The sequence below is a fragment of the Oreochromis niloticus genome, linkage group LG14 (assembly GCF_001858045.2).
Source record: "Oreochromis niloticus isolate F11D_XX linkage group LG14, O_niloticus_UMD_NMBU, whole genome shotgun sequence".
In the NCBI taxonomy this organism is placed as follows: domain Eukaryota; kingdom Metazoa; phylum Chordata; class Actinopteri; order Cichliformes; family Cichlidae; genus Oreochromis; species Oreochromis niloticus.
The window spans coordinates 3,583,662-3,655,750 of record NC_031979.2 but is presented as its reverse complement, the minus strand read 5'-3'; the positions used below and the strand labels follow the sequence as shown (position 1 = coordinate 3,655,750).

At 39.4% G+C, this 72,089-nt stretch overlaps 1 long non-coding RNA gene across 5 annotated transcripts; it reads left to right on the top strand.

Annotated features, from left to right (window-relative positions):
• The first annotated feature begins 38,321 nt into the window (after positions 1-38,321).
• Positions 38,322-56,504, top strand: LOC109205033 (uncharacterized). 5 transcript variants are annotated; one of them, XR_003213753.1, is made up of 5 exons: positions 38,322-38,633; positions 40,513-40,662; positions 40,901-40,951; positions 41,119-41,239; positions 56,063-56,504. It is a non-coding gene; the product is annotated as an uncharacterized LOC109205033 (long non-coding RNA). The 5 variants fall into 5 exon arrangements; XR_002064500.2 differs by having other exon boundaries at positions 40,513-40,704; XR_003213752.1 differs by having other exon boundaries at positions 40,901-41,239.
• Positions 56,505-72,089: the final 15,585 nt, after the last annotated feature.

Sequence of the window (72,089 nt, the reverse complement as noted above, 5' to 3'; positions counted from 1 at the left end):
GCACAAAAAGTATGAACAAAATAATTTCCAGCTTCCACAGCAAGCTGAAACCACCACTTAATTACGTGTGTGTGTGTGTGTGTGTGTGTGTGTGCGTGCGTGTATGTGTTGACTGAATGATATTCAGCCCATTTTCATTCCTGGGGTGTCAAATACTATCTTGTCAAAGTCACTAGTGTCTGAGAAACACACCAAGATGTTAAGATGTGACCAGGACCCGATCATTTAGCTGCATGTCTAAAGTCCCAACACAGAAAATTCAGGTATACCTTACTGGCTGAAAACTTTTTGATGCTGCCTGCTCCTGTGGACTTTGTTGCTCTTTAAAACTCTCTCATTGTCTAATATTTCTGGTGCATCAAGGCATCAACGCAAAGTTTCACCTTGTACAGGTTACATTGTATTATACCTTGAAAGATGTACTGTTTTGTTTATTGCATTTATGGTGCAGAAAAACAAATCACCATGAATTCTGGGTTTAGAATTAAACAGTGATTTGAAACTTAGCGCTAACTGCATGATCCACCAGATTTATTTTTGTTTTTCACTTGATCTTGTGGCCTTGCAACAGCTGAGTTTCTCTTATTGTTTCTTCTTAGAATAATTCTTGATTACTCCTCCAAGTTTGAGTTTGCTTGGATACGTTGTTGTGATGAGGCCCTGAAGCTCTGGTAAAGTTTCCTTACGGATAACAGGAAGCTGTCCAATCCCTCATACTGCCCCTGTGTTTTTCTGGTGCATTTGCAAGGTTGTCCATGCGGGTTCTCCTTTTTGGATTTTAATGCCGTGTAACAGCAAAGCGCACACACATATGACTGCTCTCAGAGCTGCAGTAGGAGGCGTTTGGGATCAATTGTGGATAACTGGGTCTCCACGTGACATAATCTCACATTAGAACAGCCAGCTGTGTAGCAAGCATGCTCACTCCCTGTTTATAGATGGAAGGACTGTGTTTTGGGCTTGCACGTCTCGTACATGTATTGATACCTGTTCACTCGACTGGCTTTAATCTGAAAATAATGAAAAACAGTTGGTAATACTTTCTCCTCGTGTTTTTATCACTCACTGTGCGTCAGAGAGAGCTGACCTACACTGCAATCTAATGTATCTCTCCTGATGATGAACATGGGGGTTATGTGTGTGTGACATCACCAACTCTATCTTTGTCATTATTTTTTCCTGATCACACGAACATCATGCAGTCAATCGTAACTTGCTAACACCAATTTTGTAATCAATGCCCAGAGAAAATGGGATTCCTCTAGCCACTGGCAATTAATACATTTGTGTCCTTTTTTAACACTAGAGAGCTGAGTTTGAAATTACCAATGACTGGCTCCCAGTCATTTGCATATTTATTGCAGCTGAGGACGAGGTGGTGGTGGCAGCGGCAATGGTGGTGATGGTGGAGGGGGGTGGGGAACTGGGGCAAATGATTGATGTGGAGCTCGCCTCCTGCATTACAAACAGCCCATTATTGCGCAGCTAGAAGAAGAGAGAGAGCAAGAAAGAGAGAGAAGAGAAGAAGAAAGAGACAGTGAGCGTGACAGAAAGAGAGAGAGGGAGGATGAAGAGCGGTCTAGCATACAGTTGATTAAAGTTGAAGACACTGGGATCAGTCTGCACTGGAGGTTTTTGTCCACCTGCCACACCTCTTTCTCTTTCCCTCCCTTTCCTTTTCTGTTTTTTCCCTGCACCTCACGTCCTCTCACTACGTATTTTGCAGTGAAGATAGCTGGGATGGGAGCATTAAAAGGCTGTTTTAATGGATGTTGACAAGGAGTGGACAAACAAAAGCCAAAGCCTGAGGATTTGCTTGAAAAGATTCAATCAGACATGTTTTCACTACGATTAATTGGTGGACTCAGAGGGGGAGGGATGGCAGGGATGTGGGGATGAAGGGATTGGCGAGGGAGGTGTGAATGAGTGTGATTGTTCTGAATGCCACCCCCCCCACCCTTTCTCCTTTTCCTCTCACACCCCCATGCTTCCCTCTGTCATTTTGAGCGATAGTTTGGAAATGTCCTTTGAATTATGCTAAAGAGCAAACTCGTCCTGCCCTCCCACTACCTCCTCCTCCTCCCCGTGAATTATGAGTATTATTTCAGGGAGGTGGGATGTGGTGAGCCAGAGAACAGGACTATACCACTTTGATTGAATCGGACCTGCCTCTACTTGTGTCAGATACACACTCACGTGTACGCTGATAAAATTGCTGGTATGTGCATGTTTGGGCGATTAGCATCAACAACCATGCCATGACATGGCTCACGAGGTCAAAGACGTCTTGAAGATATAACCATGAAGCCCGTGATGCTTTTGAAATTTTTGGCTTTCTTGTTTCATCATAGGCCATAATGGAATCCCAGTGTTTAGAATTTGAAGTTCCCAGTAAGAATTTTTGTCTAAAATGATATCAATTCATTACAACTTGGATATTATTTTAAGAATTCAGTATTAAGAATATGCAATTTCTGTATTTTATCTTCTGGTTTCATTTTATTACCTCACTATTACAAAATTGTAACTGTTTTCTTTCAGTTCATTTAAAATTCAGTTCATTTCAGTGTTATTTATACAGCACCTCAAGAGCCAGTTGCCTCAAGGCACTGTTGTAAGATAAAGACCCTACAGTAATACAGAGAAAACCCCAACAATCAAACAAACCCCATGAGGAAGTACTTGGCGACAGCGGGATGGAAAAACTTCCTTTTAACAGGGGGAAACCTCAGGCAGAACCAGGCTCAGAGACGGGGTGATGAGAGGGAGACAGGTCAAAAGACACACTGTGTCTATAAATATACAAAGTCACATAGTATTGGCTAGCACCACATATAAAACATGTAAAACATCACCACAAGTGGAAATGAAAGCAGTGACGTCAGCAACTCTCAGAAGAAGGCAAAATCATGCCTAAGACTGCAAGTCTGCTTCCTGGTCATAGCTATAGATAGTCACATTTTGGGGTGTTTAATAGGTTAATAAATTTTGCTTCCACTGTGGTCACGAGTGTTTATAGCATTACATTTCTCAGAATAGAGTTCCCAATAACCAGTGTTTTTGTCACGGCTGGGGCAGCAGTCGTGTGATGTTTGGAGAAGGAGGATCCAAGTTAGCCAAGAACCAAGATAGCGCCCCAGGAGACCAAAACAAAATGTCCATCACCTGCACACTGGGGCTTGTGAAACAGAGTCCCAAAACATAGTTCAGGGGGCCGGTCCGGGGCCCGATAGCCCAGAAGTCCAGGATGAAACAGTTCAGGGGTTCGGAGGCGCGGAAGGCAGCGGCGGCGTCACAAATCTGAAAATCGGACACGCAGAAGGCAGCAGCGGCGACACCGTTCAGGAGGCCGTTCAGGAGGCCGTCCACTACGGCGATGTTGTCCAGCCAGCGGCCTGGAAACTGGCTGGCGATGTTGAGGCGCCGGAGGTGGCCCGAACGGCAACATTGCGGCTGCAGAACCATACGAGGCAGGTTGCAGACAACAGCGATGAGATTTATTGATGATGGGTGACAGTAACACAAAGCGGTGGTGAGAATTACAAAATAAATTACAAAATAAACTGAACTGGGAAAGCTAGTAAGCTGACCTGAAAACATAACATCAAAGGGAGACGAGGCGAGAAGCAGAGAGACACGGAGAAGCACTAAATAACACAAACGAACCAACAACGAGCAGAGGAAGACACACGCTATAAATACAGACAAAGAAATCAGGAAATGACACACAGCTGAACCTAATGGGCATGATGAGACACAGACCTTCAAAGTAAAACAGGAAATTCACAAACTGTTTTACAACACAAACAGACACGAACAGAGCACAGGGGGGGAGAACACAGGTTGGAATAATAAAACACTAAACACAAGAACCAAAACCCTAAGAATTAACAAAGACACGTCAAGAAATCAAACATTATTGATAAAAAAATAGAAAACACTGGGTCACCAACCCAGGACCATGACAGTTTTTCTCTCAGTAGGTGTGTCGGCTCCCAGGGAAAATCAATTTTAAATGTGCAGAGGTTGTTGGTGTATCTGGGTTACTGTTTGGGGCTATGTTTCCTCCTCAAAGACATAAGGCTGGCATTATTTCCCAATTGCTCTGGACAATTTGCTGGGGAAGAGCTAATGGTGGGTAAGCTAACTTCACGTGCACCAACTACAGGGGTCTGGCTAGCTACAGGATTTTCAAAGCTGTGTAGGCAAATAGGATATATTTATCATTATTACTAAAGTATATGAAGTATTATTGTTATTAAAGAAGGCCAAGGAATAGCTAAATATTTGACACACTAAGTATAAAAGTGCACGATCGACAGATGAAGAAGCCATGCTGCCAAGCAATTCAGCTAAGAGCTAAGCTAATAGCAACGCAAGCTAGCGAGTTTCTAAAGATACAATAAGTGAAAAATTTGAATAAAATTTGCAGGTGATTCAACAGAAAGTGTACTTGATTCAGATAAGGCACATAAAGCTTACACTATGAAATATGTCATTATATAAAGTTTTGTGATTAAACAACATTCACAGTACCTGCAGTACTGTAGTAATCCAATAGCAAGTCATCACTGAAGGAGTTTCTGTTTTAGAATTCATTTTTTAGAATGTGAACTAAAATTCTTTCTAAGAAGTAAAAATTTAGAATGAAAATTTATACATGATAAGATAATTTTATAGTTGATAATACAAAAGTTGTGTATGCTACAAATAGGATTATTATATTAAACAAATGCAAAATAAAAATGAGCTATTATTTGTTTGTTTTTCAATGTATCTAAAACAAATATATATATATTTTTATCTGGCGGTATCCACCTGAACGTCAGTATGTGACAAGTTAGAAGTGACAGTGTTTTGACCACAGATATCGTCCCTGTTAGGATGAATTCTGAGTAAATGGAATGAACTGCAATCTAAAACCTTAGCTGACAGTGATGACCATGGTGATGCTCCATGAAATATCAAATTCAAACTTTAAATCCAAAGCTGACAAAATTCAGATAATGCCCAGTAGAAACATTTTTGTATTTTTTATTAATATTTTAGCATGCATGGGTAACCTAATCACATACTAAGTTTCACTTTCTGTATATACACCTGTAGTGCACTGATTCAGTATATTATGCAAATCCAGAGGTAACGAAGACTGCAGCAACATTAGCTTTGTGATGTTAAGCTTGGGGAGGTACGGCTCCCAGGCAGCATCTGTGACTGCTCATCCCTCCTTCCAGTCTGTATCTCCGCCTCTCCAAACTTCAGATGATCCTCAGAAGTATGGTGAGAAAGTCGGCTTTGCTTGGGTGGGTGGGGATAAGAAGTGGGACAGTGAGAGTGCGTATACAGCAAATTGGGAGCGCCATCAAATTATACTGGCATTAAGGGGGTTTCACAGGGTGTAATCCACACACCAAAGCCTGCCCGCCACTCCCTCTGTACAACACTAAACTTTTGTCAATGTAAACGCAGCATTTCATGCTCTGCCATTAATCTGTCGGATTACAGGATGCAAGCCATTTGAGTAGGGTTTGGGTGGGGGTATAGGAAATAGGGTGAAGGGTGGATAAGCAATGAATTCTCCTGATGTTAGCTTAATACTTGGTGTCAGGTGGCAGAAATAGGTGGTAGAAGGAGGTACCTGGTTATAGTCATGCATCTCTGTCACTGTCCTCTTTCTACAAACCCACAACTATTTAGACTTCAATGAAAAAAGTCTGAAATGTTGCCCTATCTCTTTCTCTGTTCCCTGTGATGGAATGGAGGGGGAAGGGTGATGTGCAGTTTATTTCAAGAGGATACCCCACCTGGGGACAGCAATGGAGAACAAGCCTGTCACACTGAGGGAGATTTGCCCTCTCTCATCTGGACATGGAGGAGCTCACAGTGGGAGCTGAGGAGAATCCAGGCATGGTTTCCAATAGTTGGAGTGTTCTAGGAATAAGTTGACACACACAGTGGTGTATCTTTCATTCTGGGCATAAAATGAAATGTTAGGGAGGCAGGTAAGAGGCCTATGTGTTTGTAAGAATAAAGAGATGCTTTGCTTGTTATTTTGGCCATGTTCTAATTAAGTTTAATTATCTGAAAATATTATATAAAACTGTTTGGACTAATTACTGCTGTGGAACTGACCGTGCCAAAAGTGGGGGTGTCACTATACTGGGGCATAACACCTTTGCATAAAATGTCATATTTTACCCCAACACTAACTGGGGTTCAAAAAGTAAAAGACACTAACAAAACATATATTAACGAAAGTAATAAAGCTTTGTTTTAGCTTTTATAGTTTTTTGTTCTGTAATGAGCTGTGGTCATTGTCACAATGCTGTAGAATTACTCAACCCTGGAAAAAGAACACTTCAAAGAAATAAGAGATGTGTGCAATTTTTTTCATAATTGTAACCGTAACTTCTTGTTACAGTTACTTGTAGTAACTTGTAGTTCACAAAAACAAAATAAAATGTTTCCACCTGATGAGTTGTTGAACTACAAAAAATGAAAGTTAGAAATAAAAATAACTGTAGAGAAGAAAATGTTAAGAGAAATAACAACATGCGACATGCTTCTCATCATATACAGTTTTATATAAAAATATTTCCCCTTTCCTAATTTCTTATTTTCTGCACATTTGCCACAAAGTATGTTGCTGAAATACCTGACTGTGTAATTGAAATAAAATTTTTAAAAGGTGCTCAGGGGATCACAAAACAGTCTCACTTCCAAATCAACAGCAGTAAACAGAAAAACATAGTTTAGCAACTGTAAATGCATTAACCGAACGATTAGCCTCTAATCAAAGCATCATGTGCAGCCTCAGGTTTAGCAGTCAAGTCACCACTGCCTCTTGTTAGGCTCGAGCTGAGAGCCCTCTCATTCTTCAGATTCTTTAGTTACCAATCAGGTCAAGTGGAGTGACCAGCCTATGACAGGTGCATAATCAGGTAAGTGGTAATTGCCATGTTTAATTTTATGAAACCCTTTTGGTCATCGTATGTAGAGATGAAAAATAATGCGTGCATGTGTGTGTGTGTGTGTGCAGAAGGGCACTCATGCTCATACACCACCACATGCTCTGCTCTACCTTCTGGAATAAATTGAATGTCTGTCCTCACACTATACATCAAGACAAATAATGATTTACCTACTGCCTTCTTCCCTCTTCCAGCCGAGTGCTGGCTCTGTGGATATGCATTGCGCTGGCTCCCCCTCTAAACATTCTGATGTCTCTATCAGCCTTTTCACTTGTCTCTGTTGTTCACTATCTGTGTTTCTGTTGGAGGCTCAGCCATCACGCTCTCCGTTGTCCTGCCAACTTGTACTGTAGAGCCTTGTGTTCAAGGAGAGGCAGTAAAGATATGTAGTCTTCTGCCAGCTCTTGTTTCTATTGCAGACATCTTAGACATTGTTTATATACTTGCAGATAAGCAATTATCAGTTCGAACAGTTCTGACTGCCTTATTAAATGGACAAGGAAACTAAAATGTCATAATAAGATAAAAGACACTGTCATCACCATCTGGACCAAAGCTTGTCTTATGACATGTGGTAAATGTTCAAAAGTGAGTATTTTAGCCAAGACCATTATCTGACACACGACTGAAGAGATACATCTGGCCCTTCAACGGATCCAGCTTCCAGCTTCATCAGAAAACATAAAAGCAGGGACAAAATGCTGAGGTATGCAAAAAAAATGACAACATTAGAAAGAAGGAACATGAGAAGCTTGGGAAATACCAAAGGCTTAGAGAGGAGCTAGAGAAAATGTGGAGAGTGAGGGCAACAGTGGTCCTCCGTGGTAATCAGAGCACTTGCAGCAGTGACCCACAAACTGGGCGATTGGCAGATTCCATGAATGACATCATCTGTCCAGAAGAGCAAAGTCCTAGAAACAATGAAGATACTGTACAGCACAGGTGTCGAACTCCAGGCCTCGAGGGCCGGTGTCCTGCAGGTTTTAGATGTGTCCTTGAGCAAACACAGCTGATAGAAATTACTAAATTACCTCCTCAACATTCCTTGAAGTTCTCCAGAGGCCTGGTAATGAGCTAATCATTTGATTCAGGTGTGTTGGCCCAGGGTGTTATCTAAAACCTGCAGGACACCGGCCCTCGAGGCCTGGAGTTCCACACCCCTGCTGTACAGGATCCTCAAGCTCCCATAGAGGATCCGAGCTTGTAGGATAAAGAGTGCAGGGTGAGTGGGAGAGAGTGAGAGAGAGAGACATTTAACTTGGTAGAGACATTGTTAGACTCAAAAACAGAAATTTTGGCAATTACAGTCTTTATATTTGCCAGCTCAGTCTAAACAATGGCCAGCTAAGAGACACGAAACTCTTTCGTAATTATGGCTCAGCAACAGAAAACACATGCTCAGTATTGTCAGGCTTAGGAATGTAAAACTCAGTCCTTTTGTTAGTCTGCTCAAAAACAGAAAACACAGTCTTAAGGTTAAAATTTGCTGGCTCAAAGAAAAAGAACAGGAGAGTAGGTCAATGTGACGCATGATAGAAGCTGGCCCAGGAAGCCCACCCTTGGCAGATGCATAGTGGACAACAGTGTCCAGCTGAGGTGTGGAGCAACAATGGCAGAAGCCCAGCTTTCTTCTTGAGGGGGAGATTTCAGAGCTATTGGCTTCAAGTATACCAGCCAAGGAAGAGACTGGATCCAAAGATAATTCCCCTGGCAGCATTACCTCCAGTGGGCAGGACAGTGGTTGCATCAAGGCTAGAGGTGGTGGCCGTGTCAAGGATGGCAGGCTGTGCCCCAGAGCCCAGTCCAAAGGGCAGATGACAGCCCCTTAGAGGTGATCTCCAGCTGGTGACCCCATAACAATAAGACAGAGGAAATAATGGTTAAAGCCTTCAACACAGTTTATAGTGGCTAGTTAGACACATTTGAGAGAAATGGTGCCAAATCTAAGCAACATATAGTGAGACAAAAAAGGTGAGTGAAGAAGAAAAATTCAGTGGATCATAGGACGCCTAGCAATCTAGGCCTATTGTAGCATAACAAAGGGACAATTCAGGGAGCCCTGATCCAGCTCTGACTATGAGCTTTATCAAAAAGTAAAGTTTTAAAGCAGAGAGAGTGTCTGTCTCTCAAATCCAAACTGGGAGCTTGTTCCATTCCTCTCCTCTGTGGCTTTGAAAGCCAAACACGCTGCGTCCCATTCTACTTTTAAATACTTTAGGAACCAGAAGTAAGCAGCAGTGTGAGAGCGAAGTGCTGCTTTACTGCAGTGATATTGGAGTGAACTCTTTAAAACAAATATTTAAGCATATTGACATATCAGTAGGTTTTGCATATAAGACAGTTCTTTGTATTTATTGAGCATATTCAAAAGTTTCTTCACTTTTAATTATGTTTTAGCCATCATTAAAAGCTTCCATTAAACAAACTTTTTTCAAAATTATCTATGCTTCATGCGTTATAACAGGTTAGCTTAGTCTGTGTGGTCAGCAAGTAACAGATTTAGTGCCTTAAGACAAGCCATTATTAAGATGTGACCACAATTTAGGATGCATTACTAACTTGTGACCTTGATTTCCCTCATTACCTATTACAAATGAATTGTCACAGTATAATACCTTTGGAGAAGCAGTGTTGAAGCTGCATGTCTGAAAAAAAACATAAAAAAGAACAAATCTAGGAAGGGGGATGAGTGTATAGCTCCTATAAAAACATACCTGGTAAAAACAAAACAATCTTAAAAATCAGACCACTATTCATCAACTAATCCTTTCAGTTGTACACACAAACAAACCCATTTAAATGTATTTCCCCACACTGTGACAAGCAACCTCCACAAAATTCCCAGAGCATTGCTGCTCCTTAGGAACACCGGGGTTTCTGTCAAATTCTGCCGTGACTCAATTCCAGAGCTTCGTCACACCTCCAAACTGATCTTAACACAGAGAGGAAAGTATAGCTACAGGGTCGAGACTGCTGGTTGGAATTGCACGGAAGAAGTCTTGACTACTTAAATCCGCTTTGATCTGAGTTTCCTGGAGAGGGGATTGTCTGCTTGGTCCTGTGGTAACACTTTTGTACCACCACTGCTTTTTGCATCATCTCATCCTGTGTGAAGAAGTCATCCTTTGCCTTTCTCTCCCCCCTTTCCCTGTCTCATGCAGACAACTGCACACAAATGCATGCAAACACACATCCACAAATCCACAGACACATTTCCTGTCTTTCTCTCACCCTTACTCTTTTTTCTCTCTCCATTTTTTCTTTGACTTCCACAGACACTAATTCCCTTTCTTCAAGGGCAAGCATCTCACGGCACATCATCTGAATAAGACTTTGAGTCGCCGTGCCCTCCCAGGGCTTAAGTCCGCAGAGCCCTTCTTCCCGATCCCCTTTTTAATGTTCTAACACCAGCCTAGTGCCATCAATAAATATTAACATCCAGAGGGATGAGATATGCTGTGGTTAGGCCGTCTGTTCACTGCATGGGTCTCAGGGTGGCTGTCTCTCAGCTGACACTGAGGAAGAATTGTTGAGCCAGTGACCCAGACAAAAAAAAAAAAAAAAATTACAGGGACTGTGCAGCTCTCGTAGATGCTATTCAGGAAATGTCTCAACCGATCATGCCATTAAATCACCTGTCAAAACTGTTGTTTCAGCAAAGTGGGGTGGGGGATTTTTCATTTTTAATAGGTCTTCTAAGACAAAGACATTCTTTGGTCCTCATATCTGACATCCAAGTTGATTAGCTTTGCACAATGTTACTCACAGTTATAGTAGACTTAAATCAAAATAGCAAATTATATTCTAATTCAACTGATTTTAAAGTAGGTTTTGCAAACCAGGGTCTCCACAGATGGTGGATGGAGACACGGTATCAAAGTCTTGAACTGATGTGAAATGTTCCTGTCCTTTTTTTAAAAAATTTTCTCTTAACAAAAATGTTAATTAGCTGTCAGATGTCTATTAGATAGATGTTCTTCCTTTTAAATGGTTATGCTCTTAGTCTGGCATTGATAGGGACAGCAAGGTCTGTGGTGGGAGACAGCAGGGCCAAATTCTTTAATATTTTGGCTTTACTACAGAGAAGTTGTCAAAATGTGTACATATACCATTATTCTAAATCCCCAAGTTTCACATTCTCAATTCCTCTCCTCATTTTATTCCCCAGCCCTTGTTTCCCACCAGAGATGCAAGCAGAGTTGAAGAATCTTATTCAAATAAGATTCTTCAGATGCTTCATTTTCAAGCGAAATGAAATATGATGTTTGATGCAACTGCATTACAGTTTTCTTATCACCCAATTACAGCTGCAATTTCTGACCTCAGGTGCAACAATGATAATATACCAGCTGTCCAGCTGCACCTCTTTTGTACATCAAAGGTAAAGACACCTACGTATCTTCAGATGTAGCTCTCCTCAACTCTCCTCGGTCCTCTAGTACAGCGGACCCCAACCTTTTTTGTGCCACGGACCGGTTTATGTCCGACAATATTTTCACGGACCGGCCTTTAAGGTGTCGCAGATAAATACAACAAAATAAAACCAGTACCAGTACCAAAAAAAAGAAGATTTATTGATAACACACAGGAAAAGACCCAGGGAAACCAAGTTAAACAATCATGATAAAAAACGATAACAAACCCTGAAAAACATAAATTTCACACCCAAGCCTCAACTCTCACAGATCGGTACCATCGCCCACGGATTGGGAACCACTGCTCTAGTATTTTGGAAATAAAGAAATCCTTCCAAGTGATTGGTTTCTGGGTTGCAGGCAAGGAGGATCTACGACAGAGAAGATGAGGATGAAGAATTCATAAAAAATTAAAAATCTTATAGTATATGGGTACTGATATCGTGTAATTCAGACAGATGGATGGTAATAGGCTGTATCCCTTGCATCCTCTCTGTTTTAAAGAATGTTTAGATTTATTTTGTAACTATAAAATTGAATGCACTGATTTATTTGTTGCAACTGTGTAGATTTTGTATGATTTGACATGCAGATGGCTCAGGGATTGCTAGGGTACCTGGGTCGTTGACCCAGTGTTTTCAGTTTTGTACCTTTATGTGTTCTCATTTTGGTTTATTACTGTGAAGGTTTTCGTTTCTGTTTTGCATTTTTCTTTTCCCCACTTCTTCTTGGTGTATGATTTTGTAGTTCTTAAGTTTGGTTCCATATTCCCTCTGTTCTGTGTCCCATCGGTGTCTGTGTCTGCCCTGGTCTCACGTCTCTGTTCCCTCTGTTGCAGTGTCTGCTTGTGAGTCTGTGTCTGTAAGTTCAGTCTGTGTTTCCTGTTTTACGGTCCATGTTTTAAGGTCCATGTCTTATGTTAATGTGTCTGGTTTCGCTTCCTTTGTCTCGTTAGCCCTGATTTGTCCCAGCCATGTTTCCCTCCTGTTTCCCATTCCCTGATTGCTCCCTCTGTGTATTTAAGCCCTGTGTTTTCCTTTGTCGGTGTCATGGTCTCCATCATCCTACGCTGTGTGTTCTGTCCATCCACCTGCCAGTTAGTTTTCTGTATTCTCAGTTTGTTCGTTTTCTGTTCTGCCTTGCCATCCAGCAATAAAGCTGAGTTTGAGGTCACGTTTGCCTCCGAATGTCTGCACTTTGGGTCCTCCATACCACCACTCCTGCCTGCACACAGCCTTCACATGACAGGGATAAGGAATTTTGCCTCATAACAACGGTGTCCTGGGATTGAACACAACATCTAAGACATGCTGGGTTAAATTTCTTGTCAGTATGTGTTAAAAAAAGAGTTATTTTGTGTTTTATTCATTAAATTTAGTAGTATTTCTATTTCTCACATTTTTTATCTGTGCCCAAAGAGCAATGTAAAGGATCTGTGTGGAGGTGAGATGTGTTTTCTTGGCTCAGCTGTAAAAGGGAGTGGTGAAATGGCGTGGTATGGGACCAGTGCCAGCTGAGGAGAGTGGCACATCTGTCTCACATCGTTAATCAACCTCTCCTCTTATAGTAGGTGCAGAACTGGAGACAGACGCATGTAGAAGAGACACTCAGTAGTGAAAGTTTTCAAAGGAGCCAGCACTAAACACTCAGGCACATTAAGTGGAGCAAACATAAGGGTGTGTACTATATATAGATAGTTTATCAAATAAAGAACTGTGTGTACAATCCCCAAGGGTCATGCTCATCCTTGCTGGGAGAACTTACAGTGACTACAACCACACTTATCCCCAACATACCCAGTAGAGGATAGCCACCCTGGGCTACTCCCCGGAGGACTATCGCAGCTGGTTCTGGAACACCAAGCTGGAGCTGGCCGACCACTTATTTTCCTATGCCCAGTAGTTGAAAGACACTGCCACAAGATAGCTGGAGCCAGAGAATCAGAAGGGTAACAAAATCTGCTGGAACTACTGGTGAAGAAGCAGTTTGCTGGAGTGGGAGTCTCAGCGGAACAGAAGATGACGGCTGGGAACGTAGGGCTGGTGCACTACACAACACGATATACCGAAGCTTTTGCAGCATCTCTGCAAAAGTGCAAAAAGTGTGACACCGGCACTGTTTTAGGTACTTCCCACATCAGAATTCTGTAAGAGATTCTGGCAGAAAATGTAATTTATGTCATTCATAAGACAACTGTATGAATTACTAGGTATTAGATCTATCACCTCTAGACTGGTGGTCTGGTGGAGCCCCTGAATAAGACCATAAAAATCTAGAGTCATAAGTTCATTAGTGATGATGAACACAATTAGGACCAGTGACTGGATCCTCTGTTGTTTGCAGTGCAGGTGCTTCCCCAGGCCTCCAAGCAATTTTCTCCCTTTGAACTGCTGTTTAGTAGGAAACCACGTGTGGTTATAAGGGAAAAGTGGAAGGCCGAGTAAAAAAGAAAATCATTAAAATTCAGTAAAAATTAAATTCAGCTGATTACAGACCTGAAAGCCAATCTATACACACGTAGTAGATTATCAAATGAAACTTTTCTTCAGGCCCAATAATGACAACAACATTTGTACAGCAGAGGAACCAGAAATAGACCATTTTCTTCAAAAATAAAATTGTAAAAATGATTCATAATCATCTCACAGATATAGCATTATCTACAATTAGCCATTTAGAAGTCGGCCATCTTGGATACAACTTTTGTTTTTTCAATAGGAAGAGGGCCATGTGACACATCAAACTTACTGGTAATGTCACAAGAAAAACAATGGTGTGCTTGGTTTCAAGGTAACTTTATTCTTTCATGAGTTATTTACAAGTTTCTCTTTGTTCACAGCCATTGACACGTCGAAGAGGTTAACACGTGAGGAGCGGATCGAAATTGTGTTGATATCTGTTGAACGCAGTAACCAGGTCATTGCAGCAGATTTCAATGCAAGACACCATCTCCCATGCTACAGTTAGCAACCTGCTTGCTAAGTTTCGTGAAACTGGTTCAGTGTTGGATTTGCCAAAATGTGGACGCAAGAAAACTGTCACTAATGAAGAAACATCAGTGGCTGTCCTAGCTTCATTCAGCAAGAGCCCACAGCGTAGCATTCACCGCATGTCACTGGAGAGTGGCATTAGTCGAACATCCCTTCGGCGGATATTAGCTACTCACAAATGGCACCCTTACAAACTCCAGCTACTGCAGCATCTCAACGAGGATGACCCAGATCAGCGCACAGAATTTGCAGAATGAGCAAAACAAAAATTGGAACAGGACCCTCAGTTCACGCAGAAGATTTTGTTCAGTGATGAGGCAAACTTTTATGTGAATGGTGAAGTTAACAAACAAAACCACCGCTATTGGTCTGACACTAACCCACATTGGATGGATCCCTCCAAGACTGTTGGAACAACAAAAGTGATGGTTTGGTGTGGTATATGGGGTACAACGATAGTGGGTCCATTCTTCATCAGTGGAAACCTCAAGGCCACTGGATATTTGAAATTGCTACATGATGATGTGTTTCCCTCTTTATGCACTGAAGCTGGCACGTTCCCTGAGTTTTTCCAGCAAGATGGTGCACCACCACATTATGGGTGCCAGGTCCGAGCATTCCTAGATGAACAGTTTCCTGGAAAGTGGATTGGTCGTCGTGGGCCATTTGAATGGCCCCCAAGGTCTCCCGATCTGACCCCCTTAGACTTTTATCTTTGGGGTCATCTGAAGGCAATTGTCTATGGTGTGAAGATACGAGATGTGCAGCACCTGAAACTACGGATACTGGATGCCTGTGCTGGCATTTCTCCTGTGGTGTTGCTATCAGTGTGTGAAGAGTGGGAGAAGAGGGTTGCGTTGACAATCCAACACAATGGGCAGCACATTGAACACATTTTGTAAGTGGTCAGAAACTTGTAAATAACTAATGAAAGAATAAAGTTACGTTGAAACCAAGCACACCATTGTTTTTCTTGTGACATTACCAATAAGTTTGATGTGTCACATGGCCCTCTTCCTATTGAAAAAACAAAAGTTGTATCCAAGATGGCCGACTTCTAAATGGCCACCATGGTCACCACCCATCTTGAGGAGTTTGCCCCCTCACATATACTAATGTGCCACAAACAGGACTTTAACATTACCAACCATTCCCATTTTATTATGATGTATCCATATAAATGGCCCACCCTGTACTTTCAGTACCATTGATATTTATTTAGAGTCTATTTCTCCAATTGATCTTTCTGAGTTAACTTCAATAATTACTTCCTCCAAACCATCAACGTGTCTTTTAGACCCCATTCCTACAAAACTGCTCAAAGAAGTCCTGCCATTAATTAATGCTTCAATCTTAAATATGATCAACCTATCTCTAATAATCGGCTATGTACCACAGGCCTTCAAGGTGGCTGTAGTTAAACCTCTACTTAAAAAGCATCTCTAGACCCAGCTGTCTTAGCTAATTATAGGCCAATCTCCAACCTTCCTTTCATATCAAACATCCTTGAAAGAGTAGTTGTCAAACAGCTAACAGATCATCTGCAGAGGAATGGCTTATTTGAAGAGTTTCAGTCAGGTTTCAGAGCTCATCACAGCACAGAAACAGCTTTAGTGAAGGTTACAAATGATCTTCTTATGGCCTCTGACAGTGGACTCATCTCTGTGCTTGTCCTGCTAGACCTCAGTGCTGCGTTCAATACTGTTGACCATAATATCCTATTAGAGCGATTAGAACATGCTGTAGGTATTACAGGTACTGCACTGCAGTGGTTTGTATCATATCTATCTAATAGACTCCAATTTGTTCATGTAAATGGAGAGTCCTCTTCACACACTAAGGTCAATTATGGAGTTCCACAGGGTTCAGTGCTAGGACCAATTCTGTTTACATTATACATGCTTCCCCTAGGCAGCATCATTAGAAGACATAGCATACATTTTCACTGCTATGCTGATGACACCCAGCTCTATCTGTCCATATCTGTACCAATATGTCAGGCTTCCTTTCAGATTGTTTGGTCCTCTAGCTACCTTCCAGTGCCTCATGGACAGGGTGTTGTGCCCCCATGCTGCATATCCTGCTGCCTGCCTGGATGATGTTATCATCTACAGTAACATCTGCCTGGAGTATGTGCAGTGGGTGGCTGACATACTGGAGTCTCTGAGATCACAAAGAAGTGTGACGTTTGAGGGAGGTATATTGTCTAGGGCAGCGGTCCCCAACCTTTTTTGCCCCACGGACCGGTTTAACGTCAGACAATATTTTCACGGAACAGCCTTTAAGGGTGTCGCAAATAAATACAACAAAATAAAATGATACGACCAAGATAAAAACTGTGGTATTTTGTAAATATAATAATAAATGCAAATTCACTGTGTAATTCTGTAACTTTATTAGCAGCGTCCTCCTGAAATACGCCAACAACATTGAAAGTAACATCCTCCTCTCTGTCACTTAACGCTCTCTAGTCCCTATGGTAACACGTAAACATTTCTTTCAAAATGAGACACACAACTACAACACGAGAAAAGACCCAGTTAATGATAAAAACCCTGAAAACCATAAATTTCACACCCGAGCCTCACGGACCGGTACCGGTCCATGGCCCAAGGGTTGGAGACCACTGACCCAGGGTACTACTTGGGCAGTGGACTGGTGTTCAGGACAAAACTGCACTCCTAGCAGCCTGTATGGGGCCCAAGACCAACAAAGAGGTGAGGTGCTTTTGGGCGCTGGCTGATTACTACCAAAGTTTCATTCTGAACTGACCACAATCCTAACTGACCTCACTTGGAAAGTTGCCTCAGATCTGGTCCAATGGTGGTTCCAGATGGTGTTTTAAAGGATGAAACAGGCCCTCTCTGCTCCTCCAAAATCCTAACTTTTCTCTCCTGTTTATCCTAGCCCTGTAGAGAAAGAGTGCTTAGCGATCCAATGGGCAGGTTTCTAGAGCTCCACGGCTGGGCACATTATGTTGAGCAAGATTAAGCATGTGTATATATACAGAAAGTGTGTCAAACAAAGAACTGTGTGTACAAACAACAAACTGACACTCATCCTTAGTGGGAGAACTTGTGGTTGCTGCAGCTACAATCTGGTTTAATGAGGTTTAGCTATTACTGTGATGCCTTGTTTGATGCCAGCAGCCCTGTAAAGAGAAAGAAAACTAAAATCTCTACTATTTAGCTACTTACAATATGATAGTTTCCACAAAGTAATTCCGAAAGATTAATTTTGGCAAGTTACTGTCACTTCACTATGGAGTGACCAAGGCAAGCTATTTCTTTCTCTTTTGCCTTAGCAATCCTCATCATCTCTGATTCCTGTTCCATAATATACAGATCTGAAATGAAATATTGTTCATCTAATTTCATTTTATAAATGTTATGGTGAATTTTAACTGAATTAGCTTTTTTACTTGAAATTCATAATCTGTTATTACTTGGTCCAAAAAAATTATCCGACCTTTAAAAAGAAATGAGTCAGTTCAGCCTGATTTGCTGATTAAGAATATTGATTTTATAATATTGCCGTTTTTAATGAAAACAATATCTGATGTCCAAAACAAAATGTGAAAACCCTCAACATTTATAAGTTTCCCCACCCATATAGTGCAAGACTTGGCTTAATGACTTTAGCTCCAGCAACTACCGCTATAGGACACTGTCACACTCACTCCTCTTCTCTTGTCCCTGACTCCCAGCTCCCACCCCTGAGCCCAGATTCATTACAAGCTGTGGCCAGGGTATTAAGATACGGCTGCATTAACAAAGTTGTCTCTGTATCTTAATTGAATCTACCCCCGCCAGAGCCGAATCTGGATTATGTTTACCTGAAATATAAGCGGCTCGGCAGACAGAACACGGCCCCACTGATAAAACACTGGGTCCCCCACCCCACCCCTTCCCCAATCCTAATCCCCAACTGTAATTTGTTCCTCAGTGGCTGTAGCTGCAGCGATGGCAACACCTGATTGGAATTCATTCCAAGAACAGGGAAAGCATCTACAGGTAAGTTCATCTATTAAACAGTGAAGGAACATCTAAGTGCACAGGAGGTTCACATGCATGAGTACAGATCTGGCTTTATCAGCCAACTTTAAACAATATTCAATCCTCTGCTTGCCTTTTGCTGTTTTAAATATCTCTTACAGGTTCGTTTGGGTTCTCAGTGCCTTACACAACTACCAATGTGAGATTTTGGATCTGGGGACCCTACTGGCTTAATGACATGGCCGAGGAGGGGACATGCCTGGATGTCAAAGTAAGTTTCATCATTTTCCAAAGAACAAAGATTAGGAAGAAAGCTCAAATTTCCATGTGACCTACAGGTCCAAGGTTACCTGATTACTGTTACAAAGCTAAAGGAGGCTCTTTGCTTCAGGTTCAATAATAAAACAGACAGTTCAGTTTAATTGAATTCTTAGCAAATATCACTCATTATTCTGACTGATATTTGAAAACTCCATAATTATTTAATGAAATTGTAAGTACTCACAATTAAGTATATAACTCCTAATGTTTCATAGCAATAACAATGAAAAAAAGATACTTTTTAAATTTTGGAACTCAATAATGATGTTAACAACAAAACTGAGAAATACCATGTTGAGACCACCTTGCTCAAGGATACATTTTATTCTGGGATTGGTACTCCACACCCCCAGTTCAACACACATCCATGCCCATACATAATCTGGCTAGAGACCAAAAGGCTACAGTGACTAATTTTCTATGTGTGTGTGTGAAGGATAGACAGGCCAGCACTGGGGGGAGGTCCCACATGAGGGATGGGCCTAGATGGCATTTGTAGGTGGAAGGGTTAGATCTGTTGCCTTTTTGTCCTTCACATCGCGCTCTCTCTACCTGACCCTTTTCCTTTTACATTCCTCAGTTCCTCCCCCCATACACTTGATTCTTTGTCCCTTAGGTGAAGAGTAGGGCACTGCTGGTCCCCTTCCATCACTCTAGCCCTCAGCTTCCCATGTAACATCACAAACTACACATCAGTGGGGATCGGTATGCATTTTGTTATGCTTGTTTAATACAGTATATTAGTTTTGCAGTGATTCTACTTTTGCATTTGTGCTCTGCCTGTTGTCATCTACAAATACACTTGGGCAGGAAGAAAGGCCAAGAAAATATACTCCAACATGTGTACACACAATAGTAAGCTGTAGGGGCCACTTCGACAGATGCCTCACTCTAGACCTTCCACGGGCAAGAAAACAGGTGCTGGAGGCTACACACACACACACACACACAAACAGTACTTTAGCCACACTCTCTTATCTCCTGCAGAAGGGCTTAAGATAGAAAGCTTGCTGTACAGTAATTACCACCTACCCCCACCCCCTGCTTACCTCTTCCAAACTTTCCCATCTTTCCTTTTGGTGACTGTCCCCCGATGGAATATTATCATCCTCTCCCATGTTTGGGTTCATCCCTCTACCTATCTCCTCCCACCTCCTGCTGGCCAGGAAGGAGACAACTGTACTGCTATGTCATACACTGAGAGCAAGAAGCCCCCCACCCCTCCGGGGTTTTCATGGTGAGTCGGGCTCAGTCGGCATGCACTCAATGGGATGCAGCCTCTCCTTGGGTGACAACACAACATTCTCTGTGAACCTGCCCACCCCTCCACTTTGCTGCTATGGCTCCCATTCCCCCCATCCCAAAACAGATGCTCAGGACGAAGGCGGGCGCCATTCAGGGGGGACGTGGGTTAATTGGGGTAGTAGTGGGGGTTAATTTCAATTAAAACTTCAACTAATGGAGGTCAAGGAAGCGTCTGCAAACACCTGATTAAAACAAATGGTCCTGCCAGTCAAAACTTTATCTTGGTCAGCCTCCGGCAGAGTGTCCTAAAGAGAGAAAGAAAGAACAAAAAGGGGGAGCAGGCAGAAGGAGAGAGAATGACTAATTGGGGGGCACTGCTTATGCAGACACATACACACAGACACACAGCCTCTCTGCAGATATCACGCGTTTTTCTCTATGTCTGGCTAAATGTGTTTATTACAGTTCAAATATAGGAATTTTTGAAATCTGACGATGATATTTTTCTAATAAAGTCTGCTGATATGATACCTGGTAAAACCTCTTTATGCCAATTTATTTAGTGATGAAACCTGTGATATAAACACGGAACTGTCGACTACTGCATTAAACAAAGGATTTACACATCTCATAATGATAATGTTAACACTTTTGTTTGTGGAAAAAGTTTACAAATCACATGACGTCTCATGACACTTGGCACGTGGTTGAGAAGTGGTAACAGGATCATATAAATCCAGTGGGGTGAGTGGACGTGGTCAAGAAATTTCATGAGTGTAAATCTGACATTCAAAGTTAAGACTAATCCAAAGAGTGTCTGAAGTATTGCACATCATGTGAAATTGAAGGAGAGTGTTGATAACATTAAAAAAAAAGTTTCATTTCCATTCCAGGGAATTTTGGGGGATTCAGTATCTTGCCCAAAGACACTTCAACATGGCAGTAATGCTGCAGCTGCTGGAAGTCCAAACAACCAGCCTCCTGGAAAGCAGAGTGTGGTCTGCTCTACCACCATAGAAACTGCCACCCTGTATATATCTTAAAAATCAAGTATAAATCAAGTGTAAACGAGAACTCTAGCTTAGGGAAGTAACAGAAGGAAAACCTGGATGTCAGCAGATATGTTGAAGTTAATTTTGGCTTCATTTAATTTATAGTCTAGATTGGTCTAGTTGAACTTGGTTGAAGTTAACTCGAAATAGTTCGAACTCTTTGTGTACAACATGTGAATTTCTTTCTTTCTGGTTTTTGTCACAGTATTGTTCTTTTTTCTCCTCTAGTCTCTACATTGATGTAACAGAACGAGTGTTTGAAAATGAGCAACATTTTTGCTCAAACTGAAACAACTGGGATTCATGCAGAGTTTTCTTTTTTCAGGTTGCATCACCTTGAAGAGCTTCACATCTCCAGTGCATATGTGTTTCTCACAACTTCCACAGCATAGGGACGACCACTGTTTCAACCAATTAATCAAACTTATTATGAGAAGCTCATATCAGAAGTGAAGTATATCAATATGTAACTAAATCTAACAGCCCTATCACTGCGTCCATCCAAAATGTGGAATGTGTTTCATTTTAAGAGTGAATGAACAGCAATTGGCAGTTTTTAGTGGGGTGGGTTAAGTCGTGGTCCTCGCTGTACCAAGGCTTGCTGTGCCACCCTGCTGCCAACTGCTGCCAACCTGCTCTGCCAGCAGCTTTTGACATCTGGCTCTGGGCCTCAGGGAGAATGCAGGGGATGGGGCCCCCTGCTGCGGTTAAATATGGTGCAGGGTTACACCACACATCCCTTATCACTTAGCCGCTGTCTGGCAGCTAACACCACCACTTTCCCCAGACGATTCATTTAACACTACTTCATATTTATACAGTAGCCACAAGCTTCTTTTAGTTAGTTAGTTTCTTTTCATGTCATTTGTTTTAGAAATTGGAGACTGTGCTTTATAGCCAGGAAACTGTGAAAAAAAAAAAAAAAAAAAAATATATATATATATATATATATATATATATATATATATATATATATATATATATATATATATATATATATACATATGTCCTGCTGGTTGTAAGATACCAACCGGGCATAAGAGGATAATAAGATGGCCCAAAGGAGGAGATAGGAGAGAGAAGCCAATGACATCAAATAAAGGAAGCTCTTTACCATGCATGGAGGGTTTTATGAATCAAGCTTAGCAATTGAAAAGCATAGCAATACCATTTTGGTTGGCAAAAGTAAATATGTAAGAATGCTCATTCAATTTAAATAATCCAACCAATTTATACAACAAAGGAATTTTAGAGAATGTACAATATAAAGAAGTATCCAAGATGAAAAGATGATAAATGGGACTAATGTGTCTGCAGGGTCACAAGCTTTCTACTGACTAGTACACAGCCTTCAGTACTTGTTCAATTTTTTATATCACACTGACATCAGAGCAGTGTTTTGTCACCATCTCTTCCCCTCTGTGTTACTGCTTTCCAGTTGTGACTGGGGGTAATGATTGGTGAGCCATAGATCTGGGTTCCCATCAGTTAAAACTACTCACAGTGACAGATCTCCTGAGAGAAACAGAGAGAAAGAAGAGCTGCTGTTTCCATCTTTAGCATCCCTCTAATAGTCTCATAGTTACCACACCCCCATCCCTTTTTTCCTGCTTTCTGTCACTTGCATCTAATTCCTGTAGTTTTCCTCCATTCTGTTATTTTCTACCTTGTTTCTGTCTCCCTGCATTATCCCCAGCTCTGGAGTTTAATACTAGCAAGAGACAACTACAAGTTTATTATCAGGAAAGCACAAGCCAGCCCTCTTTGTAGCTGTGGGTATCTGACACATCACAATGCCCTGCTATTGAATCACAGTCACTTCTGGTGGTAAACACACACGCATAAAAAAAGAACTTTCAAAATATATTTTTTTAGTTTATAAGACTTGGATAAAATAACAAAAAAAAAAAATTCAAATAAATACATAAGCTTGTCTTTTAACATATAATGTATTAAACTCATATCACAATGATGGGGCTTAGACTGAAACTAAACGACCAACGTTTAACAATAGATGCAATCTGTCACTGAGAATCTGACAAGTGATATTCCTCAGAGTATAAAACTAATGCAATAAATGTACTCATGCACGTATTCTCTAGTTCATTGATCAAAATGCTGAACTATAGTTTCTCTAAAGACTCAAAGGAGGGGAGCAGAAACTTTGCTGGAAGGGGAAAATACGGGTAAGCAGACTAAGCTGATGTCTCACCAAGACACTTAGAGCCATCCTCTGTCAAGGACAGTGGGGAAATAATTATTTGATCTCCTGCTGAATTTGTCAGTTGACTCACTTACAAAGAAATCAGCAGTCTCTAATTTTCATGGTAGTTACATTTTAATGGAGAGACCAAATATCAATCCAGACAATTATGTCACATAGCATCCCAACTGTTCAGATAATGCCAAACTTTGAAAAAAAAATAGTAATTATACCTAAAACTGTCATAGCGTAAACTTTACCCACACTGAGAACATCTGGGTTTCAGGTGTTATCATTTAAATAAACATTCTGTTTTTCTAAAGCAACCACTTTTGTCTACTCCCATGCCTGACATGCCTATATCACCTCATAGGTTAGATTTGCTCACTACATTAATTGAAGAACACCTCATAGCACTTTATCATGAACATAATTAATTAAACAGATACAATTTGGGGGGGATATTACTATCAAGCAAGCATGAAATAATAATTTCTAATAAGAACGTTTGTAAAGTAATAATGTGTGCTATTTTAGTTTTTGGTGTAAAATAACTACTTAAGCAATTACATATTTTATCATACTGTAATTGTCGTGGGTCTTTGACCCATCGTTTTGATTTGCGATCTTTTATTCTTAGTTAGTTATGATGGTTTGTTTGCTGTGTCTTCCTTGTCTGTTCCCTAATCATGTCTCTGTTTATTCTCCCTTTGTCTTTGTCAAGTCTGTATTTCTCAGTCTCAGTGTTAGTTTTCCTTCCCCTGCCGGTTGCCTGACTGTGTTCCATCACCCTAAATACCTCTTGTGTGTATTTAAGTCCTCAGTTCCCTCTATTCTTTTTCATGTTGCGATCATTGCAGCTCTCTACCTGGTCAACGCCCCATAATTCCCCCTTGTCAACGCAACCCGGCCCACCAGTCGCTCAGCTGTCCGGCATTCTGGAGGCATCTGCTGCCCCAGCTCAGCAAGCTCCCCCATCCAGGAGGAAACAGGGCTCTCATCAGCAGCATCTCTTCTCATCATCTTCTCACCAACCTCAGATGGATTTTCTGCCTGAGCCTGCCAACGTGGGATTTCCAGAGGCTGCATCACCTGTGACTAGCACTGCCTCACCTCAGCTTGCTTTTTCTGCATCAGCCAGTTCAAAGACTATGACTTCTACTTGTAAGTCAGTGGAGATAGATATTAAGACTGGGAAGTTTATGTTAAGACTGACTTAAAAAAGGTTGAGAGTGGTGTTTCTGAGCTGAAGAATAACAATGATGGATTTTCTTGTTGTGCATCAGAGTCGGCGGCTGATCATGCTTCATGTTGTGTTTCCGAGTTGTTGGGGACTGGATCTTTGTGTGGTTTTTCTGAACTGGCTGATTTGAGAGCTGTTTTTTGTGGGCCAGCTTTCCCTGAGACAGCTTGTGTTTTTCTGCCAGTTCAGTCAGGAGCTATGAACTTTGCTTCTGAGCTGGACAATGGAAGAACTGTTTACTTGTCACAGCCAGTGTGGTTAAAAACTGCACCGGGTGTTGGTGGCTGGCATCCAGCAGGTCCCTGCACCTTTCCCGGCTTCCAGGTTGAGGACGGCTGAGACCAAGTTTATCCCTGCGCCCATCACAGTTCTCAGAGTGAAGGCAGATAGGATTCAACCTGTCCCTGCGCATGCGCCAGTTCCAAGGTTGAGGGTGGTTAGGGTCCAGCCTGTCTCTTCACCACTTCCTGTTCCCAGGGAGAGAGTGGCCAGGCTTATCAGTCATTAGTGAAGCCCTCTGTGTGCCATGCATGGCCCGGTACTGCTGTTTGGCCTAATCAGCCAGTCTCCAGAAAAAAAAAAAAACATTGAAAATATTCCATGTATAGCTGATATTAGACCAAAACTCTGAACATAATCTACTCCAAGCCATGTTATGTGTTCAGTGTAAGTCGCCATGATAGGCTGTATGGCAGGCAAGCAGGGATGGTGGACCCAAAATGCAGGACTCTCGGAGACGGGACTTAAACTCAAAACGCAACTTTTATTGCTGGAAAAACTCTTCATGAAAATAAACACTTACAAAAACCTCAAAGGCGAAACTAACACGAGACAAACACACAGCAAGAAGAGGGTAGCAAACATTAACGACGTGACAGAGGGCAAAGGCAAACACAGGGCTGAAATACACAGTGGAGTAATCAGGGAATAGGAAATAGGAGGGAGACACAGCTGGGAGAAATTAGGGCTAACGAGACAGGGGGAAGTAAAACTGAATACACTGACATAAGACATGGACCTTCAAAGTAAAACAGGAAACAAGAAACAAATCACAAAGATGCAGACTTGACACTGAACTAAACCTACACTAAACACGAGGGCACAAGAACCAAACCTAAGAACTAAACTCATAACCAGGACCAACTGAAACCTACAATAATAATAATCAAAACAGCACAACTAAAGAATCAGAACATAAATCAAAATACAGAAGGACACAAGAAACTGAAAATGTTGGGTCAAAATGACCCAGAACCGTGACAATAATAATGAATTGGCAAACAAAAGGAAAGGTGCCTTTGTGATACTGAAAACTTTGACGTCAAGCTCAACATACCTCACTAATCTATAAAACTTCATGGTTACACCTATAGGCTTGAACCAAAACAGCATTTTGCGACAGGAAGTTATTCACACTTTTACAGTGAGATATGACACTGACACTAATGTTATCCAAAAGTGTTATAATGAATTATATAGCATTGTAGAGATGATTATGAGTTTTTGTTTCTTAATGTGTCATGAATTTTATTTTACTACAATTTGTCAATCCCTTTGTAAGGGATTGACAAATTTCATCTTTATGCAGATGGTACATTTGTTTATTGTTCATCCCCTTCAGTAGCACAAACCCTGCAATTTCTGCAGTCTGCCTTTGATGTCGTTCAGTCCCATTTAACTCAACTTAAGTTGGTGTTAAATCCAGAGAAATCCAAGTTCATGTTATTCTCAAATGGCAAAGAGTTGTTAGCTACGTCTCCTAAGATCAAAACAATTCAAGGAACTGAAATTGAAATGGTCACATCTTACAAGTATCTAGGGATCATTATAGATCAGAATTTGTCATTTAAGACTCACATTCAAAGGCTTGTGTCGAAGTTAAAACTAAAACTAGGTTACTTTTTTAGAAACCAATCCTGTTTCTCCCTCCAAGTGAGAAAACACTTGATTCATGCAACTTTTTTACCTTTATTGGATTATGGTGACCTGCTTTTTATGAATGCACCTGCCCACTACCTAAAGAGGTTGGATACTGTGTACCATTGTGCTTTACGTTTTATTACTGGCTATGGAAATCGTGTACATCATTGTTCTTTGTATGCTGCTGCTAAATGTCCATCTTTGCATATTCGCAGACTCTCCCATTGGTTGCTCTTTATCTATAAATCTCTCCTTGGGCTGGTTCCATCTTATTTATGTGTTTATATGTGTAAAAACCACAACCAATACAGCCTTCGTTCGCACAATATCATACAATTGATTGTCCCAAAAATCAGAACAGAATTGGGGAAAAAGGCTTTTAAATACGCTGCCTCTGCTTCCTGGAATAATCTGCAGAAGGAACTGAAATGATCAGAATTGGTTACCTTGGGAGAGTTTAAGTCTGTCTTAAAGGAACGAGAGAACAGCTCTTTTACTCAGTGTGATTGTTTTTAATGTACTCTTAATTTGATCTGTTATTGTATATTTTACACATGTTGGTATGGGATATTGTATTTGTTTCAAATGTTATATACCTCTGTGGTATGTGACTTTTGTTGCCATGATGCCAGGTCTCTCTTGGAAATGAGATTTTTAATCTAAATGAGATTTTTACCTGGATAAATAAAGGACTAATAAAAAAGACTCCATTGGAAATGAAACTGGCATTAATACAATCAAAGTATTTATAATACCTAACCATTTACAGTATCAAGAGCAACAATGTGCCCTCTAATAAGCACAGATAATATATTTTAGCTTTTAGCCTTGCATGTATGTTTTGAATGTAATTCGAAGCTCATAATGAGTATTTGCCACTCTTCTCTCTGTATCGGTGTTCTTTGTCTACTGCCACATTTTAATCTTTGCCTGACTCCTTGGTTTACAATCTTCAGTCTCCTCTACCCTCGCTCACCTTTACCTTTCCTTGTCAAACCCAACACCCATGCAACACAGCTTAGACTCCTATTCTACACTGATTCCCACCCACGATAGTGTTGCTAATCCTGACTGGGACTGCTCCAGTACACCCACCATCGTTTCACGTCTCCAACCTGACAGAATGGAGACGATGAGCCTGAAATCTGCTCTCTGTGGTGGAGGTTTTATCTGGTTCTGTGTGTGTGTGTGTGTGTGTGTGTGTGTGTGTGTGTGTGTGTGTGTGTGTGTGTGTGTGGGTGGGGGATAGGTATTTATAAACCTATCTGCCCATCCAAGTTTAATCTGTTAGATGCCAGCTGATACAGTAGGACAGGGTGGGCTCACCTCCTTTCATGCCTACCTGCTCACACAGTGCCAGACTGTCCTCCCTGCAGAGATTTTGCCCTTCGATCTCTCCATGCCTGAGCTCAGGTAATACTCAGTGTGCATTGACACCCCACTCTCCCTGCATTTCTCAGAGCTCAGACTAAGTGTGGCTACGTATGTCTGAGTGTATGTGTTACCGTCAACTTTGTTTCAAGGAGGAATTTCTCCCATTTCTTCTCGCAAGTGGTTATGTTGTCATGTTGTCATGTTTGTGTGCTCTGATCAGACCAGTGTATCATTTAAATATTATATTAAGAACTCCTTTGCCCTATGTCTAATAAGCAGGACTAATAACAGCTTTCTTGATATTACCCACTTTTGTACATGCCAGATGTGCAGGGGCTTGTGCTTCCATGATGGTTTCTCTTCTTGCTTCTTGGATTTTTGTTGCTTGAGGTATTCCCTAAGCACATGGTCAGTTGTGTCCATCTTCTGGACGGACTCACGCATCCTTATTTGTTCATCCTTAATAGTGGTCCTGACACTCACTAGTCCTCAGCCTCCTTCCTTGGGATTACCATATAGTCTCAGGGTGTTGGACAGGTGTCTGACAACAACATCTACGCACTGCGTACGTGTTCAATGCCTGGATCTTGTTCTTCCCATTCAGCTGACTCCTCAGGACTTGCCTTACTCTCTGCAGGTATTTGGTGCTTGTGGCTTTCTTAGTCGTTCACATTTGCCTATGGGATTTCAAGATACTTGTACCATTCTCAGTGTTTGCAATATTGCCTGCTGGTAGTGCAATCCCTTCAGTTCTTAATACCTTCCTTCACTTTGTTACCATCCAACTAAACTTCTCCAGTCTGAATGACATTCCTATGTTGTTGCTGTAGATTCTAGTGGATCAGTGAAGCAATGTCTTGTTCACTCCTGGCATACAGATTGATGTCATTGATGTAGATGATGTGGCTAATGTTTGGGCCATTCAGTAGTCGGTATCCATAGCCAGTCTTGTTTATGATCTGGCTGAGGGTTTTATATTAATAAATATTTAGACCGGTATATATAATTATATATATGCTACTGATATAATTATATCAGTAACATTTCATATAACAATATATAACATACTGTCAAATATAAAAATATTTGACAGTATGGAAAAACTATTGAAAACTATTGTTTTATTGATCCTTTCAGCTTGCCGACAGCAGCAATTTTAAGTGTAATAAATGAAAAATGAAAAAATTTTCTTACCAGCCCAGGGCAGTGTCGTTCAGCTTACTTGAAAAAGGTAATTAGTTACTTATTACTGATTACTTCTCCAAAAAAGTAATCCTGTTACATTACAAATTACCTATTTTCAAAAGTAATTAGTTACTTGTTACTTTTTAAAAACATGATACACAACCTGAATACTTAATAAAGCAATAGACCTTTCACCCCAATTCTATTTTTTATGCATAATCCATCATATAAAACTGAATCAAATGGAAATCCTCTTTTCAAAAATTGTTTAATCTTTTAACTTTATACACATTGCATTAAGCATAAATTAAATTATATGCAACAGTCTTTGACTTAAAGAGATTTGTTTAACAGTTAAACCTATTTTCTGCACATTCCAGCATATAAAATAAAATAATGTTTTGTGTTTACATTCACTCTTTCAAACAGATGCAAGTAAAACACAGAAAGAAAGAAATAAAATCAAAGATTCAGCAGCTCTTAAGTCTATTTTCACCTGTTTAGCAGCAGTGGGGCGGGTGGAGGTTTGCCTGGTGCCACAGCGATCATGTCAGTGGCGGGATCCGGGTTTTTCTCTCTGAATTTCACATTCCCGTGGCAGCATGCTCTGTGCTTTTTTGCAAAGGTAATCCCTTACATTTCTCGTTACTTGAAATCAGATTAAAGCGTTACTGACTTGTAACGCGTTACTGCCCATCTCTGGCCCAGCCTCCTGTCAAAGAGTTGTTATGCCCATGGTGAGTTTTTATATTGGTGAGTTTTAGTGGCCTTTGGCATTTTTTCAGAAATTTTGTGCACCCCAAAAGCAAAGACAAATAGTTAGACACGTATCTAGTGTTGGCCAGTCCTTGGTACCAAGCTCATCACTCTGCTTGTCGGAGGCCAACAAGTAGAAATGTTCTACTCCATATGGAGGAATATCAGACACGTACCTTCTCTTTGCCACAGACTGACTTGAATTCTCAGCTCTGATCACTCTGGCAGCTCCCTCCCTGCTTCCCCTTCACTTCCACTTGGTCTGTTTGCTCTGGGTGACTGCAGCAATTGAAATCTGCAGCAATTTTAACATGTCTGAATTTGAACATGTGCACTCCCCCCACCACAGCTTCCATATATGTATGACTTTCAACAATATGCATCTAAAATCCATTTTCTCATGAATGATATTTATTGCTGTATTTACAAAATGGTATGAGTCATTTGAACATAAGAACTTTCAGTTCACTATTAATCAGCCCAAGTTGATCAGTCAGCTATAGGGAAAAAAGAAAAAGAAGCAATTCGTTCATATCTGCTTTTCCAATTAGGCCAAAATGACTTCACAATTTGCAATATCCCAAATGAAAAAAGAAAAATATCCCTCATTACACTTCACTCCATAGTGCTTCAGGCTGATAAAGGTAACTGACCATGACACGTAGCTGCTAAACGATACCACTGATGCATTCACTTATTGGGGCATCTCTTTTTAGCATCATGATTCAAATTCTCTTTTGCATCCCCCTCTCCTCACCTGTTGAATGATTCTCTCCTTATTGATCATCTACTTGATATTTCATGCTCATTTCACTCCAAATTTGAAACCGTGTCTCTCAGGTATCCCCCTCTCAGATGAGAAATCAGTCAGCCAGAGGGGATGGAGTTTCTATGCACTACTCATGTATGTATTTTCACTGAAGTCTCATTGCAGCATAGTTTATTACCCAAATCTGTATTTTAGTAAATAATGTTCACTTCCAGAGCAGCACGGTGACATGGTGGTTAATACTGTCGCCTCATAGCAAGACGATCCTGAGTTTGACTCCAGGGCCTTTTTGTGTGTAATTTACATCTTCTCCCCTTGTTTGCGTGACTTCTCTCTGGATACTCTGGCTTCCTCCCATAGTCCACAGACTTGTAATTAGTGGGGTTAGGTTAACTGGTGATTCTAAATTGCCCACAGGTGTGAATGTGAGTGTGAATGGTTGTATGCCTCTGTGTTAGAGACAGATTGGCGACCTGTCCAGGGTGTACCCTGCCTCTCCTGTGGTAGCTGGGATAGACTCCAGCCCGCCCACAACCATGATAAGGATAAGTGGAAGAGAATGGATGGATGGGTGTTCATTTCCTTTACATGATCTATCCATTTTGAAATGAAACTTAAGACCCATCCAAGTGTAACAGTTGAACTCGTCAGACAAGACATTTTTTTCACTCTTCTACTTTTTGGTGAATTGTAACCTCAGTTTCCTGGTCTTAGTGAGAGCAGTGATTCCTGGCATGGTTTTTCTGCTGCTATAGCCCATCTATTTCAACGTCATATGATTGTTTGATTAAAAAGATCAGCAGGAACCTAATTAAGTGGCGTTACATGACAACGACCCAAAAAATACCTCCAAAGCAAGAAAACAGTGTTTGAAGAAGATGCGCATTAAGATCATGGAATGGCCTAGCCAGTCTCCACACTTCAATCCTTTAGGTTGGAGTGACCAAGTGGCAGCCAATCTAAAGGATTCAGAGGGTTTCTGTACACAGGAGAGGGTCAAAATCCCTCATGAGATGTGTGCAAACCTGATTACCAACTACAAGAGATGTCTTACCACTGTGCCTGCAAACAACGGGTTTTCCCACCAAGTAAACCACGTCATGTTTTACTTGGGGATTAAATACTTATTTCACTCATTTATCTGGATTTCAATTAAGTGAAAGTCTATTCCCCGTTCCAATCAAACCCAAGCTAAGGATGGTTTCTGAAAAAAATTCATTGTTGACAGTTCCATGCCAAAACCACCATATAATTAGGTGATTGTGGCCTACTGAGTGAGCACTATCACACCTGATAACAACTGATAATTCAATGAGGGGAGATATAAAGAATATTAATTCTCGATGTACAGCATCTATTAGGGAGTCCAGCGCAGCGACATAGCAGAACTCTGTTTGAACTGAGGTACAGGATGAAAAACTATCCCCCTCTTAACATCTAGATCAACGAGGTGCACAAATGACATAATCACAGTGTTTTAAGGAACAGGGAGCAGAGACTGGCTTTGAAAACATGAGGATAAGTGTTACTGCGTTACCATTATGACAACAGAACTGAGCCACAGACATGGAAAATGTAGTTGACAAAAAGAATAACACAAAAAAGATTACCTCAAACTCAGGACTGCAGCCAGATATTAGAACACAGACCTACTGTGTTTAATTTACAATAAAGCATCATCTAACGGGCCAATATAATTTAAAGCTCATGTGCTACTTGTAGCTCTCAAATTAGTGCTCAGGTCTTTCAAAAGTGTTTGTGAGGTGATGATTTTAATCAAAAATGATATAAATCTATTTTATTTAAATCTATTTTTCTATTTCTATATCATTCTGCATTTCAGACTATCATTCAACCACCACCTCCCCATCTCTGCCACTACCAGCTATTTTTATTTTATTTGTATTTTATTTTATTGCTGTTTTTGCAGCTCTTATATTGGATTGCAACATGTTGAATTTGACAGACTTTTTCAAACCCAAAGGAATTTGTCTCTTCATGGGATCAAATTGAGGATCTTTTGTTTAATAGGTGAGTATGTACACCACTATCCTATTGAGTCACTAGTATAAGTACACAAATAAAAATAAAAATTCAAGTACAACTACTAGTAAATCAAAATTACATTTTACCTTGAGCAAGCAGTTTAAAGATAGAGCCAAATTATAAGCTACAAGCAGATTTTATTAAAAGCTATTAAAAGAATATGTAGATAGTTACTCCACTTTGAAAAACATCAGTTCCAAAATAGTATTGGGAGTGTTTAGCTGTTGCTTTAAATGCAGAAAATGTCAGATACTTTGGAATTTCAGTCTAACTATGTTGGTGTCACCAGCTTACACAAACACAGGTATCTGCATATGTGTGTTTTTGTGTGCAGCTCAGCTTCCTGTGGAGCTTCTCTCCATTCCCACAGTGCCTTGCTCAGTGTAGTCTGTCCTGGCCATCTGCCACACAGGGCAGCAAGCTGGGTGTTGTGGCACCTATGAAACACTGCTGGTGGGATGGTACACAGAGAACAGCGGGGCTGGACATTGTGCTTCACTGAATGAAGACTACACTGACGCTGTAGATTCTCAGGTTATTCCCTACAATGTATTTCAGTCGCAAATATTTTTAAATACTAAGTACCTCTTTATTAAGCAATAAGTGTAGATTATAGACTAGATTCTTATATAATAATTTGAATCCTCTAAAACTATCTTAAGCATTTTAAACATCAGCGCAGCGCATCAGAAAATAACTCAGCTCCAATCAAGGTAAATTAATTTATAATAAAAGTCTACAAGAATGCCCATAATATATGTTACAAACTAAAAACAGTGTTAAGAGAGAAGTAAAGACTGTTTGTGTAATTAATAGATATGACAGCTAGTTTAGCATTTTATCCCAAGAGTTAAAAATTCCTAATGTGTGGTATGAGTGAGAGTCAGAAGATTTACACCTGTGTCATCCTGGAAGATGGCAAAAGACAAATGATAAACATGAGTGATGACAGAAAAGATAAGCAAGTAATTCTTAATATTAATCAACATCGTTTGCATTATTAGAAACTTAAGTATTTTTACTACATGTGCATTTCACCAGGCGGCTTCCATCTACCTCTACCCCTCTGATTTAACTGTCAACAAAACTGTACTTTGTATTGCTGGTTCATCAAAAATACATTAGTCTGGCCATGCCCAGTGATGCACAGTTAAGAACTGACCAGACTTAAGGCTTCAGTCAATTTTCATCTAGTACAGTAAAGCAAGTAAACCGTGACCTCCCTTCAAACAACCAGCCCTGTAAATGTCACCTATAAGGCCGACTCATTCGTTTCCTACAAAATAAATTCCCACAAAAGACTGACTGTAAGTATATTTAAAAGGCAAATTCAGCCAGAAAGAACCCTCTTATCCACTCCTCATTTTTTTTCCCAAGAGCTAGAGGTGCTCTTTTAATTTCCCTCTCTGAAAGGTCATTCACAATGTTCTCCATCTTCACCTTAATTGATTCTTTAAATGCAGCTCGTCCTGCACAGGGAGAGCCAGGGAAGAAAACTAAAGGGGTGTTTACCTTTAGTTATGGTTAAAGGCTTTAAAATTGTTACCTATCTATTCCTAATTGCATTGGCCATGTAGCTTAAAGACTTGATATGTACACCTCTGGCATGACAAAATCTTGGACATAACAAATAAGTAAGTGGAAAGAAAATGGCCTTTTATTCAGATAGGCCTGGTAAGCCTGTCGTTTGACAAATGCATTGAAAGTGAACTGGACCTTGGTTGTACTAAATGCCAACATTTTTACAGTAACTGTTCTCTTTCAATTGGAGGCATTAATAGTTACAAAACAAATATAACATTTATTAAAGTTGTGGTCTGCTCTTCATCTAAGTCACAATTATAAATTAAACAACACAATCAAACCAAACTAATAAAAGACAAGCATGTCCTTAGTGGAGAAACCAAATAATCATTTGAAGTCCAAGCATGGAAACATCTGTGCTTGTGACAAAATCTACAGTAGATGCTGCCAGGTGGAGGAGATAAGATTGGAAATGTGTGACTTAAAGTAATTGGCCTGCATTTGTATAGTGCTTTACTCAGTCCCTAAGGACCCCAAAGCACTTTACACTACATTCAGTCATTCACACAGAGCCGATGGCAAGCTACATTGTAGCCACAGCTGCCCTGGGGCGCACTGACAGAGGTTTGGCTGCCAGACACTGGCGCCACCGGGCCCTCTGACCACCACCACTAGGCAAACATGGGGTTAGTATCTTGGATATTTGGCATGCAGCCAGGAGGCAGCCTGGGATCGAACCACCGACCTTCTGATTGGTGGCAGACCTGCTCTACCACCTGAGCTACAGCCTCAATCACAACAACTTTCACAGGACCTTAGAAGAAGTATTGAGGAGATGAAAAAACTGAAAAAGCACAGTGACCCTTGAGACAACTGCCACACATGTGTTCACCAACTCAGTTTGTGTGGGTCCACCACCAAAAACCATCATGTGTTAGAGCAAACCTCATGTGATCTCAATGAGCTCATGGTGCCCATGGTGTCCTCATCACTGTCCATTGTCCTGAGACTATAATGGTTCATTTGAGTGCAATAAAACTTTAAGAAAAAAATGTGTTTTAAAGTTTATTAACGTAAATGCATTGATCAGAACAAAAACATACAAAGCCTTCAAACTATTAAACCAATTCACAGCATCAAAATGAAAAAAATACTTTTTTCCCACCAAAACCCAGTCTGTTTCTCATGGCTAAACACTAACAGTGAACGCTGAACATTTTTCACCACTTGGCAATGTGAAAAAAAAATCCGACCGTTACCATGAAATAAACCAATATTTATATTAAACGATTAAACAATGCACATCCTCCAAGTTAAAAAAAAATGTGACCATAGTAACAAAGTCATAAATGATCAACTAGGTAGAGAGTAAGTATTACACCTTTTATTAAAAAGCAATACACAAAACACACTAAGTGTAAACTAACTTAATAAGAAAACTTAGATTATATTATTTGGATTAAAATGAATTAATTTGTATTTACTAAACATCTGATGTGAACTGAGTCACATGAAATTAATTACTGGAAGAAACTGGCTTATATTTACTCAATATCTTTACAACAATTATTCAGATTTGCTGAACAGATCAAACACTATCAACAAAAAAAAAATGGGGATCAATAGCTTTACATGCATAAAAAGAATGCCAGGTGAACATTGATTTATGCAGCTCTTCACATTTTTATCTACAGTTTTTTAAGTTTTCAGAGTAACAAATGGACATTTTCAAAATAATGAGTGTCTTCTCTTTCAGGGACAGTCTTCAACAGTCCGCTCCATTACAGCAGGAATTTACAAGACTTGGTACATGTATCTGAGATCCTGCTTAAAGACTTCCACTGCACATGTTCCATTGCATACGGCAACCCATCAAGCATGGACACTCTTGGAAAGTCAGCCACACAAGTCAGAAGTTTAATGGCCTTTGCCGTGGCTCCATGATTATTTATCTGTCTTAATTTTAATTATTTATGAAGTCAATTATTTGTGAAGCAAGATCATCACACATCATCAGCATCCTGAAAAAGTAAAAACTGCAAAAAAGTAAATAATATAAATGTTGATTTGTTCGTTATCCCATTTGAAAGAAAGTTTTGATCAAAAACTATCACAACACAAATACCAAGTCCAGTACCAATACCAAGGTATAATCCAGTAAAACACTACAACAGCACTACTACACAAAGTGAAAACTACATGAAACGTGAGTAATGAGTCACAGTGTATACTGGGAGGCAATTTAATTAAGTTCTTCTATACAACATAATGCCATCCAATCTGGTTCTTCTATAATTCTGTAATGTTCAGTTTTTTCTTGATGCTGTCATAGAAATTCAAATGAAGTGGTACTTATACACTATATTCCATTTCTAGTCTAATTGACCTCTCAAAGGATGTTAGACTACAAGCCACATTAACTATGCATTCACTTTAAGCACTTTATCCATCTCACATAAATGACCAATTTAGAATCGCTAAAACCTTACATGCACTTGTTTGGAATGTGGGAGGAAGTCAGAGTACCCAGAGAGAGCCCAGGCAGGCCCAGGTTTGAACCATATGGTGACAATATTTTACTTAACAAAAAAACATAATTAGTGGAGGTGTTACACTGTACTACTGCATTAGCTGCTCGAAAGGTCAGCTGGTTAGTAGGAAACAGAAAACCTACAAAATAATAATATGAGAAAAAAAAAATCATCCGCTAACCCGATCTCTTCCCCTTGAAATGGAAGAGAGCAAGAAGCCAGGAAACTATTCCCCCTGAAACTTATTCAGGTCACTGCAGTTTCAAAATGCACATAAACATTTTTATTATGTAGAAATTACTTTTTTTTATCTACTAAATATTAATTGACCTCTATCCCACTTTTTACAGTATATGATAAACTAAACTAAACTATAACTAGAAACAGGGGGGTTAACTAATACGAGCTTTCATACCTGTAAAATAGAACTGCTCTAGATGTTTCTGTAATGTGTGATGTTTTCATAATGCAATTAAAAGGGTGATGAAACTGATTGTGCTGTTACAATGCTGGTACAGAAATAGATGTCACATTGAAATACAATACTGTATTCCACTGCACTTAGATGTAAAATGTGACTTTATGATTTGGCTTTAAAAAGACAGCTCCTTTGCAAGTGAATCTGGTTTAAAGCACAAAAATTACCAGAATAATCCTCAGGATTAGGGGGTTTTTTTTCTCTCTTAATCTGTAGTGTCACACCGATTTACCTTCCCTATCCACTTATCACTTATGCATTGCCAATCCCAAGCAGTTTAGTTCATCAAGGAAAATATTTTATCTTTGAAATGTTCAGCAGCAGCAACAGCAGCCTTCTCCATCTGTTTGCAGCCTCCCAAATGTTTGTGAATGATAATGGCTATTAATTTAGTTTTTACTGCATCACTGTGTGTGAGAAGAGCATCTGGAGCATTTAGTCACACCAATAAAATGTATGTACAGACAATGAGGCACTCAAATTTGACCATAAAGCTTCATTTTCTTAGTTTTACTCTGCCATCCAGTGCAGCTGCACAGGCAAGTCATCATAAAACTGGCTACTGGCTTCTGGTTTGACTTCAGTTGCTCTTTCTTCTATTCTTTTGGACAATTTATTCTGTACCAGTCAGAGTATGTTTGTATTTGCCTTGGTATGCTAGTAAAAATCTTGTATGGCAGATTTTAGAGCCTATTTAAAAAAGGACATAGCCCAAACCAGGCACCCAGTTTCCAAATTAGTGCCATAAATGTAGCTCAGTTCATATTCCCTTTTCACTGATGTTATTCTATATAGTACAAATATATTTTTCCATAGGCGGTTTAAGCATCTTTCTGCATTCATATTTGCTGCATTCTGACTCTACATGAAATTATATAAATAGAATAAATGCACCTAGATAATATGGAGGACCACAAGAGCCACATGCATCAAACTAAAGACTTCTGTGCTTAAATAATGAATTGTACAATAAATTATGCATTTGGAAATTCATTTACAAATTCATTTTTAAAAAAAATATTTATTCAAACATTACTAAAGTAGTTTATCAATCTAAAGAATTAAAATCTCAATAAAAACCTCAATTCAAAAACCATTTTGTAATTACAAATTAAAAAGTAGATTTTCAAAATCCTTTTTTAAAACACAATTTAAAAAACAGAAATAAGTGAATGGAATCAAAAATCAAAGATTTATTTCTGACATTTAAAATGGCGATTCCACTCCTCATTTGAAAATCCATTTCCCTTTCCTGTTAGCTCACAAATTAGCTTTTATATTAGCTATTGGATTAGCTCTGGAATGGCTATCATGTTAGCTATTGGATTAGCTATCTCATTTCTGAAATCCCAAAGCAATGCAAATTAACCGTGCGGTGCGATTTTTGGGAGCTCTCTGATTGGTTGGACAGACACAGGCTGGCTATCTGGATTTTTCTACACTTCTGTTGTGCTCATAGCTTTGCACTGCTAAAAAGAGTGTGTGCTTGTACAAAGTTAATTCATCCTCGGGATTTAAACTCTGCCCGACACGGATATGTGAAGAGTGAAGGAGCTCTGCTGAACCTCCGAGTGTGCACCTGTGGATTCAGTCGGACTCAGTCCACCTGTTGAAGGTAATGTGCTAACACGGCTAACACTAGCACCACCAAAGGTAGCGCTGTAATTTTAAGCTCATCTTAGCGTATGAAAATATTACCCAGCTGTACTAGCCTCAGAGTTTTTTGTCATCTAATGTGCTCTTCACAAATAGAGCTTAAAGCTTTGCTTCAAAGGATTGCCTTTCATGTGTTAATGTTTCGGTTCAAATCGGTTTAATGTTTGAAGAAATAATAACTTCCCTCAAATGCCTTAAACCAAAAAATATTGAGCCTGTTTTGAAAATGTAAGGATTATAAGGAACAGATATAAAAAATGTAAAGTAAAAAGTAGTCAGAAAGAAAAAACTACTCAAGGAAAGCAAAGATACCTGAAAATTCTACTTAAGTATAGCAACAAAGTATTTGTACTTTGTTACTTCCCACCTCAGCAAGTCACTCAGTAATCATGCCACACAGACACATGCTGTTAAATGTTTAGTCTGATTCACCACGCTGACCACAGTGGCAGAACTTAGGTTTCCTCATTCGTTTTCGTCATGCTCATGAGATTCCAGTGGCTTGTTGATGATTGAGGCACCTACTGACCAATCTGTGAGTGATGATTCATGCCAGCCAGCAGATTAATGATGTTCATCAGCTCCTCTCCACACACCAGCACTGACCCAGGTTACAAACCTTCCTTTCGTGCTCCATCACTTTTATCAGATCACCATTTATAATAGTGTTGTAATGCAGCCCGTTCCAGGAGGCCTGGGTCAAGTTTCTGCCCATGCACAAACTCTCACTCACCAATGTAATTACCGCCTTTCTGACACGCTAAGAATCTCTAACCTGTAAGCTAGTGTTTTATCTGTTTGTTTCTTCTCTGTTTTAACAGAAAAATGAATTATTGTTTATAGCAATGTTTTAAAAATTAAAATATAGCTGTTTTTCCCTTTTTATCTTTCTTTCACAATAGATGTTTGCATCACTGTTCGGGTATCTGAAATTTACTTGACAATTAATTTTTTTTCATAACTTACTTTTATTCCCTATCATTTGTTTACTTTCTGGTCTTTAAGTTTCAAAATAGCTTCATTACTTGAGGTTTAAACATGAATTCAAGCAAATTTCTTCCCACATGTGTACCTTCAAACGTCAAACAAATTTGCGCTTAAATGGAGGGAACATGTATCCATCACCTTGGCTTATCCAATCCAATGTTAATTGTACAGCACTTTTAAAAAAACACACGTTTTTAGAACATTGTGACAGTGTGACTACTTGACAGAAAATGACGATGAATCCATATCTTTGCACAGATTTTGCCTTTTAAAGGTTCAAAAACTTGTTTTGCCTTGCTCCCATTTCTTCTTGTCGCTTGTTGAAGCTCTACTTGGAACCTTGTTAAGATCCAAACATGCAAAATATGATTTTTGCCATTTTTCAAGTGGTCTTATACTTGTGACTGTAGCTTGCCATTATAACACACACACAGAAACATGAAGAGGGGTGGGTGGGAGCGGGATAGAAATACACAACAGAACACACAATAACAAAGTTGGGAATGGAACAGAATAAAATGCAATAGAAATAAATAGATCAAAATAGAACAGAGAGTGATGGCTCTTATAAGAGCACTTGGGTTCACAGAGAATTCATACATTAAAATGTACATATAGGCATGTGTATTTATAACATTTGTGCATTTAGTATGCACACACACACAAACACACAGCATAGGAATAAGTTGACAATAAAGTTAGCACAGCACAGTAGAAAGGTTGGCTAGCTCTGATATTAGTGCCACAATGCATGTGCGGTTTGTGATTTTATTGTAAATTCTCTTTGTGTGAGGGATCTGTATGTGTGTATCTTTTTTTTCCATATTCGACTTTGATATAATACATCGGAGGCTGAGACACACCTGGGAGCTGAGTTGACTAAGTCATCTGTGGTTCATGCTGTCATCAGCAGCCTTCTAAAGGTTGAAGATTTTTCTCAGTCCTTGCCAGATGGTTGTGTCAACAGTGGTAACATGTTTGATTGCCAGAAACAGTCTCTGGTGAGTTGGCTAAAGCCCAAGCTTCATCTTGTGTATAAACAGGTCAGTCAGAGTTATTTTTCGACTATTCACAAATTGTTTTCCTGGTTAGTTCGATGAGATGTAGAGCACTCAGGTTTGCCCAAGTGTTGCTTAGTTTCAATTAAATTATTTCCTATGTTGAGTTTATTATTAACTTTAAATGTATTTTTGATAAAGCTCCGATGCTGCAGCTCACTGAATGTTTATTCTTTGATAGGGAAGGAAGAGTGTGGTGGATTTTTGGATAATGGCCGAGGAGACTTGCTAGGTAAAAAGCTCTCTGCGGTACTCTTCTCAATGGACTCAAAGACTACACCAGAGTCTCTCATTTGTTTCTATGTGTGTTAGAATGGATGAAAATTCACATTCATGAAAGTTGTTGCCTGAGGGCCTATAGATGCTGGTTGGTTCAACACAGAGAGGTTCTGTTTCCAGAAAGGAAGCCACACCAGAACAATGGGGAAAGGGACACGTGATAGGAGACACTGATTCAAACCTGATGCAAATTTGAAGGGTTCACTAACACCAGAGGAAAAGAGCAGGAGAATTGCAGCAGGTGAGTGCTTGTACTGTGGGGAGATGGGACACTGCTGTCAATGACCAAGAGACAATCCTCACTCATGAAAGTAGAAACCTGGCAGGCAAAATTTTCCAGTGCTTCCTCCCGATCTCATTTCCCCTCCATTTAACCCATACCACAACGCCTGTGGTGAAAATTATTCCATTTCTAAGCTTCACCTGACACTGAGGATAAACAAAACTTTTGGACACTAAATTAGTAAAACGTCTTTGAACGGACCCTCTTCCCAAATCTCCTGACATTTCTGCGCTAAATGGTCATCATCTACGCCCGATAACTCGCACCAGACCTATGTAACTTCTGCTCTCTGGCAATAACCAAAACTACACATTTTTGAATCACCACATGACTTGTCTCTCAATAAAGTAACTGTATTTTTTTGGTCATAAATGTTTTTTGTAGTAGGCAATCTTTGTTAAACAGAATCATACTTTCTGTCGACCCACAGTTACTAAAACAGATGAGAAAATCCAAATTTACTTCAGAATTTGTCAGAGAAAACCCAAGTATGTTGTTCACATGCCAGAAAATTTGTTGCCAGATCAAATGGGATCACTGAGATGGTGTAACCATGATTCTCTCCAGCCTGTACCACTCTGATTTGTGAACCGGGTAAAACTCTCAAACAGAAGTTGCTGTAATAATTCCAAATGATGTCTTTTACCATGACTGGTACAGGGTGCCTCTCCGGAGTTTCCACCACTGGATTTTGAGGCATTGCATTTTGAGGCACCATAGGGACCAGCCAGATTTAACCACAGCACAATGCTCCTCGATTTATCCAGAACCACATGGAGTCTTTTTCCACTGCCTCTGTGCTGTTAGTGATGGCCCTTCTTTCTTTCACCTGTGATCCAGAGTAGAGAAAAGGCCCTGCAGAGACTCCCCTGCAAAGTCTCTAGTCTCTCGCCACAGGCAACACCTCACACCCCGGCCATGTCTGTGGTAGTCACTGACTACTGTACACTGTAAAATGTAATTCTAGATGTTTGTTATTTCAACATATTATTCTATATCAGTTTGACGATAGATGACTGAAGTTGTTGTTATAACATAGAATTACAAGTTAAAAACGTCCCAATTACACCAAAAAAAGCTAACTTGAAAACTCATGTCCAGCTAAATCAGCAACTTATGTGAACTTGACAATGTGGGTAAGTTGAGCACAGCAGGATTCAAAACTGCCTCACGTGACTGCTACCGAGGTGCATCATGGGGAATTGGCGGTTAACGACATGCTCACTTTACTTGGACGTTTTCTAATCGTCTTCTTTGGAATATGCTTTCAAGGTGAGTAACATTGGTTATAACTATAAGGAAAGAGAGCTACAAAAGTTGGAACATGTTTTGAATCTATGGCATGATGTGTGTTTTTCTCTTTTACCGAAATGTTTGCTTTAGCTAATGTAGCTTTAGCGGACAAGGTCCAGCTTGTATGTCATGACCAAACTTGAGCTAATAAACTGACACATGGCCTTTTTTATGGGTTTAATGTGGCACTGACCAAATCACAAGTATTGTGCCGCTAGCTTTAAGGTTGTGCACTCAACCACTGTTGTGATATTAGCAAGCTAACTCAGCTAATTAATAAAGCTTATTTCATATTGTCTCTGTACGTGTAAATTTCTTTCAAGTTCACAGGCTGTTGTATTTTGGTGGAAGTTCATTTTGGCAGTATTTCCAATAACTGACTGGGTTCAAAAAGAACTTTTTGGCAGGACTCGGATGCTTGTTGTCATCTGTTTACCCCTATGTAATCACTTAAGTTGTTATGAACTGCTGCATGCTAAGCTGCAAGAGTGCACTGAGGACTGAGACAAAATATGGTCTACAAACCAGCATTATATTAGTTTTTATCAGATAGTCCTCCAGTGTGTTTAGTTTTTGCTTTAATTCTATTGTGCAGTTATTTGTTACCCTGAAATGCTTTATGCTTAACAACAGCTCACCATTTTAACTTATTTTTGAACTCTTGTGATCAGTATGACTAGTTTGTGTGAGTTTCCATACTAAAAGAGCTGTAGTGATAAAATAATTGGCATCAGAGACACTGATTTTTGGCATGGTATACTGCAGAAGTTTTTTTTTTTTTTGCATAATTTACCTTTTAATTAAACTGCATTCTCTGTATTGTAACAAAACTAACATTGTTTATATGTCAGAAAATTAGCAAACATGAATAAATGGCGAAAACAATATAATTATAACATATATTTTTATTTTACTTATTTTAGGTCTGTGAAGCCAAACTTGATGCTGGGGATTTATTGTTGTCAGTGGAGTCAAATGGTAAGTTACAATTTGTGCATTTTGTCATACTGGAAACACCTCAGATTATATTGTAACTTAATAGCTCTGTAGAACAAATGATATAAAGATTGTAGTGTCAGGGTACTTCTTAAGAAGTAATATGGCACTATTGATGATCACATGCAGGTGGCATAAACTAAATATTCAGACCTGTTACCAACAAGTGATTCATTAACAAAAGCAATGGAGCAGACTGTTTAGGTTCTTGTGGTTGTAATAACATCCATAACTCCAGGTTTGTCATTAATTTATTTTCACAGGTCTAGATGATCACATCTGTCTTTGTCATTTAAATGAGGTGGACTTGCAAACTTTGCACTCTTTTGGGTAAATTGCTGTCCACTACATATACACAGAATCTGCACAGTATTTCAGATCTAAAAAGGGAGTATGTAATGGACTTGCTGGCTTTAATGTAAAAAGCCTGTTGTGTAACTTTAATGAGGCAGTTGGACTAAAACAGTATTGCTCATCAAGGTAAACATCTGAGGAATAAGGAAATTGTTACTTGTCCTTTTACTCAGTGTTCTTTTAATCGCACGTTTACTAAAGTTTTACATCACATAAGTCATTTTCACAATCATTCTACTTTAAAAGATTTCAAGACAGAGCTTATTGTTCTCTGAACTTCCTTGTTTGCTGAACGGCAGGTAAAGTGCATCTTTTTGTTTGTTTGCTTTGTGTGTTTGTGTTTTCTCTAATGGGCCTCAGATGACTGTTTGCTTAAATTTGGGTCTCAAAGAATCTTTTTTTTATTCTGCCTGTACTCTCCACCCCTCTTCTTCTATTGCTCAGGTTGAAGCAGAATTTGCCTGTCTTACATCTGTTGACCTGAAAGGGTTCCTTTTTGCTGTGCTTGACCATTATGGAGAGGTTCGTGGAGCTGTACAAAATCAAGAGCGGCATAGGAGGGCTAACTAGGCTCATAAAATGCTTCGGAGATGATGTAAGTGTTCAACTGCGAAATGTTCTCCTTTGTTTAAGTTTTAGGTTATCCAGTTCAACTGATGAACTCATTGAAAGAAAGCTGATAAGTAAAGTCTGTCATCATATTTCACAACTGGACATTTAGTGTGGTAACTTTTACAGAATCTATGTATATTGGTGGTAGGTTGGATATCATATTCTACTTGAATGTCCTGATAAGCCTGATTCAAAATCTCCAATGATAATCATATATTGATGGAATTATGTATCAAAAAGCTGTGAATTTGGAGCTGTCTACATGCTTCATAAACACTGTTTAAAAAGTGTTTTTGTTTTCTTTTTGACTTCTTTGACCAGAGCCCTACACAAAGGAAGAGGACAGAGGACCTCATTTTCTAAAGGAAGATCCCTCACACACTTTCAAGACTGTGAAGGTTAGCATTGTTTCTTTTAGTAAATTTAATAATGACAGCACCACAGTGGATTTTAAATGAAACATGTGGCATCTATGAAACAATAGATGCCACATGATAACATGTGTACTTTTTCCTCACCAAATGTATTATTACAAGATCTTTGACACTGGATTTGGTCTGGGTTTCAGAGAAACTAACTGGCAAGCTAGCATTGAGATTATTAGTGTCTTGTGTTTATTCATGTCTTCACCAGGGTCTTTGACATTTCGCTGCTGTACTGTTCACTTCAGCTTTACGTTTGATTTCTCACATTGTATATTGTAATGGCAGAGATATTAGGATATTTAAGGGGCTGCAGTGGCTGCTACAGCTGTGGGGGGCAATACTTTGGTGAAATGTCCTGGACCCTGGAAAAGAGACTGTGTAGACTGGGTAAGCAATTAAAGGTTACTGGCCGAGAGTCATTGGGCAGCTGGGTAAAGGTGGATGTTGATATTCAGTGCCAATTATGCAACCTGTTCAGCCACGTCTATATGCTCTTTTTTCATGCTGTTAATATAGGGGGAAAAATAAACTTTAATCAATAAACTGATTAAAGAAGCATTGTCTATGGAGCCACAATCTGATCCTGTAGTGTAGCTGCAGTTTGCACATTTCATGTATTCTCAGCCAGATTTGGTTTAGAGCACAGCCAATATTTAGCATAAGTAGATTTAAATTCACACACTGGTGATGGCAAGCTACATTGTAGCCACAGCCGCCCTGGGGCGCACTGACAGAGGCGAGGCTGCCGGACACTGGCACCACCGGGCACTCTGACCACCACCAGTAGGCAACAGGTGAAGTGTCTTGCCCAAGGACACAACGACTGAAACTGTCGGAGCCGGGGCTCGAACCGGCAACCTTCCAATTATAAGACGAACTGTCAACTCTTGAGTCACGATTCAGTCATCCACCCATGTGTGTGAATGACTGAATGTGTAAAGCACTTTGGAGTCCTTAGGGGACTAGTAAAGCGCTATACAAATACAGGCCATTTACCATTTAAATTGAAAATTTTGTTTGAATTCTGCAATTGAAGACATGCTCAGTTATTTATGAACATGGTCTTTGTTTAAAGCAAGAAATGGATTTGTAACATGGGGGTGCATATCTCATTCTGAAAAAACTTTAACAACTAATAAGTGTTACCCAAAGCCAATCACCATCATCCAAAGCATCAGTATGGCTCTTCTTTGGAAAGACATGAATTCTTAAGCACAAAGAATGTTGTGTAATTGTAATTGTGTAATTTTATTTTATTTTTTGTCTTTGAACCCTTTTATAGCCGACAGGTATTGAAGACACGTTTTCTAAGAGGATGAAAGTTGGCATTGCGATGGTGAAAGAAGAAGACATCATCGATGTGTTGGTTGTCCTTGAGGCGGCAGTAATCCTGTCTAATCTGAGGGATGTCTCAAGTGCCATTTCCATGCTGATGGGCCTTCTTTTTGCCCTCAACATAGACTATCCAAAGGAACTTAAGGACATCTTTGAAGTCATTCAGAACATCCTAATGAACATTGGTGGAAGGCAGTGCATCTCACTAGTGCATGGTCTAAGAAACAGACTCTTGCAGAAAGCCATGCAGAACTGTAATTGTATGTTCCTTAGTGTTAAGGACAGTTTTTATTTTACTGTTTGTTTTTTTATTCTTGCAAGTTCTCATTCTCACTTTTGTATGTCACTAAATGACTACACTTTACATTCCAGATTAGACAATTACTCATTTGTTCATGGTTTAAGAAACTTATGTGAACAACAATATAATGCTGGACTTTGCAGATGCTTATCTCATGCAAGTCAGTAGTTTTTCCTTTGTTTTGCAATTGAGCAGACTCAAACTGATGTTTCTGAAATATCCATCTTATCAAATGTTTCAGAAGCATGCACTCATTTTCAGAGATATTGGTTCTGTGGAATTTGTTGCAATTGTAAACGAAGACAAATACAAGAGTTTGATGTCTTACTTGTTATAAACTGATCTTTACTGTCACTTATCAAAGGTTTTGTACTATTTTAATATTTCAAGTTTTATGCTAACAGGTGTGACTGAGCACAATGAAGTTTAAAAATTTTGTAAATGTAAAGAATAACTTTTCAAAAATAGCAAGTGTCCCGTTGATACATTACATTAATGCAGACTTTATGTTGTTACTTCACAAGAATCACTACTGCTCCTAGAGTATTGGTCAGAATTTAATCTTCACCCAAACTGGGCTCAAGACCAAGTTCAAATTTATTGTTTCACTGGGAGCAGCCTTTGAGTTTTGATGGATTGTGAGCCTGATGAGCTACGTCACTGATTTTTCTGTTTCTCAGATGACTAAGATGGCACAATAAATGGTGAATGTTGGGTGCTCATGAGTAATTGTCTTGTCATGTTCTTAAAACAAACTTTCTGTATGAAATGATCAGATAGACTTTAATGGAATCTGTGGGGTTTTATTTTTTTTTCTGTAAACAACAGAAAATTAATTTAAAGGAATGTAGGTATTTAAACCTGAGCTCTAAGATGAACCTAACAGGTAGTTTTGCTGAAATGGATGTTAGAAAGCTAAAAAAACAAAACAAAACTTAAGATGTTTAATACACATTTTTCTTTACATCCAGTCAATCAACTCTGATAATTAAAATGAAAATGATTTACAAGTTCACTCAGCTACCTTAAGGAGCTCAGTTAATTAATAAACTTAAATCAACTTAGCTAACAGGTTATGTTAGTTAAGCTAAAATAGATTCCTAAGTTAAAAGAACTACTAAAGTATTTGAATTAACTAAAAAACCCAAGTCAACTGAACTAGGACAAGAGTTTAAACAACAGATTATTTTAATTTAGCTGAAAGGGTTTTCCCAAGTAAAAATGACAATTAAAGGAGTTGAACTGACTAACAAATCTCAGTCAACTAAACTAAGATGAAAGTTTAGACAACATGTGATTTTTCATTAAGATAACAATTGGTTGTGTTATAAGAACAAACTCTATTTCTTGACTTAACTTAAAATTTTAAGGCAGCCCTTTACCTCATATTTTTAAGTTGAAACAACAAGTTATATTTTACAGTGTAGGCCTTGGTACCTCTCTTTCTCTTCCCACAGCATGGCGAGCTCAAGCATGCCTCTCACACCAGGATGATGTCAGGTCTGAGTGTGGTCTTGAAAATGTGTTGGGAAACTTGAGTTGTCTGCCAAAGACCGGTGACAGCTGCCAGTCTTGTGTTGTGTCAAAGAGACTTGAAGAGGCCTTTGATGTTATTAGGGGCTTCTCTCCTGCTCTAAGCACACTGATGACTTTCTTTGTGTGGTTTGGCTTTTGGCAGATGGGGATGGGCACTACAGATGCTCTCGGCAATGGTCGTGCCGCCAGGCGTAGTGACCTTCTGATCAAACGTCCCTTTCCTCTGGCACGGTCCATTTTTAGAGCATAACCTTAATACACATTACTTCGTTTTCCTAAATTCTTGCTCCTGATGAACTAAACAGTATTAAGTCAAAATCCTTAAGCGACATCAGTAAAATAAGATTTTTGATGATGGTAAATTTTGCATGCACAAAATAAAGAACATGAAATACCAGATGATAAGATAGCTTAAAATATTGCTTTGCCAAACATGTTGCATACCACTTATATATCCCATTACATGGTGATGGTCATAATCTTATTGGCCATGATTATGGAGGGAGTGGTCTTCTAACTTGACCCCAATTTATGAAGGCATAGTTACAGCTTTTTTATCATGATTATTCCAACATTAGCAATAAGGTCAATGTTATGACATGCTGATACAGTCACATATTTGTACTTTTTCATTGCCTGATTACTAGTGACCATGTAGTCATAATACTTCTAAACTCAAACACTTTCACATATCACGACAATCTGTGAATTGTGGTGGATTGTGCGCAGAATGAGCGATATCACTGACATTCTGGTTCTTTAAAATTCCAACCTTTGTAATTAAGTGATATTTTTCACCAGTGAAACCAACACAGTATGAACACATGGGGTGGAATAAGATGTGGCTTTTTAGTTCAATTTTCTGTATAATGTAATTCTCTTTTCTTAAGTCTTCATAAGTTCTCGTTCACACCTTTGTTTAACCTTGTTATATTTCCATATGAAGAAAAAAATCATTAACATATGAGGTAGGAGGTCCCATGCACACAGGGTGTGTTTGCCTTTGGAGTTTGTACTTCCTCAATCTCCTAAACCACAAAAATTCAGCGAATCTGAGGAAGAAGAAAAAGGCAGGAAGTAAAATCACCAAGAATACTAAGGGCATGAGGTACTTTCAAAATATTGTTTCTCGGCCATTCTGGGTGGATAATTTGTTTGTTGGAAAACAAAACAATTTGTTGTTCTTAAAATCACATTTAACCTTTATTTGCACGAGTTCCCAGGCAAAAGAGAACTGAAAAAAGCTAATCTCTTTTCTCTCTCATATTTACCAGTTTGCACCACAATCTCACCTCTCAATCACCTTGTTATGTAGTATGTGCCCTTAGCTGAAATTTTGCCTAACTGTTTTCTGGCTCCACAGGGGTGAATGTGCCCAACAAATGTGATCTATGGCATACAAATGAGCCCTGTAATTTATTCATAAATCATCATGGCTGCTTTTGCTGGCAGGGCCCTTTTTAATTGTCTTTGATTAACAGTGGCATGTGCTGGAGATAGACAGTTGGCTGTGTTCAGGTCCCCCTTTGTTCTCAGGTAACATCGCAGGTTTCTCAGGGAAATCACGTGTCAGAATGGAAGGAAATCAGTGTTTCAGCTTCATATCAATACTTTGGTTTTGTGTGTGTGCATAGAGCCACACACAGTATAAATGTAAAGACTGAAATTCACTCTTCAATGTGAGAGCATACAGTGTACAACAGCATACATATACACACATAAGCTGTGTACAGTTTTGTAGATGTTGCCAAAACAGGCATATGTGCATGCAAGTGAAAAGCATATATAATTTTTGATTTTTTTAAAATTATTATTGTTGATATATGGTTATTGGCAATTCCATAAGCTACTTGTAAGTTACAGTTACAGTATAAAATCAACACTTTTTTAAAATTTAGCACCTCTAGGCCCCTATCTTTGTTAAATAGGCTATTAAAATTTGATTTTATTAGTTTATATTTGATTTAACCTCTCTATAATGGTTGTCTGTGACTTAGTGTTTAATTGCAAAATAATTAAGGTTTGTTAATGTAATAGATACAAAAGAATCACATCCACTTATGAACAGCATAGGGAATAGTGTCATCGCAACAAAAGCCACCACACAAAACTGCATTTGCTCTCTTAAGCACACTTCTGACCCTCAAGCACAGTATTCTTTCAGCTCTATTCAATATGCAGCTTACAATGCCAGTCCATCATGTCAAAGCCAATAAACAAGTGTGCTGAAATTGAGTAGCTAGATAGAATGTGCACTATTGATTGTGTTTTTGTTTGCTGTGTGGAAATGTTCATTATCAGTGGGAAAGTCATACTGGATGCAGCTTCAGCCTAGGCACTGACAAGGTGTGTTTCCTTCAGCTGATAGAAGGCCTCAAAACAAATATCGACCTAATGGGCAAACATTCATAGATAATGTGCAACAGCATTTTATATGCAAAATCATGTGTTTTGCCCATTTCTCTCTTTTAGTGGCAGTGCACTCAGTGCAAGGAAAGCACATTAAACAACATTTGTTACAATATTTATTGTTTTGAGAACTTCTTAAAGGATTATATGTCTAACACGAGGACATAAGGAAAGCATGAGTCATTATCTTTTTCACATGTACACACATTTTTTAAATTTAAATTTGGCTGAGCTGGAGCTTTAAAATAAAAAAAAGCTATGTTTTAAAGTGCAGATTTTCAGCTTTTATTCAAGGGATTAACAAAACTATAACTTTCACTGTTACAGAATTAACACTATTTTTATACACTGTCCCATTTTAAAAAAAATAATTATACAAACTAAGCTCATTTTAAATGTTAGGATTGTGTTCAGTACTTTTCAACAACAAGGCTTTTTGAAGAGCAAGGATGACATGCAGAGCTGCAGTAACTGTAAAGGTATAAAGCTGATTAGCCATACCATCAATATGGGCAAGAGCTACTGTAAAGAAGAAAAGTGTCAGACAGCGGCAGAATGTCTTTATATTGAGAAAGAATAATATAGGTGTAAAAAGTGTGTGTTTGCTTCTTGATTGTTGATGGCCAAGTATAGGTAGCATCAGAAGAAGTTGCACTGTGTCTTTGTGGAGCTAGAAAACACTGCTCAAAAAATTAAAGGAGCACTTGCAATCAGAGTATAGCATCATGATTATTAAACTTCTGGGATATTGATCCGATCAGTTAAGTAGCAGAGGGTTTGTTCATCAGTTTCAGCTGCTTTGATGTTAATGAAACTAACAACAGACAGAAATGATTTTGCAGGTAGAGATCACTGACATTGTTTCCCTCCTCATCATTTCTGATTGTTTTTTCACTAGTTTTGCACTTGTTTAATCAGTGTCACTACTGGTAGCATGAGGCAATACCTGGACTCTACAGAGGTTTCACAGGTAGTCCAAGTCCTCTAATATGGCACATTGCCAGAAGGAGCACATATGCTCTCAAGAGCATAGAGGGGACTACAGGAGAGAGGCAGTTACTCCAGAGAGTTGGACAGAGCAGTAGAAGGTCCTTAACAATCAGCAGGATCAGTATTTGCTCCTTCCTGCAAGGAGGAACAGGTTGAGCACTGCAAGAGCTCTACAAAATGACTTCCTACAGACCACTGGTGTGAATTCCTCTGACCAAAGAATCAAAAACAGACTTCATAAGAGTGGACGACACCCAACATCTTCTAGCGAGCCCTGTGCATACTGCCCATCACCATGGAGCCTGACTTGCATTTGTTATAGAATATCAGAATTGGCAGGTTCATCCGTGGCACCCTGTGGTTTTACAGATGAGAGTAGGTTCACCCTAAGAATATGTCACTGATGTAAAAGGGTCTGTAGAAACCTTGGAGAATGTTATGCTGCTTGTGAGCGTTTAGTATGAGCAGTCACAAACTTTTACAGCTAGGCAACAGCATCCTGACTGCCATTACGTACCGAGATGAAATCTTTGGACCCATTGTCAGACCCAACACTGGTGCAGTGGGTCCTGGGTTCTTCCTGGTGCACAATAATGCCCGACCTTATGTAGCAAAAGTTCCTGGAAGGAATTGATACCACTGACTGGCCTCTATACTCACCTGACCTAAATCCAGTAGAACACCTCTGGAACATTATGTTTCAGTTCATCTGATGTCACCAGGCTGCACATCAGAGTGTTCAGGAGCTCAGTGCTGTGCATAACCAGAAGGCACATGGTAGGAAAGAGAGCAGAGTCTATCTAACCATTTGGAGACAAAACTAGAGAGTAAAGCTTGTGATAGTTTGAAATGTGCAGAGGAGGGATGATGGATACATTAGACAAAGGATATTGAATATCGTTAGCTTCATAGCATAAGTGCCTAAGTCATTGTCTGGTCAAAGTGACTTAGGCAATTATGCTATGAAGCTAACGATATGTAGCTGCCAAGCAGGAGGACAAGTCTTCATGGATGTAGTGGATATAGTGAAGGAGGATATACAGGAAGTTGGTGTGACAGAAGAAGAGTCTAGCAATAGATGAGATGAGCACACATGATCAGCTATGGTGACCCCCTAACCAGGCAAAAGAAGAAGACTGAAGAAGACCTGAAGTCTAGATCCCATGGACATCAACAAATGCTGAGTTTCCTCTCGTGAGATGCTCTGCAAGCTGCTTTCAGCAGCTGCAAACAGGGCTTGCAGTAGTTGACATATGAGGTCAGGTGACAGATGAGGTTTGTAGAGCTCTCTAAGCATAGTCTCTTTGGAAGTCTAAATCTTGAGTGTAGCCAGTTGTTTGCATTTTGTTGTAAGCCCTACGCATTTACATTCAATAAGGCATTGTAGACCACTCAATACTGTTTTTGACTTGACTAGATATTGTGAGGTGAGCTTTTTTAAGAAAATAATTACTTGATCGTCCACCTTTGTCAGGGGTTAAAGTTTTCTTTGACAGGTGAGGAACCCTAAGGTTAAGTGTAGTGATGTAGTGTGGGTGAAAAGAATCACTTCGAAATAAGTCAAAATCATTTGTATTATGAGCTCCAAATTCAAGGGAACATGCCCCACCTTACTATGAAATGTCTTGTTAGTCAATTGTTAGTCAAGCAAACAGGGAACTGAAAATAGGGGACTAAAGTAAAAAAAACAACTGGGCCAGATTTTTTTATTTTGATGATTTAACTTAAATATTAAAAAATAGTGCTTCCCATGTGATGATTATATAAGCTGCTCAGTATATTTATAGAAAAAGGAACTATATTATATATGTTATCAGGATTAAAAAAATGACTTACGTCAGGATACAAAAATTTGGCAGAGTTGGCAAAAGCCCAGACATTTTGTTCTCAAGTAGAAGTACAAACACTACTGTTAAAAGCTGAAGTACTGATTCAACTTCTTTACTCAAGTAAAAGTAAAAAAGTACAGGCTCTGAACTCAAAGGAAAAAAGTAAGAAATATCTCTTTGCAGGAGGTTTCTATTTTTGTGCAAAGCTAACTGAATCTTGTGCTATATTAGCAAAATGATAATATCAGTAGATGGGAATACAAACTTTAGTCTAGCTTTGTTTCCTAATTATAGCTTGAATCAGAAGAAAAAGAAGGAAAATAATGTTCCCTTTATCGTAGAAGATGACTTTGCCTCTAAACAGGAAAATATGTACAGTCAGGGGTTAAAGTGGGAGATTTAGCAGGCGGGGGAACCCTAAAATTGGTTGTAATGGTTCAGTGTGGGGAAAATAACCCAAACTCACAATAATTTCTGTTGAGAGCTCCAGTAAATTTTCTCACAGCTGCCTTTTTTGCTCTTTGTGGATTTACACCACTTAATTCAACCAGATGTCAGCAGATGTTTCATGAGTTGTCCTGGCTGATTTCCTTTACGCTCAAAATATGTAATATAATGAATCAAAAGTAACTATTTTGTTGTAAAAATGTAGGGAGTAAAAGTAGTCCTGAAAATTGTACTTGAGTACAGTAACAAAGAATACTTTGTTACTTTGTTACCTCCCACCTCTGGATTTTGGCCATATTGCGCAGCCCTAATTAGCACTAAACACAGAATCCAAATGTAGCAAAAGAGAATATTTCTCAGCTCCTTGGTCAAACTCGTGTACTAGAGCCTGCTAAAGCTGGAGATACTCTTTTTCTAAAAGGTAAGAATACTTATTTTTTTCACCACTTGATTTCTTTGTGTGTCCACTCTCTTTTCTGCTCTTTCAGTTTGTCATTAAAGGACAAAGAAGGCACTTTCAAGTGCCAACCACCTGACTATCTTTGCAACACTAACCTGTACAAGGTTATGTTGCTGAGAGGGGGTTGAGGGTTATTCAGAGCAGATTGGCTAAGGCTACAAATGAGGAGGGAGCATTAGTAAAGGTGGAAAAGGTTGCCATCTTAGAGTGAGCATGATTGATGTGAGCACAGCAGCACTCATGCTAGGCCCTTGCTGACTGTCACTGCAGCAACAGGCAGGAAGAGGAAGTGGGTTGACCTGGGGGTCATTGTGACAAAATGCTTAACAACAGTAGCAAAGCACTCTGGGTTGTGGGTCAGGGTCATATGCATGAACATAGACATGGCTCGCTGCTGTATCATTTGGATTCAGGGCCTGGAAGCATAAAACACTTCCACATCGTAATGACTTTAAAGTGCTTCAGAAACATGATAAAACCTTGCAGAGTTGGTAAGTGTACTGGATCACATAACTCATATTTTCATTTCTTTGCTGTAATCAGAATGTAGTGTCTGGTATGAATGTGTTTTTCCCCCAAAATGGAATCATGGTCATTTTTAGGTTTAAAATTCCAAGAATGCAGAATTCTTGTTGTTCTTGCCTAAAGGCTGAATGTTGGAAATATTTAAAGCTTTTAAATCTCTGCACAAAGACATGTATAAAATGTATTTGAGCATCTTCAGTTCAGTATATGAGCATAGAAACCCCAAAGAATTGCAGTCTACTTGAGTACTTGTAGCTACTTATATGTGCATTCTATTTCATGTGTATGTGTATTCGTGCCTCTTTTATATATGTACCTGTGTGTCCTTCAGACAAGCTTAGCATGCTGAGCAATGGGTAGCAGTTAGCTGGATTTTATATTCTGAAGCAAAGCCAGAGGAGGCAGACCCTGACCTCAGCTTCAGTCACCCAGAACCACAACTCCAGGTCTCATCTCCATAGGAATCAATAGACTACAGTAATAATGGTGATCTATGGGGCCAACATCAAAGAAGGCACTGACCTTTCCAGGCTGGAGGTTGGGGGATGACCACCAAGCTCCACATGCATGCATGTGTGTGCAGAATAAATGTTTTGTCAAAGAACAAAGCTCACTGATGTGTGTGCAAGGTACACACTTGTATGTATACACATCCAGTGGCCGGGGTGAATATATAGAAAAATGCATGCACATATAAAGGCTACCACAGACAGATTTTCATTTGCACACGAAAAAGAAACGTTTATCAAGTATGTTATTTCATGAATTTGGTTTCATGTCTTGTATGTTCCCAATGTTAATGTTGTAAATATTGTTTTTAATGAGAGTCCCCCATTATTGCAGTGGGTTCTAATGATAAGCATATTGAAATGCTGCAGTTTCTCTGTTAGACATTTTTTTGCACAATTGTTTCATAATAGTAACAATTCTTGAATTATAGGAGTCATATGTTTGTTGAGGGTTTTCTCAGTTTTCCTTGTATTAAAGTGAATATGCATGTCTATATGCCCATCTCTGACTTTTGACCAAAAATATCTGACACAGTTTGCCCTTAAGTCCAAGTAAATGGACAAAACACACATACATACACAGACTTATTCTATATTATAACAATTCAATAATACATGAAAAAAGAGAAGAAAATGAGAGATCAAACTATATATACATATATAACAGATATATAAACTACATATAAAGTGGTGTGAAAAAGTCTTTGCCCCCTTCCTGATTGCCTATGTTTTCTATTTTTGTCACCTTTGTCACAATTAGGCACAGTAAGCCCAGTAGGACATGCCCAGTTGGAACCTGTCACCCAGGAGGTGCACCAGCCTCAGCTGGCTCCTTTCAATGTGGAGGTGCAGCAGCTGTACGCTGAGCCCCTCCCAAATGGCTGAACACCTCACCCTACTGCTAAGGAAAAGCACATGCACATTTCGGAGAAAACTTATTTCCAAAACTTGTATCTGCAGTCTAAAAGTTCAGGCCTGCTTTAACGGATTCATGATGTTTCTCACCGGCGATGCTCTATCTGGTTCCAAATGGCTGCAGAAAATTAGGACACAACTATTTACAGGCATTGAGTATCAATTGAAATCTAAAACTAGATTAAAAATATTTTTCCAGATTAAATGATGATCTTCTAAATTAGTGAGATGCCATTTCCTCTCCAACTTATCAGTTATGTGCTTGATGAGTTATACTTTGAGAGTTACATCAGGGTGTCAAGTCCTTCTGATTTGAAGGTTTCTATTTTAGAGGAGCTACAGTAGGCAGAGTTGGGCACAATGAAGATGTAAAATTATTAAAAGGATAACTGACCTCTGTGGGAGTAGTGTTCAGATAGCTGCTCTGCTCTGTGTTGGTACGAGGCATTGAAGATGATAACAGTGGAGGAAATATAGCCTTAAACTTAGTTACAGCACTTTCAGAAAGACATCTACTGTGATGAAATCTACTCCCCACTGCTGTGTAATCAATTACTGTAAATTTAAATGTTATCAGGAAATGATCAGCAAAGAGAGGGTTTTCAGGAAACACTGTGCCTTATGTTAAACAAGATCTAGAGCGTGATTGAAGTGGTGGGTGGGTTCTTTTACATTTTGAGAGAAGCCAGTTCAGTCTAATAATAGGTACCGTGTTGAGGCGGTCATTTTTTAGTAAAATCACCCACAACAATTATTTTATACGAGCTGAAAACTAAATCAGACAAAAACTCTGAGTAACGCCTGGGTGGACGAGAGAAAACAACAAATATAACTGGTCTTTGAGTTTTCCAGCTACAGTGAAGGCGTAGTAGGTTGGAAAATGCTACAATCAACCCCCTAAATTTTGAACTTTTCTTAACAAGACTCAGTATGCCAGCAGTATGTCTTTTCCAGAGGATTAGTATATTAAGTACTTTTACAAGTGTGAGTTAATGAGACAAGCAATTGACAATTTTAGAAAATGTGTATTAGTTTGTTCTGTTGTACACCAGATATTTAAGAGAAAAGCCTGTGTTCTTATGAGCATGGTGTTAGCAGTACTCTGTCGCCATGTTGTATAACATAATGTTCAAGAGTAACGGTGTATTGTGCACAAATGCTGTGGAAAGGTTGTGTGGAGGTTGCATGAATATTGTGTTATTTATCCTTAGGCATGAGTTCTATGTTTTATCTAAGGCATGAGTGTGTAAATTATCTTGAATTTACTTATTATTTATAACTTCATTTATATTTGTTTGCAAAATATATGGGTTTAATTGTGGAATGGTTTGATTCAATATGATTTGTATTGTGTGTTAATTTATAAGTTAATGAGTGAATTCCATTGCATTGAATATCATTTTCACATTTTGTGTGATGGTAGATATCAGTAATAGCTCAAGCTGATTTAGTTTTGTTGAATATTGGGTCAAGGTCATACCAAATTTGAAAATCAGTAAAAATTTCCCGTTACTTACAATGTTTTATAGATCATAAAAAGTTCACAAAAATATACCAGGCCTCGGGGGGAATGTGTTTACATCTTATAGAAGACAAAGATTTAAGTCAGTTCTGCTACAGTCAGATAAATATAATGAAATACATCTTTTCACTATATACTGCTTCAAGGTCATAGGTCAAAGGCCAGGGAATTAAGAAATAGCGTTTTTCCATTGGATCATCTACAAACTTTAAAGCGTTTTTCTTTTTTTCACTGTTATTACTTTCATCAAAGTTTTAGTAAAGCTCTTGTCCTTCAGGGGGAGGTGGTCTCTCTGAGTGCTCTTGCTTACACAGTGCTGGGTAGGTCTGCATAACTTTCTTCCCTCAATAAATGAAATCATCAAATAAAAAAATGCATTTTGTGTTTACTCAGGTCATCTTTATGTAATATAAAAACATTTGTTTGAAGATCTGAAACATTTAAATATGACAAATATGCAAAAAACAAAAAAATCAACAGCGGGATAAATACTTCTTCACAGCACTGTATAGATTGATAGCTTTGATGCTCCTTTTTGCACTTCGTCCATACCTTAGACACCAGCATGCTGCAATAGAAACAATTGCTTGTTTAACTTCAATTCAGTCACCGACATGATTTCATGTGACACAATTTGCTAATTTTCATTTTCTTTATGTAGTTTTAAGTGGCTTGAAGGACATTTGAAATTGAACCCCGCTTAAGACGTAGAATCTTCCTCAAACACTGTAAAAGTCTCCCCAACACAGCTGACAGCGAGTTTTAAGTGCATAACATAACATAATTCACATTATTTTCATATTTATCAAACTATCCAGTGATCCCTTATAGTTTTTGGACGGGGCTACTGTCATGCTGACCATCAGGATAGAAATGTTTAATCACAGGATAAAGGTGATCGCTACAAATACCTTCATATTGATTTGCAGTGACCCTCTAAAGGGATAAATAGATCCAGACTATAACAGCAAAGTGCCACCATAAACCAAAATCACTACTCGTGCATAAATATAAATATATATTCTAATGTGTAAACATATTTCTAATGTGTAAATATGTTTACACACATTGTTACACTTTCAAGGAAATTTAGGACTTGTGCATTTTTTTCTAAGGATTATCATTTCCACCTTTTTACCTGACTTCATTACATATATTAAAATATATATTTTACATGAAATACTTAAACCATTTCTCTAAGCTACCTAAAAATACAAAACTCACTACATAATAATATTTTTTTTGCATCATGCTTTGTAGATTTTTTTGATATTTGAAAAGAACCTTTAAATTTCCATGATAAGGGTTTTAACTGCAATAATGAAACTGACAGTCATACTTCCATCATTGCATATGAGGAAGCTAGCTGAGAGTAGATTATTAATAAGAGATTGGCCTTAACCTTCATTATAATGTCTGGCCATAATGGCTACCAAGCAGATGTTTCAAGTTAGTCGGATCTGTCGTCCATTCCATTGTCCATTATGCTTTGGAACTTGCTTAACACTAAAGAAATCATTTCCCTGACAGTAACATGTTAACAGCTTCCAGTTTTGTTGATGAATTGGATTTATTAGCTCACAAAATTCCTTTAGCAATACTTTCTTTTGTAATAAATGCAGAAACACACACACACCGCATCAGACGGCTCGATATAGCAGTTCCTTGCCTCCCACCTCCAGGCCTCCATCAACACCCAAACCCCCAGGCGCCTTCTTGGCCCTCCCCCAGCCCAGGACCCTCTCTCTGGGGTCATTATGGGCTCTGACATGCCCCGCTGGCTCCATGAATGTTAATGCCCAGTGGAGAGAGCTAGGGGTCCAAACACACACACACACACACAGACTCATGCAATTACATGCACACACCTCTGTGTTTTTATAGAGTATGTTCACAATCTGAGAAAATGGTGTACACAAATACAAACACACTCACTTACTCATTCACTAACACACACACACACACACATACAATAGATTCCACACTTGCAGAGGGCCACACACAGTCATGCACAGGTTGACAGACCCACACACACACACACACACACCCTCTTGCTATCTGATCAGAGATCACACAGATGGTGGATACGTTGTCCGTGTCATGCAGCCAGCCCGGGGCTCAGCAAAGGCCCACGTTAGCGTAGAGATGGAGAGATGGATGACTCGCCCGCTTTCCTCCTCGGTCCTCTTCAGGACGCTGTCTTTTTTATTTATTCACGTCTCTTCTTGTCATCTCTGGGTGTTTCTTTCTTGCTTCTCCTTTTTAGTACACAAGCTTTTCTGTTTTTACCCCCCATCATACCTGACACGTCTTCATTTCACCTGATATCAAAGTAAATTCACATTTTTGCTTTTTGTTTTGTTTTATTTCTACATTTACAGTTTTAGTAATTCTAATAATGTGTTTGGGTAATAATGCACGAAATGGCTCCTCCTGTCTGCATCAAGCACTCATTCAGTCTGTTGGCATTTGCTTTTCATCGATTTCAATTTTTGGTTTTAGAATTAAGCTAAAAAAATCCTCCACAATACAGCAAAGACAAGTCAGTAACAGCAACATGACTTGATGACAGTCTGACTAAATAGAAACCCGTCTTTGTGTGGCTCACCTTTGATTTACTCTGAATTAAAGTAGATGTTTATGAAACTGCATTTTAAATTACAAACAGTCTGACAGGACATTGCACACACATATAAATGTACGAAAAAAACAAAAAGACACATATTTGCTAGTCTGACACACACAACAATACAACAATACATGCATGCAAATGCAGGTGAACATTACATCCAGAAAATACTGACTGGTCATTAAATGAGCTAACACTATTTTTGTTGGTTTGTTACATGCTACTTGTTACTTTCTAAAATTCATGCAATTGTGACTTAAGTACACAATTAGTCCTTGTGTTCATTAGTGGTGCTTTCATTATTTTCTGTTCATTTTGCCTGGGCTGTCTGTATCTGAAGTGTAGGTTTGTTTAGCATTTGTTAATTCTAATGCAGTTCTCCTTATTTGGAGTGTGTAATTTCTAAATTCATTGTATGACTTGCTTAAATGATAAAGTTTTTTTCTTCATTTTGCTGATCTGATTATAATTTTGGTTGCGGCAATTTTGCAGTGCTAAATAGCTTGAGCCTTTTCTCCAGTCTAAATGCATACAACCAGCTGTAGGCAGCAGCAACACATTGTCTAATAGAGGATCACATTTGGAAGCCATGCGAACATATCTCCAACGTCTCATACGTGAACACTTTGCTAAGCATCTGTTTTACTTTTAGAATTTTGGTTTTCCAACAAAACACTTTTTTTTCTCCCTTGTTTCGCTTTCTATGCTGTTTACTCTCAATGCTCCTATGTTTTCTCTACTCCCTCTATTCCCCCATTCTGTCCTCATCCTCACATTTCCTTATCCTCCTTCCCTTTTTCCTCCTTGAGTATTCTGGAGTCGAAACAATCAGGCGCTCCAGTGGAATAAGAATTCCTGCATTATTTGATCATCAGTGTTTATTGTAATCCTCGACCCTGGCCCTGCATTTCAAACACAGATTGTGGATTATGGTGCTTAGGTAGCCACTCTCTCTTGCTCGCTCTGTCTCTCTCTCTCTTTGTGTGTGTGTGTGTGTGTGTGTGTGTGTGTGTGTGTGTGTGTGTGTGTGTGCAGTCACAGTTGAAAATAGCTCAGAAATGATATAATGGAACAAGCAACCTGTGTATTTTTGCTTGTGATTGGAGATATATAATACAATTTATCTTAAGGAAGAAATGTGAGAGGTCATTAGTGTTAACATTTTTTATCTAAATGTCCCCTAAACACAGAGACAGACAAACACACATGAATGTATGTGAAATTTACAATGTGCTGAGTAGGGTCGTGTGGGGGGTGTGCATGTGAGATTGCCATCATCTACTTGACCCTGCTATTGATGAAGGTGATAAACTACTAGTAATAGTAAGAGAGAACAGAAAAGCACACATACTGTCCTCAGTTATTACTCTTACTACTTACATATTCTAACACTTTTTTTCTTTTGGTGTAAAGTCTTGTGGTCACACTTATCACAAACTTTATCTTATAAGATGAGACTGCAGATAATAACTATATATTAGTCATAGCACAGGCCTAAACCATCCAAAAACCATGGTATTTATACCACCATACAACCAGTCATACTACTTCCTTCCTAAAGCTTTTTAATACATAACACAAGACTAACCTCTAAGCTTAAGTAGCTCCTACTAAACATTTCATTCTTTCCATAAGAAAACTAACTAGTGCAACGAGCTGGCAAAATGAACTGATTAATCAATTGACAGAATTTTTCTCTTATGACCGTATATCAGGCCTTTCTGAAAAAAAAATGCTGATAAAAAAGCTGTGAGAGAGCGCGTGCAGGAACACACAGACAAAAGGCCCAGGCCTGTGCATTAGCCCATATGGGCTGCCTGAACGAACCAGTAAGCTAAACCAAACCCTCTCAATTCATTTTTTTAATAAGTACAGAAATAACAAGCAAAAGCAGAAAATGACACACTGAAGTTAATCTTCACATTTCAGCAAAATCTGTGTCATTAGAAGCTTACTGATGTACTGTAGTGCATATTAGCAACCAAGATCATGCAGCCACTAATTATCACAATACCGCTCCCAGCAAGCTTGCTCACATGACAGAACTGGAAAGCCTATGAATTGCCCACATTCACCAAATCGACTGAAAAAAATGAGGTGGATAAACTCTGCCCTTCCAAGACACTGCACTGCGATTGCTAATTTATTGTTGCTTTTGTTTTTCTTTACGTGCTTTGTTGACTGTAAGAAAAATATCGACTAACACCGGCTTTCTCCTTAAATTCAGAGATTTAAACACTGGGTAAAATGACAAATTAAAGGTGAAAAAGTGAAAACAGCAGGTAAATATAGCCCTGCATTCTGACTTCTCCAGTCCTCATAAAACACATTAAATGAGCTCAGTGAAAAGAAAAACCCAGCTCCATTTACACACACACATCCACGCACACACACACACACACACACACACTCACGCACCTTATTGACATGTCTGACAACGAATAGCAGGACATTTTTATCAGCTTGTACACCACTCTTATTTTCCCAATAACTCTGACAGCTTTCCACTGAAGTGTGCAAGACAGAGAGTAGGAGAATGAAACAAAAGGGAGTAGGATTTGCTTTAAAAGAACACACACTCAGATCCAGGCCAAATAGTGCAATGGTAAGCCAATTGAGTGAAAGAAAAATCACTCCTACATGCATAGTGGCAGGCAACGGAAATTTCCTTGCAACCCCAATGACTGGCTATTAATAAATGGAGTAAGAGTCTAATGAGAACAGAATCCTCTAGAGGCAACTCTTCTTTTCTCTTTGCTGCCCTCTCTCTCATCATTCGCTCTTTCACAATCATAGGTGTTAATAAAGTGAACTCCATTTAGATGTCACATCAGCACCAGCTCACTTTGGCTGCAATAGTGTTCAGTCGTACTGTATCTGACAAATGGTGTTATTTATGTTTAGTAGGAAAAGTAACTTTTAATGAGAATGACTTACTTCAATGAGATGATAATTGATTATGCACAATACCCCTTTGTAAGACTGCTTTATTACAACTTAAAGTTTGTTATTCCTAATTTTGCGACTTTATTAGCCAAAAAGTTGAAATAAAAATCAAAGTAAATATTGATGATATGACTCAGTGTATTTTGCAGGTGCACTGACTTGTGTTTTAATGCTCTACCTGGTCAGGTGGAGCTGCTTTTGCAGTCTCCCAAAATAAAATGGGTTTAATCTCCAAAGTAACTATTGCGTCTAAGCTGTTAGATAAATATCAAGTGGTGCAAAATATAGCAACTGTATGTAATGTTACAATACTGAGGTAGAACCATACAACTATGATGAAAGGGACAGCCAGTTAGTTGTTGTTCTAATAAACTCTGCTACAATTATCTAGATTTTTAAACATTTATCATTTCTTTTAATATTTAGATATACATATCATATTAAACTATTGCTGTGCCCAGATTTCTTTTGTTTTTTTGTTTTGTTTGCATCTTTGCATTGCAGATGGATTCTATCGATCGCAGTGCCTCAGAAAGATTTACTCACTTTTACTCCCTCGAGACAAATGCCCAGTCTTGTTAAAATACTACTACTCTGCATTATTAGCTGTCTTTTTTCTTTCTTTTTTTTCTACTTGGATATATATTATAAAAACTAACATGTCTGAACTTGGTCCATAATTCCTTGTAACGAATAGCACAAAAAACGAAACTGTTTTTAAGGGTGGCTTAAAAACACACATCTTGACATTTGATTTGCTCGCCTGAAAACAGCCAAATGACCACATCCTAAGTTACAATCTCGGCATCACCTGAGGTTTCAATGTCACTGAGCATTGCAAAAATCTTCTAAACATAACAAATCTACTAATTATAGAACAGTGCAGTACTCAAATTGTGGTAATTGCACAAATCTGTGCAGGATGGATTTCAAATATATATTTGCTACATTTTTTATCTGATTTGTTACCTCCAGATTCAGAACGGTATGACATTTACGGTAATGTCCCGATGTTTTAAGGTGAACAGTTCAACACACAAATTATGGTTTGAATAGACTGAAATTTGAATATTCACTATTACCCCGTGAAGCCCCCAGTGCATCCTTCAGAGTATGAATGTCAGATTAAAACAGAGCTTAGTCGTAGATAAAAGCATCGCATGAACGTGTGTGTGATTGGCTGAATTAGACTTGTAGTCAGAAAGTTCTTTGAGTGCTCAAATGTCCTAAATATGTACCATTCCATTTGCTTAGGTTTAGGTGTGCACTTCCTATGCTCTGGTTCTCTGAGAAGTCCATGTGCCACTGCTGTGTGTAACACACAACACTGCCATCTAGTGGAGTATGTGTGGACATGCTTTCTTCACACTGGTACAGATGAAACAAGATTTACACAGACACACACACACAAATACTTAATACACAAATTATTTTCACAAGATTTTGTCCCTGAGAGAAACACACCCTAATAATAGGACAATGTTTAGGACAATGGTTCTCAAAATGTGGTCTAGGGACCTGTAGAGGGTCCTAGAGGAGGATTCTGCTAGGTCCCCTGCAAAATGACAAACTGGGTAATTTCACGATAATTTATTTAATTATAGTAGTGTTGAAAACCTCTTTATAACAGTTTCACTTTTACATTCTCTAATTGTACTCAATTCCAAAGTTTGAACACATTTATTATGCAGTGCCAGCTCATAAAGGATTCCCGTATGAGATCACCAAATGGGAGGTCCTGGAATGTGCTGTGTGTTTGCAGATATTTCAGAATTATTCTACCACAGTACCCAGTTAGAGTCACACCTTAGGGTGTCTGTGTTACTATTCTCTAGGCATAAATGGAACACAAATATGCAAGGCTGCATTTTTAATTGCTCTGCTCTGCTTTCTGAACTGTATGCTTTCTGACTTGTGACTAACAGGGAGTGTGCAGGGGCTTGAGTTAATGAGGTTGGGCGAGCAATAGGGGGCTGGCGCTGGTCTTCAGGGGCCGATAGGGCCCATTGGTTCTTCTCTTCTCTCACAGCAAGAAGGAGAGCAGGACAGAGACACATGGAGAGAAACACAGCAATCGTTTTTTTATTTTAAAAGTAAGAAAGGAAGATGTGAGTTAATGGAAAAGCGTATAACTTGAGACATTTTTTTCATCTAAATCAGTTAATATTAAAGACGACAATTAAAAAGTTAAGAGTGGGAGACGGAAGAACACAGAAGCAACCGGAATCTGAATATTCCTTGTTCAGCTTCTTCGATCTAATATATCTCACAGACTGAGTGAGTTATGTGGGGAGTGATGCATGATTTTTAGATTTACTGAACAACTTCTAGAGGTCCTTGGGAGACCAAATAAAGCCTAGTGTTGTATATCATTCTACCACTGAAGCCTCATTTCCACCTTTGTTTAAATTTTGACCACAGTGTGTGCAAGTCTTTATAAATGTTTTTAAAAAATGTTCTGTGTCCTCCAAAAAGATGTCAGCAATACAGAACAGAAAGATTCCATGTTTTTCAATGAGTGCGTGATACTTTTAAATTGTTACTAAATGTCTGAATGCTACATAATGTCAGTCATATGTTGTTATTGGCCAAGAGGTGGGGTACAAATTGGACAGGACACCAGTCCAACACAGGCCTAACACAGAAATACAGACAACTGTTCATGCTTACATTCACACCTTTGGTCAATTTAGAGTCACCAATTAACCAAACAAGCACATCTTGGGACGGTGGGAGAAAGATGGCGCACCCACACAGGCACACGAAGAACAACTATAATTTTTAATCCTTCTTTTGCTGACAGCCTTTTGCAAACAACAACTGCCTAAAATCTGGAACCCAGTGGACATCACCTAATAATGTGTTTCTTCCTGTCTCACTCATTGTACTATATGACCTTGAAAAACTTGTGGGTTGCTTTTGCACTGTTTTGTATATTGTCCTTCTGCACCATAAAGTGCTGTCCTATATAGTTTATTGTGTTACATATACACAAAAGAAAAGAAGTCCTACCAGTGGTTGGAGAAAGCTGGACTGAAAGGCAGCACAGAGGCACTAATCATGGCAGCACAGGAACAAGCTCTCAGGATCCATAGAGGCTGGGGTCTACCACACCAGGCAAGGCCCCAGATGCAGGCTGTGTAAAGATGCCCCAGAGACAATCCAGGAAATAACAGTAGGGTGCAAGATGCTAGCTGGGCATACATGGAACGCCATAACCAAGTGGCCGGCATAGTGTACAGAAACATCTGTGCCGAGTATGGCCTGGAAGTCTCGAGGTCAAAATGGGAGACGCCCCCAAGGGTGGTTGAGAATGACCGAGCTAAGATCCTGTGGGACTTCCAGCTACAGATGGACAAAATGGTGGTGGCTAACCAACCTGACATAGTGGTGGTAGACAAGCAGATGAAGACCGTTGTAGTGATAGACGTAGTGATTCCCAATGACATCAGGAAAAAAAGGAACTCGAGAAGCTGGAGAAGTACCAAGGGTTGAAAGAAGATGTGGAGGGTAAAGGTAACAAGGGTCCCAGTGGTAGCGCTCGGTGCAGGGACTCCCAAGCTTGGTCCAGCAGATCCCAGGAACAACATCCAAGGTTTCTGTCCAGAAGAGCGCAGTCCTAGGAACAGCTAAGATACTACACAGGACCCTCAAGCTCCCAGGCCTCTGGTAGAGGACCCGAGCTTGAAGGATAGACCACCCACAGGGGGCGGGATGGGAATTTTTTATATCCAGAGTCTACACTACAATGGGAATAACAGACTCAGCTTGATTGTCATTCAACCATTTGGTGTTATATGAACGAAACACAGATTCTTTGGCCTTGGTATTGAATAAGAGGGGTCACACAATACCAATGCCAAGTAGCCATTAGACCTAAAAGCATACTAGAGCATCGTTCCAGAATAAGATCCAGTCAATGTCATCGAGCCACACATTCATCAATGAGTCTGCAGGACAGAACCAGGACCTGATATTAACCACTCCATGATCCACTAGCAGCAAAAATAAATGGCTGCTAATACACACACACACAAACGCACACACACAAATATACTATGGGAACTTTATCTGTCTCTCGCTCTCTCCATAACAACTCCATCTCTTTCTAGTTTGAATACTTTTTTACACTTTCCTTTATCCTCTATAGATTTGGATGAGGCTGGCACTCCTCTCACTCCCTGCCCTCGCTATATCCTCCTTACTGCTCCTCTCTCTTACCTTTGCTTCATCTCACCCCCTCTCTCGTGCCATGATATTTCTCTCCTATTTAAAGGCCACTAAAGATCAAGCTTTAGAGAGACATTTCAATTTACTTACTGGCCTTTGGAAAGCACCTCCGGTTAGATTTGGACGCCATGGTACAGTTAATGGTGTATATCTGTTAAATGGCAAGCATGAGCCACAGCATCGATCACATCTGAAAGAGAAGATGGCAGTAGATATAACAGCAGGTACAGAGCATTATCCCTCTGTCAAGGAAAATGGAGACTTCTAGTGGATGAGGATTATCTGTTTTAGTGTAAGCATTACATCCTACGACCCCTTAAAACAAAAGGGTTTTCTACTTGCAGCTGTCCAGCATGGGGAGGCAGGTTCAATCCACAGTTTTTTACTCAATTAATCATCAGAGAGGAGAAAGGCTGCAGGCATAAATAATTTTAGAGGAAAGGGTCTTTACAGTAAAGAGTATGAGCAAGGGAATAGCTTATCAGCTTATCAGAAATTAGCATTATTTCATTATTTGTTTCCTACCTTGAGTTATGCCGATCCTCACTTGACAAGAAACATATATCAGTGGAAACTCAGCAGAACAGGTAGCAGTGAATGGTAGCTACAGGAAGGCCGCCACAAGGTGTTCAGTTGGAATAGCGGGTATCTACTACCCACAGCAACACATCTTTTTATGTAAACTTACTTGTATCCATTTTTCATTGGCTAATGAGTTGCTGTTTATAATTCAGCACGACCCTGTACTATAAAGCAAGTGAACCCAAAGCATCCCAGAGAAGCAGCAATCACATCGTCATGACCAATCACAAACATGGGCAGGTCTACTGTTAACAGAGTAGCATATTTGACAAAGAGCAAAGTACACTGCTCAAGAAAATCAGATCTCAATCGGAAAAAAATCATCCTGGATATCTATACTCATATGGACTAGGTCATTTGTTTGGACCAAAGGTAAGTCACATGGTTGGCACTGTTTGCTCTTGTTTTCCACGTTCTCCTCATCAGTCCACTAATTCTTAAGACCCAGTTCTTGCTCTGCCAGATTATTTGCTTAACCAGGGCAGTAATCATGCTCCATCTTGTTAAATTCAGTGTTTCTGATGAACTGCGTTCCAACAATCAATTCCAACAACAATCTCTTTCACTAGCTGGGCCCACATCCTCATTTTTCGGTTTGACAGTGTTTTAGTAGGTAAAAGTGAATGCTTTGACTTGAATTGAGATGCGGTTTGGGGAAGGTCTCGAAGGGGACGATGGCTCCCCGGCCTGGCAAATCCCCATGTACTAAATGGAAGTGAAGAAGTTAAAGAATGGAGAACAAGGAGGGAGGGTGTGGCACATAAACGAGAATGATCAGCTTGCAGAACTGAGGGAACCTATGTAGATGACAGCCGGAAGGAGCGTGTTTGGAGGCGTGGTCCTGCTCCTGAAATTCCGATAATCTCCAATTTTGAAAAAAGACCTTAGAGAAAAAAGTGGATGTGTGAATGAGGCATGTTGTGTAAAGGGCTTTCAGTGGTCAGGGTAGAAAGGCACTATATAAGAACCAGTCCATTTTGCAGTTTTGCCCTGTGAGCCTGAAGAGCTGTTCTGTAGCTGGTTCTCTTTGGAAATGTCTTCTAGTAAATTCCCCGCCTGCCCTCTCTTCTGTGACCTCCTGCAACTATTCACGAACAAACCAGTGCCCACCTCCCAGCATGCTCTCACTAACACAAGAAAGCCTACTCAGCTGTTCAGTTCACTCTCTAGACATCTGCTTAGCTCATCCTTCATGGCCCGCCAGGAACTGTCTATCTTTTCTTCCCCCAGTGAAATCCTGCCCAGTGCCCATAGCTAGCTTCTCTGTAATTCCTCTGTGCAAATAACTAGCCTATGTGAATGCCCCTGTACCAGCTGTTTTCAATGATCCTGTGCAAAACCTCTCAATGTATACTCCTGCCACATGATACACGGGAGTATGTTGTGCACCAGGATTCCTCACGGTGACCCATATCACCAGCATGAAGTGTAACAATGGGTCCAAGGATTTCATCTTAATACCTAACAGCAATCAGGGGTTTGTTTCCTAGCCTTTAGAGATCTGTGCATCCCTCCATTGATATGTCATGCTGAACAATATAACAGGCTTCACAGCTTCTCCAGAAACATCTGTCACATGGACTCAGGATACATGTGCCCTGCCATTCATACAAGCACTTTCAATCAAACATTCACACATACTCATATGCCAATGGATACATAAGAGAGCAACTAGGATTTAGTCCTTTGCTGAAGGTTATTTGGCATGCAGACTGGAGCAGCCAGGCATTGAACAACCAACCTTCTGATGAGTAGATGATCTGCTCTACCTCTGCTCTACCTCCTGAGCTCCAGAAGGGTGAAGATACGCTCATCTTTGAAAAGCATAGGGCACCAGTGGTGAACCTGCCAATTCTAATATTCTATAGTAAGTGGCAGTGGACTCCACAGTACCAGGCAGGGAGCAAAAGGACATGTAGAAGATGTCAGGCCACCCTCATGAAATCTGTTTGTGATTGTTTGGTCACTGACATTCACACCAGTGGCCAACTTAAGGTCATTTTGTTGAGTCCTGGCAGTGCTCATCCAGTTCCTCCTTGCACTCTCTTGGAATCTCTTCCATGCCACCCAGCAAACTTTCTGGCACAGTTACTTATTGATGTGCCTTACTCAAGGATTGGGACCGCCTGTGCAACCTCTGGATAGTCCTGGTATGGCCTCATGCTACCAGTAATAACAGTGACCCTAGCCAGTAGCGAAAAACAGATGATGAGTGAAAAATGTCAGTCACCATGTCTGTTATTGATTCATCAACACCAAAGCAGCTGAAACTGATTATCAACCCCCTCTGCTACTTATCCAGATCTCAGAAATGTAACTGACTTAAAGCGATTACTGATTACTGATTTAACTGGTAGAAACCAGGGCTTGTTTTCCACCCCAGCAGTAACTTTATGCATTGCTAGGCCAATAATATGTCAGTTTCATTGCACTGTGTTTGTTGTTAGTTTCTGTAGTTCTGCACTGAGTTCTCTGGGCCACCATACTTTAAAATGATAAATAAAAAATGTACCTTTTGTGTATCTAAAGGAACTTTGTTACATCTAAATCAATGTCTAATGCTGTCATAAAAGTAATCTTCAGCTTGTGCTTGGAAAGTACACATTTTTAACAGATAAAGAATAAAGAGTAAAAGTAGTGCATACATGGCACTAAATGTCACTGAAAGTCTTATGTGTGGCACAAAATCTTTACAAAACTCTCTAAATAAACATTTTTTATCATCATCATCATGCTGGCGACAATCATTATGTTCTCCAGCAAAATTCAGAAAAGACTAAAATATACCTCTTAAATGTGCTCATACGTACCTTAGTGTTACAATACAACAACATAACTGCCTTCACAGGACTGTGCATTCCTGTGAATGTTGAGGACAACTAAGAGCTCATGATTTGCCACCTTTGATTTCGAATACCACCAATAATACTGGACTCCTTGATTACTGCCTCTGGGGACCCAGATCTCTAGTGATTCTCAACATTATAGTAAGGTCAGAATGACTTTTGATTTTTGATTTCCAGTCATTGCATGTTTGAGGTCCATGATAAAATTACAGATGCACAAGTTGTCAGAACAGAATGCCCAGGGAGGTCAGCCACAAAGAAGTCAAGATGTCCACGAGTAAATGGCCAAGAAGCAGACATCAGAAAAATTTAAATCAGGAATGGTTTCTGTATCAGGTATGGGCAGATTTGCATAATTTTCTTTTATCTTACACAAATGGGAAACATTCACTGGAGTGCTCTAGAGAGATAAAATGTTTGAATTTTCTGATAAAAAATATCCGAGACATAAATAAAAATAGAAAAGCTGAAAAAGTCATTAAAAAATTGTCCGAGAGCATATAGAAAGAGTGGATTTGGGAAAATATTGTATCAGATGAGGAGGAAGATCTAATGGCGACTGCCAAAGTGCATCATAAATGTAGAGATAATGATGGAATTAAACAGAGAGTGCTTATTGGTCATAGATGTTCAAAATCAGTTTTAAATGTGTGTGTGTGTGTAGGTTTGGGGGTTAATATTAAATTAATTAAATGTCTGTCTAGAACCTAAAATCATAATATTCCATACCTGTTCTGTTTCTATAAAAGAAACACAGATCCTCATTCATTTCACTTATGAATGCATTAATGCAACTAGCTAGCAAGGGTGTGTGTGTGTGTGTGTGTGTGTGTGTGTGTGCGCGCGCGCGTGTTAGTAATCTGTTTTCTTTGATCTCTCTATCTTCATCTTTCTCTGTCTCACACGCGCGCACATACATGCTAGTGAGTGAGAGGATCCAATCAAGGGCGCTCCAGCTAAAGAGGGGAAAGGGTGGGGGTGGTGTCGAGAAGTGTAAAGGGGTGTAATTTCAGTTTCATATGTCACCCCCCTCAACCCCCCATCCCCGACTTGACAATACTTGAAAAACAATGAGAGTGACCCAGTTGCAGGATTCCAATTAGTATTAGATATGCAA